This window comes from Aegilops tauschii, chromosome 1, assembly GCF_002575655.3.
Source record: "Aegilops tauschii subsp. strangulata cultivar AL8/78 chromosome 1, Aet v6.0, whole genome shotgun sequence".
Classification (NCBI taxonomy): domain Eukaryota; kingdom Viridiplantae; phylum Streptophyta; class Magnoliopsida; order Poales; family Poaceae; genus Aegilops; species Aegilops tauschii.
In genome coordinates this window covers 210,674,303-210,746,391 of record NC_053035.3, presented here as the reverse complement: position 1 = coordinate 210,746,391, position 72,089 = coordinate 210,674,303, and the positions used below count along the sequence as shown (strand labels likewise).

At 47.9% G+C, this 72,089-nt stretch overlaps 1 protein-coding gene and 1 pseudogene across 1 annotated transcript; both read left to right on the top strand.

The window, feature by feature from the left end:
- Window positions 1-26,987: 26,987 nt before the first annotated feature.
- LOC109768904 (E3 ubiquitin-protein ligase WAV3) lies at window positions 26,988-29,338 on the top strand. Its single transcript, XM_020327638.4, has one exon. It carries the CDS (start codon window positions 27,095-27,097, stop codon window positions 29,144-29,146), a length of 2,052 nt encoding a protein of 683 aa, XP_020183227.1. The 5' UTR covers window positions 26,988-27,094; the 3' UTR covers window positions 29,147-29,338.
- A 132-nt stretch (window positions 29,339-29,470) lies between these two features.
- On the top strand, window positions 29,471-32,754 carry LOC109768908 (E3 ubiquitin-protein ligase WAV3-like; annotated as a pseudogene).
- Window positions 32,755-72,089: the final 39,335 nt, after the last annotated feature.

Sequence of the window (72,089 nt, the reverse complement as noted above, 5' to 3'; positions counted from 1 at the left end):
ATTGCTTCTAGAAACGGTTCCTTTTTGAGGAAAAGTTTCTCTCGAAAGAATTGAGTGGGAGGATGGTGGAGACTTGATGAGGTTATTGAACCATAACTTCAACTAGTGTGTAGCAGGGCATAGGAAGTTGTTCCTGTGGCACCTACACCAATTGAAGTGGAAGCTTATGATAGTGATCATGAAACTTCGGATCAAGTCACTACCAAACCTCGTAGGTCGATAAGGATGAGTACTACTTCGAGTGGTATGTAATCCTGTCTTGGAAGTCATGTTGCTAGACAACAATGAACCTACGAGCTATGGAGAAGCGATGGTGGGCCCGGATTCCGACGAATGGCTCGAGGCCATAAAATCCGAGAGAGGATCCATGTATAAAACAAAGTATAGACTTTGGAAGAACTACTTGATGGTCGTAAGGCTGTTGGGTGCAGATGGATTTTAAAAGGAAGACAGACAATAATGGTAAGTGTCACCATTAAGAAAGCTCGACTTGTCGTTAAGATGTTTTCCGGCAAGTTCAAGGAGTTGACTGCGATGAGACTTCCTCACTCGTAGCGATGCTAAGAGTCTGTTGGAATTGTATTAGCAGTTACTGCATTATTTATGAAATCTTGCAGATTGGATGTCAAAACATTGTTTCCTCGATGATTTTCTTGAGGAAAGGTTGTATGTGATACAACCAGAAGGTTTTTGTCAATCCTGAAAGAAGCTAACAAGTATGCAAAGCTCCAGCAATCCTTCTAAGGACTGGAGTAAGCATCTCGGAGTTGGAATGTATGCTTTGATGAGATGATCAAAGATTTTGGGTTTATACAAAGTTTATGAGAAACTTGTATTTCCAAAGATGTGAGTGGGAGCACTATAGAATTTCTAATGAGTATATGTTGTTGACATATTGTTGATCAGAGATGATGTAGAATTTCTGGAAAGCATACAGGGTTATTTGAAAAGTGCTTTTTCAATGGAAAACCTGGATTAAGCTACTTGAATATTGAGCATCAAGATCTATAAGGATAGATCAAAAATGCTTAATAGTACTTTCAAATGAATACATACCGTGACAAGTTTTTGAAGGAGTTCAAAATAGATCAGCAAAGAAGGAGTTCTTGGCTGTGTTACAAGGTGTGAGTATTGAGTAAGACTCAAGACCTGACCACAGCAGAAGAGAGAGAAAGGACGAAGGTCGTCCCCTATGCTTTAGACGTAGGCTCTACAGTATGCTATGTTGTGTACCGCACATGAAGTGTGCCTTGCCATGAGTTGGTCAAGGGGTACAATAGTGATCCGGGAATGGATCACATGACAGCGGTCGTACTTATCCTTAGTATCTAGTGGACTAAGGAATTTTCCCGATTATGGAGGTGAAAAGGAGTTCGTCGTAAAGGGTTACGTCGATGCAAACTTTGACACTAATCCGGATGACTCTGGGTAGTAAACCGGATTCGTATAGTAGAGCAGCTATTTGAAATGGCTGCAAGTAGCGCGTGGTAGCTGCATCCACAAGACGACATAGATATTCGTAAAGCACACACGGATCTGAAAGGTTCAGACCCGTTGACTACAACCTCTCTCACAAGCATAACATGATCAAACCAGAACTCATTGAGTGTTAATCACATAGTGATGTGAACTAGATTGTTGACTCTAGTAAACTCTTTGGATGTTGGTCACATGGTGATGTGACCTGTGAGTGTTAATCACATGGTGATGTGAACTAGATTATTGACTCTAGTGCAAGTGGGAGACTGTTGGAAATATGCCCTAGAGGCAATAATAAATTGGTTATTATTATATTTCCTTGTTCATGATAATCGTTTATTATCCATGCTAGAATTGTATTGATAGGAAAGTCAGATACATGTGTGGATACATAGACAACACCATGTCCCTAGTAAGCCTCTAGTTGACTAGCTCGTTGATCAATAGATGGTTACGGTTTCCTGACCATGGACATTGGATGTCATTGATAACGGGATCACATCATTAGGAGAATGATGTGATGGACAAGACCCAATCCTAAGCCTAGCACAAGATCATGTAGTTCGTTTGCTAAGAGCTTTTCTAATGTCAAGTATCATTTCCTTAGACCATGAGATTGTGCAACTCCCGGATACCGTAGGAATGCTTTGGGTGTACCAAACGTCACAACGTAACTGGGTGGCTATAAAGGTGCACTACAGGTATCTCCGAAAGTGTCTGTTGAGTTGGCACGAATCGAGACTGGGATTTGTCACTCCGTGTAAACGGAGAGGTATCTCTGGGCCCACTCGGTAGGACATCATCATAATGTGCACAATGTGACCAAGGAGTTGATCACGGGATGATGTGTTACGGAATGAGTAAAGAGACTTGCCGGTAACGAGATTGAACAAGGTATCGGGATACCGACGATCGAATCTCGGGCAAGTACAATACCGATTGACAAAGGGAATTGTATACGGGATTGATTGAATCCCCGACATCGTGGTTCATCCGATGAGAGCATCATGGAACATGTGGGAGCCAACATGGGTATCCAGATCCCTCTGTTGGTTATTGACCGGAGAACGTCTCGGTCATGTCTGCATGGTTCCCGAACCCGTAGGGTCTACACACTTAAGGTTCGATGATGCTAGGGTTATAGGGAATAGATATATGTGGTTACCGAATGTTGTTCGGAGTCCCGGATGAGATCCCGGACGTCACGAGGAGTTCCGGAATGGTCCGGAGGTAAAGATTTATATATGGGAAGTCCTGTTTTGGTCACCGGAAAAGTTTCGGGTGCTATCGGTAACGTACCGGGACCACCGGGAGGGTCTCGGGGGTCCACCAGGTGGGGCCACCAGCCCCAGAGGCCTACGTGGGCCAATAGTGGGAAGGGACCAGCCACTAGGTGGGCTGGGGCGCCTCCCACCAAGGCCCAAGGCGCCCTCAAGAGGAGAGGGGGCAAACCCTAGGAGTAGATGGGCCCTAAGGCCCACCCTAGGTGCGCCCCCCTCTCTCCCCCTTGGCCGCCACCCAGATGGGATCTGGGGGCTGCCTCCACCCCTGGGGAGGGAACCCTAGGTGGGGGCGCAGCCCCTCCTCTTCCCCTATATATACTTGAGGTATGGGGGCTGCCCAACACATGATTTGCTCTCCCTCTTGGCGCAGCCCTCCCCCTCTTCCATGTCCTCCTCCTCTCCCGCGGTGCTTGGCGAAGCCCTGCAGGATTGCCACGCTCCTCCATCACCACCACGCCGTCGTGCTGCTGCTGGATAGAGTCTTCCTCAACCTCTCCCTCTCTCCTTGCTGGATCAAGGCGTGGGAGACGTCACCGGGCTGCACGTGTGTTGAACGCGGAGGCGCCGTGGTTCGGCGCTTAGATCGGAATCAACCGCAATCTGAATCGCTACGAGTACGACTCCTTCATCCGCGTTCTTGAACGCTTCCGCTCGCGATCCAGAAGGGTATGTAGATGCACTCCTCCCCTCTCGTTGCTAGCATCTCCTAGATTGATCTTGGTGACACGTAGGAAAATTTTGAATTTCTGCTACGTTCCCCAACAGGATGCATATTGTGAGGATTGTCATTTTCATTGAACTTCATAACATAATTTACCTCTACCACCTTAGGCAGTGGTGGTGTATTAAGCCCATGTATTTCTTCAATAGGAGGTAAATTTTTAACGTCCTCAGCTTTAATACCTTTTTCCTTCATAGATTTCTTTGCCTCTTGCATATCTTCAGGACTGAGATATAATATACCCCTCTTCTTCGGAGTGGGTTTAGCCGGTGGTTCAGGAAGAGTCCAATCATCATAATTTTTTAATATGTTATTCAATAGTTCTTCAGCTTATCCAACAGTTCGTTCCCTGAAAACACAACGAGCACAACTATCTAGGAAGTCCCTAGAAGCATCAGTTAGTCCATTATAGAAGATATCAAGTATTTCATTTTTCTTAAGAGGATGATCAGGCAAAGCATTAAGTAATTGGCAAAGCCTCCCCCAAGCTTGTGGGAGACTCTCTTCTTTAGTTTGCACAAAGTTAATTATTTCCTGTAAGGTAGCTTGTTTCTTATAAGCAGGGAAATATTTTTCAGAGAAGTAATAAATCATATCCTGGGGACTACGCACACAACGAGGAGCAAGAGTATTGTACCAAGCTTTAGCATCACCCTTTAATGAGAAAGGAAATAATTTGAGAATAAAGTAGTAGCGAGTTTTCTCAACATGAGTAAAAAGGGTGGCTATATCATTGAACTTAGTAAGATGTGCCACAACAGTTTCAGTTTCATAACCATGGAAAGGATCAGATTCAACCAAAGTAATTAACTCTGGGTCGATAGAGAATTCATAATCCTTATCAGCAATAAAGATAGGTGAAGTAGCAAACTTAGGATCACATTTCATTCTAGCATTCAGAGATTTTTCTTTATACTTGCATAGTAATCTCTCTAGATCATCTCTATCCTTACAAGCAAGAATATCTCTAGTTGTCTCCTCATTCATAACATAACCTTCCGGTACCTTAGGCAATTCATATCTAGGAAGGCTAGTTCTAGCAGGTGTTTCAAGAGATTCAGTTTCAAGCTCATCATCAGATTCAACAACATCATGTTGTATTACTCTAGCAATTTGTGCATCAAAAAAATCACCAAGTGGCACATCATCATTATCAAGCAAGGTACTAGCATCATCATAAGCATCATTCATAGTAGAAGTAGCATCATCAATAACTTGCGACATATTATAATTGATAGCATGTGGGGGTGTTGCAAGTTTACTCAAAACAGAAGGTGAATCTAAAGCAGAACTGGATGGCATTTCCTTACCTCCCCTCGTCTTTGAGGGAAATATCTTAGTCTTAGGATCCTTCAGATTCTTCATAGTGGTAAATTGATAATAATCCCAAGTGACTCAACAAATATAGCTATGCTCCCCGGCAACGGCGCCAGAAAAAGGTCTTGATAACCCACAAGTATAGGGGATCGCAACAGTTTTCGAGGGTAGAGTATTCAACCCAAATTTATAGATTCGATACAAGAGGAGCAAAAGAATATTTGAAGGTATTAGCAGCTGAGTTGTCAATTCAACCACGCATGGAGATTAATTATCTGCAGCAAAGTGATCAGTAGCAAAGTAGTATGATAGTTTTGATAATAGTAGCAACAGCAATGGTAACGGTAATAGTGATAGCAGTGATTTTCTAGCAAGTGTAACAGTGATGATAGCAGTAGTAACTTAGCAGAAACAATATAAGATAAATTCATAGGCATTGGATCGGTGACTTATTGGATGATATTCATCATGAGACAGTTATAACCTAGGGCGATACGACACTAGCTCCAGTTCATCGATATAATGTAGGCATGTATTCCGTAAATAGTCATACGTGCTTTGTTAAAAGAACTTGCATGACATCTTTTGTCCTACCCTCCCGTGGCAACGGGGTCCATATTGGAAACTCAGGGATATTAAGGCCTCCTTTTAATAGAGAACCGGAACAAAGCATTAACACATAGTGAATACATGAACTCCTCAAACTACGGTCATCATCGAGAGTGGGCCCGGTTGTTGTCACTCCGGGGTTGTCGGATCATAACCGTAGCAGGTGACTATAACTTGCAAGATCGAGTCTAAAACATGGATATAATGATGAATTCATAAACGGTTCAGATCTGAGTTCATGGCACCCGGGCCAAAAGTGACAAGCATTAAGCATAGCAAAGTCATAGCTACATCAATCTAAGAACATAGTGGATACTAGGGATCAGGCCCTAACAAAACTAACTCAATTACATGATGAATCTCATCCAACTCCTCACCAACCAGCGAGCCTACGAAGGAATTACTCACTCCCGGTGGGGAGCATCATGGAATTGACGATGGAGATGGGTTGGTGATGACGAAGAAGGAAGATCCCCCTCTCCGGAGCCCCAAACGGACTCCAGATCTGCCCTCCCGAGGAAGAACAGGGCTTGGTGGCGGCTCTGTCTCGTGGATCGTGATAATTCTTTTTCCCTGATTTTTTCTAGAAATATGTGATTTTATAGTATCAGGGGGTCGTCAGCGGGGCCACCAGGTGGGTACAACCCACCTGGGCGCGCCAGGAGAGGGAGGCGCGCCCTGGTGGGTTGTGCCCAACCAGGGCCCCCTCTCCAGTGGGTCTTGGCTCTAGAAATTCTTATTATTGATATAAAAAATCCTTGCAAAGTTTCGTTCCATTCCGAGAACTTTTATTTCTGCACAAAAACAACACCATGGTAGTTTTGCTGAAAACAGCATCAGTCCGGGGTTAGTTTCATTCAAATCATGCAAATTAGAGTCCAAAACCAGAGGAAAAGCGTGAGAAAAAGTAGATACGTTGGAGACGTATCAGGATACATAGACAAAACTCAGTGTCCCTAGTATGCCTCTACTAGACTAGCTTGTTAATCAAAGATGGTTAAGTTTCCTAACCATAGACATGTGTTGTCATTTGATGAACGAGATCACATCATTAGGAGAATAATGTGATGGACAAGACCCATCCGTTAGCTTAGCATAATGGTCATTAAGTTTTATTGCTATTGCTTTCTTCATGACTTATACATATTCCTTTGACTATGAGATTATGCAACTCCTGAATACTGAAGGAATACCTTGTGTGCTATCAAACGTCACAACATAACTGGGTGATCATAAAGATGCTCTACAGGTATCTCCGAAGGTGTTTGTTGGGTTGGCATAGATCGAGATTAGGATTTGTCACTCCGAGTATCGGAGAGGTATCTCTGGGCCCTCTCGGTAATACACATCATGATAAGCCTTGCAAGCAATGTGACTAATGAGTTAGTTGCGGGATGATGTATTACGGAACGAGTAAAGAGACTTGCCGGTAACGAGATTGAACTAGGTATGAAGATACCGACGATCGAATCTCGGGCAAGTAACATACCGATGAAAAAGGGAATGACGTATGTTGTCATTGCGGTTTGACCGATAAAGATCTTCGTAGAATATGTAGGAACCAATATGAGCATCCAGGTTCCGCTGTTGGTTATTGACCGGAGATGTGTCTCGGTCATGTATACATAGTTCTCGAACCCGTAGGGTCCGCACGCTTAACGTTCGATGACGATTTGTATTATGAGTTATGTGTTTTGGTGACCGATGATTGTTTGGATTCCCAGATGAGATCACGGACATGACGAGGAGTCTCGAAATGGTCGAGAGGTAAATATTGATATATTGGACGATAGTATTCGGACACCGGAATGGTTTCGGAGTGTTCCGGGTATTTATCGGAGTACCGGGGGGTTACCGGAACCCCCTGGGGAAAGTTATGGGCCACATGGGCCTTGAGAGGGAGGCACACAAGCCCACAAGGGGCTGGCACGCCCCCCACTTGGATGGGATCCGAATTGGAGTGGGGAAGGGGGCGGCGCCTGAGGGAGTCCTGGACTAAGGGGTCCTCGGGCGTCCGGCCTGTTGGACATGGGCAGGACTAATGGGCTGTGAAGATACAAAGACCGAAGACTCTACCCATGTCCTGATGGGACTCTCCTTAGCGTGGAAGGCAAGCTTGGCATCCAAATATGAAGATTCCTTTCTTTGTAACCGACTTTGTACAACCCTAGTCCCCTCCGGTGTCTATATAAACCGGAGGGCTTAGTCCAAAAAGAGGGATATAGAATCATAGTCATACAGGCTAGACTTCTAGGGTTTTAGCCATTACGATCTCGTGGTAGATCAACTCTCGTAATACTCTTATTCATCAAGATCAATCAAGCAGGAAGTAGGGTATTACCTCCATAGAGAGGGCCCACACCTGGGTAAACACTGTGTCCCCCGTCTCATGTTACCATCAACTCTAGACGCACAGTTCGGGACCCCCTACCCGAGATCCGCCGGTTTTGACACCAACATTGGTGCTTTCATTGAGAGTTCCACTGTGCCGTCGTCAAAAGGTTTTGATGGCTCCTTTAATCATCTGCAATGATGCTGTCCAAGGAGAAATCTTCCTCCCCGGACAGATCTTTGTGTTCGGCGGCTTCGCACTGCGGGCCAACTCGCTTGGCCATCTGGAGCAGATCGATAGCTACGCCCCTGGCCGTCAGGTCAGATTCAGGAGCTTGAACTACGTCGCGGATATCCGCAGAGACTTGATCTTCGATGGATTTGAAACCCCGGCAGCCGCTGCCCACCACCACGATGAACATGACCTAAATCTGTCATCGGACCATACCCAGGAAATAGCACCTGTAACCACTCTGGCCGTAGATCCAGAGCAGATCGTCCGAAGACAGGAAGCTCAACCTCGCCACGGATGCCGCAGTCCCAGCGACGTCAGAGCCGCACACAGACCCAGCCTCGAGTGGAATCTGTGTCACCGAAGTCGCGGACTCGTTTCCGGCTACAGGCTCCGAACCATGTGCGTCCACAAGTGTCGAGCTCGATCAGTAATCGATCGTTGAATTCAGCTCCGCGGACATTTTTCGGCACTTGCCTTTGGGCAACGTGTTAAACTCGTTAAGAGCACTATCCTTAGCGGGGGGCTCACAGCCGAATACTATCCGGTTCGAACTGGAGGTTGATGACGGAGAATTTTGCTTCCCACCCACCGCCCACTTCATAGCCACTGTCGAGGACCTAACTGACACGCTCGATTATGGCTCCGAAGACATCGACGGTATGGACGACGATGCCGGAGAAGAGGCCCAAAGCCCGCCGTTTACCGGACGTTGGATGGCCACCTCCTCGTATGACGTATACATGGTGTACACACCTGAAGAAAACAAGGGCGACAACAAGAAGGATCCAGTTGAGGATAAACCTCCTGAGATACCACCAAAGCATCGGCGTCAACGGTGCCACTCAAAATCACGCCGCAGCAAAGATAATAACACTGGCACAGGAGAAGATAACACTCCGGACGGTGCCGAAGATAATGAAGACCCCGTTGAAGCAACTTCCCAACAAGAAGAACGGGAAAATGGGCAAGTTAGCCCTGATGAACAGGCCATAAACGAAGACTCGGAGGACAGTAATTATCTTCCGCTCTCCAAGAAGGAGGCGAGCCTCGGCAACGAGGATTTTATCGTGCCTGAGGAACCTCTCGAGCAGGAGCGCTTTAAGCGCCAGCTAATAGCCACTGCAAGGAGCCTGAAAAAGAAGCAGAAGCAGCTTCAAGCCGATCAAGATCTACCAAACGATAGATGGACTGATGTCCTGGCAGCCGAGGAATACGGCCTCAAGTGCCCAGCCAAAAGCTACCCGAAGCGTAAATTGCTACCTCAGTTCGACGATGAGGCACTGGAGCCCGTACCATGATCATGCAATGCGGCTGACCGACCACCACGCGGTCGGGACAAAGCGGCAACTCAAGCCGAACACCAGCCCACTCCACCTCACCGTAAAGGCAGAGATAAAACAGCCCGGGGACATACCTACGACCTGCGGCAGAAATTGGACAATAGAGCAGGACATACTAGATTGATCTACGGATCGCGAGGACGTGCCCCGACACGTGACGATGGCTACCTATTTGGACGTGACAAGTCTAGTCATGCCTGGGCCGAAAACCGCAAACGGACTCCATCGAAGCACACCATCTTTGCTTCACTAACGAAGTAATGGACCATGAATTCCCGGAAGGGTTTAAACCCGTAAACATCGAATCATATGATGGGACAACAGACCCCGCGGTATGGATTGAGGATTTTCTTCTCCATATTCATATGGCCCGTGGTGATGATCTCCACGCCATCAAATATCTCCCACTAAAACTCAAAGGACCAGCTCGGTACTGGTTGAACAGTCTGCCCGAAAATTCCATTGGCAGCTGGGAGGACTTGGAAGAAGCCTTCCTTGACAACTTCCAAGGAACATACGTCTGACCTCCGGATGCAGATGACTTAAGTCATATAGTCCAACAGCCCGGAGAGTCAGCCAGGAAATTCTGGACTAGGTTCTTGATTAAAAAGAACCAGATCGTCGACTGTCCGGATGCCGAAGCCTTAGCGGCCTTTAAACATAGCATCCGCGACGAGTGGCTCGCCTGACATCTCGTGTAGGAAAAGCCGAAGTCCATGGCAGCCCTTGCGGCACTTATGACCCGCTTTTGTGCGGGCGAAGATAGTTGGCTAGCCCATTGCAATAATAACGCAAGCGAACCTGGCACCTCTAAAGCCAAGGATAGCAACGGCAAGCCCCGACGCAACAGACATAAGCGTCGAAACAATGGCAACCATGCCGATGACACGGCGGTCAACACCGGATTCAGTGGCTCCAAGTCCGGTTAGCGGAAGAAGCCATACAATAAGAACAATTCGGGCTCATCCAGCCTGGACCGCGTACTCGAACATCCGTGCCAAATACGTGGCACCCCAGAAAGACCAACCAACCACACCAACAGAGATTGTTGGGTTTTCAAACAGGCCGGCAAGTTAAATGCCGAGAACAAGGAGAAGGGGTCGCAAAGCGAGGACGATGACGAGGAGCCTCGGCCACCGAACACAGGGGGACAGAAGAAGTTTCCCCCTCAGGTCAAAACGGTGAACATGATATACGCTACCCACATCCCCAAGAGGGAATGCAAGCGCGCACTCAGAGACGTCTATGCGATGGAGCCGGTCGCCCCAAAATTCAATCCATGGTCTTCCTGTCTGATCACCTTTGATTGCAGAGACCATCCGACCAATATCCGTCATGGCGGGTCCGCCGCACTAGTCCTTGATCCAATCATCGATGGATTCCACCTCACGCGGGTCCTGATGGACGGTGGCAGCAGCCTCAACCTGCTCTATCAGGATAGAGTGCGCAAAATGGGCATTAATCCATCACGGATCAAGCCCACAAAGACTACCTTTAAAGGAGTCATACCAGGTGTAGAGGCCCACTGCACGGGTTCAATCACACTAGAGGTTGTCTTCGGATCTCCGGACAACTTCCGAAGCGAAGAGTTAATCTTCGATATCGTCCCCTTTCGCAGCGGCTATCACACACTGCTTGGACGAACCGCATTTGCTCGATTCAACGCGGTGCCACACTATGCTTATCTCAAGCTCAAGATGCCCGGCCCACGTGGCATCATAACAATTAATGGAAACACGGAACGCTCCCTCCGCATCGAGGAGCACACCGCTGCCTTAGCAGCAGAAGTACAGAGCGGCCTTTTCAAGCAGAACCTTAATTCGGCGGCCTAGCTCCCGGACACTGTCAAGAGAGTCCGGACAATTCTGCAGCAGGACAGCTCGGCTCGTCAAGAGCTCGACTAGCAATTCGGCCTCCGTCCGAGCCCCGATCATGTGGTGGCATTCGTGCCGCGCGTACATAACTACGCACTTAAAATACCATGGGCATAGACGGAGGCATAACTCGCTTATGATCCACAATACGGCTCGACCGCCCCTGGACACACATACTTTCACTGTTTCCTTTTTCTCTTTTTCAGGTTTCTTTTTCACAGGCCTTCCTTGATGGCCTGATCACCGGTCCTTTCGAAGGATAAATACACCAAGATGGCAAGAAGCACAGATGTATAGGGGAATATCTAGGTGGTTTCTTTAGCGATCACTCTACCTGTTTTCAGGACCCACACGCAGCTCTCCCTTGGTTGTGGCTTAGCCTGTTGCTTATTGCACTATTTGTATCAATGCGCTTTGACGTATTAATCAAATTACAATGGAAACAGTTTGCGGCCCAAATTCAGCGACCCTGGCTCATTACCCTTGCTCCTTTTCTGTTTTCCTTTTTCTATTGATAACCTTATCAGATAGCACCCGTACACTTTGGTACGTCTCACATTTGCCAGGGGCTTCAAGCGCCCGACACTACAGCAACAAAGTCCGAACACTTTGCACAGTACAGTTCGGCACCCCAAATTTAGCATTATATGCATTGGCTCCGAATCATGTCTTTGGTCAATAGTTGGGTTGGCCGGCTCCTGTGCTTGCTACCTTACGTTCCGCTATATCGGCTAAGGTAGTAAAGGGAGAACTACTGTGATTGTGCCCTGGTTTACCCGGATGAGCACCCCAGTAGAGAAAGCCGAAAACTGACTGTCATGATGCGGTGAGAGCCGGTCAGCTCTTCGGAGGTCTCAAATTGTTAGAGATTTTTTCCGCATTACGCGAGGGATCGGTACTTACCCGATCAGGTGTTTACAGCACCCTAGTTCGGATACTAGGGGCTGCGCCTATATTTTGTCAAACTCCTATGCCTAAGTGAGGGTGATAAAGCCGCATGGTCCGATTGCCTGGTTCGTTGCGCTAAACACCTCCTTCAAGGACCAAACCATTGGATCAAGAGTGTTTAGATTACATCCTGAACACCCCCATACTACCTACGTGGGGGCAGAAGCCGGCGACTGGCCAACTCTCAGATTTCGCACAACACGGCCACACAGGAGGTGAATTTTTTTAAATAACAAACATTATATTACATAACGACTTTGTTTCATCATACAAGGCAGAGATATGAATATATTCATTCAAAGATAATGTCTTGCGCACATTGCGTCGCCACAATGCGAGACCCCTCCAGGACGTCTTCAAAATACCGCTCGAGCGTGCGGTGCTCCTTGCCCTCAGGCGGCCCCTCGGTCACAAGCTTGACGGCATCCATCTTCGCCCACCACACCTTGACACGGGCGAAGGCCATGCGCGCGCCCTCGATGCAGACCGACCGCTTGACGATATCCAGCCGAGGGCAGGCATCTACCAGCCGCTTCACGAGACCGAAGTAGCTGTTGGGAATAGCTTCGGCATGCCACAACCGGATTATTAAATCCTTCATGGCCAGTTCGGCCACCCTATGCAGCTCGACCAGCTGTCTTAACTGATCGGTGAAGGGCACTAGATGTTCTGGCGCAAGGTATTGCGACCAGAACAGCTTCTCCATTGAGCTCCCTTCTTCGGCTCGTAAGAACTCCGCAGCGTCTGACACACTGCGCGGCAGATCCGCAAATGCCCCTGGAGAACTCTGAATCCGATTTAGTAAGAAATACTTCTTCTTCACATACTTGCTTTGCATACTAAACGCCTTACCCGTCGCGATCTTCTTGGCCTCCTAGATCTCCTGGAGGGCGCCCTGGGCTTGAACCCGGGCCTCTTCCGCGCTTTGGCGAGCCTTGGCGAGTTCGGTCTCTTGAGCCGAAACATCGCACTCCAAGGTCTCGCATTTTTTCACAGCATCCTGGAGCTCTTGCTAGACCTCATTAAGCCTGGCCTTGAGCTTCTTACGGGCGGCTTGTTCCTTGGCAGCTTTTTCCTCGGCTTCGGCCAGGGCCTTTTTAAGGGACTCGGCCTCGGTTGCCGCTCCTACACATATCATGACACTACGGTCAATACAAATCATTTATTCTTTCCGAATATACAGCAAGCCACCGCATACCTTGCTTTTCCTCCAGCTGTCTTTTCACAAGACCGAGCTCTTCTTCGGCCCGCTCCAGACTCTGCTTTAGTGCGGAGACCTCAGCAGCATGAGAGGTTGCGGCCAGCAACGATGCCTGCACATTCACACAAGACATATTTAGTTAGTTTCCTGCGAAAATTACTTGATCCTCTGTCCGGCTTTTCTTTCCGAACACCGGACAGTGTCTCAGGGGCTACTGTCTATACTATGACTTTTTATTTTGTGTCGCTTACCTCAAAACCTATCAGCAGACTGGTGCAGGCTTCAGTCAGTCCGCTCTTGACGGACTGAACCCTCTCAACCACCATACCCATAAGGGCACGGTGTTCCTCCACAATGGATGCGCCTCGTAGCGCTTTCAGCAGAGTATCCGGTGCCTCTGGTTGGACAGAGGTCACCGGTGGGGTAGGCACACCTCCTTCTCTCGAAGGAGGCTTCTCTCCGGATTCCGGAGCCGTATAGGTCTCCGGAACCGTCTTCGGCTGGGGGCCGAATTGAACATGGCCCCCATCGCCAGTCCCCATGGGGATCTGCTCCCCCATGTGTCCGGCTGCCGAGGTTTCGTCCTCTGGCGCCACCCTGACAGCCTCCTGAACCTCTCCTTGGCCTGGGACGGTCCTCTGGGACAGCATCTCGTCGTCACCCTTGGCCTTGGGAGAGTGAGCGGCCAGCAGTGACTCGCTGGCCATCGCCCTTGAATCTAACGAACCTCTCGATGAGGATCGCAGGGAGCTGTCGTGGGCCGGACTGCAATAGCGTAATCGAACATATTAATATCATGAAGAAGAGAGGCTGGATACATGGACGTGTACGGATCTTTAGTACTTATGATGCGGCCAGGGGCTTGCTTCGGGGGGGGGGGGGGGGGGGGTCGCTCTGGGCTGCTGTCGACGTCCCAGGCGGGGTTATCCGCGAGGGGGTCCTTCCCCCTCTTGGGCGCCTCCGCCTCCAGATTTGTGGAGGCCGCCCTCTTCTTCCTTCCCCCATCTGGGGGAGATCTGCTTTCTTCCTCCTCCTCGTCGTTGTCTTCGGCGGAGGAGTGAGTCTTGTCTTCGGACGACACGTCTGAAGCTCCCTTGCGGCGGGGACCACTCCGGACCCCCTTGGCCTTCTTCTCCGGCGCCTTGTAGGGCGCCGGAACCAGCATCTTTGCCAGGAGTGGGATGACTGGTTCCTCGGGCAACGGAGGCAAACATCGAATCCGCTCCGCTTTCTCTGTCCATGCCTGAAAAAATAAAAAGTGAAGTTTTAGACATCTTCGCTAAACAAGCCAGTAAAAGGATGCGTCTTAAAATGGGAAAAACTTACCGGACTGGCGGGACGGGCTAGGGCATGCCCGCGGTCCTCGGTCGTCGCGGGCAGCGTCTCCTTGCCGGTGAAGAGCACCTTCCAGATGTCCTCATGCGTAGTTCCGAAGAACTGTTGCAGAGTCTGGTGCTTGGCCGGATCGAACTCCCATAAATGGCAAGTCCGGCTTTGGCATGGAAGGATCCGGCGAACTAGCATCACCTGGATCACGTTAACGAGCTTGGTGTTCTTGTCCACCATGCTCTGAATGCGCGTTCGCAGCGCCATTAGCTCGTCCGACGAAGACCAGTCCAGGCCCTTCTTTAGCCAGGAGGTGAGCTGCATTGGGGCACCAGACTTGAATTCGGGAGCCGCGGCCCAAGTGGCGTCGCGAGGCTCTGTGATATAAAACCACAGCTTCTGCCACTCCTTGACAGTCTCCATGAAGGTACCTTTGGGCCATGTGACGTTGGGCATCTTGCTCACCCTGGCACCTCCGCACTCCGCGTGCTGGCCATCCACCACCTTCGGCTTCACGTTGAAGATCTTGAGCCATAGTCCGAAGTGGGGAGGAATGCGGAGGAAGGCCTCGCACACGACAATGAATGCCGAGATGTTGAGGAAGGAGTTTGGGGCTAGATCATGGAAATCTAGCCCGTAATAGAACATGAGTCCGCGGATGAAAGGGTGGAGAGGAAACCCTAACCCGCAGACGAAATGGGGGATGAACACCACCCTCTCGTTGGGCTTCGGGGTGGGGACGACTTGCCCCTTGGCCGGAAGCCGGTGAGCGATTTCCTTCGCTAGATACCCGGCCTCCCGAAGCTCGGTGATGTCCTTCTCCTTGACGGAGGAGGCCATCCACTTGCCTTACCCTCCAGATTCGGACATGGCTGAGTGCTTTCTGGAAGCAAAAAAGATGAAGACTTGGGCGCTGGAGCTCGAGAATGGAAGGGCAGAGAAAGAGAAGGCGTGGGTGAAGAAGGGGAATCCTTATCTCCTTATAAAGGCAGTGAATATCAAACGCCTACCCACTCGCCTTAAAACTCGCCTATTCCCAAGCGTTGTGCAAACGGCACGGTTGGATTACCCACGCCCGTATTGATGAGAATCCCACAATAAGGGGACACAATCTCTGCTTCGACAAGACGTGCCAATGAGAACGGTTCGAAATAATGACCGGGCGGATGTGATGTCACATTACAAAAAGTTGTCAGCGGATTGGACTCATGAAATATTATACTCTCTGCGGTTGTGTGTGGTACTTGTGTTGCAGATCCGGACACTTTCGTTGCATCCGAAGACTATCTTGGAGTATTCGGAAAGGGGAACCCACCTTGCAATGCCGAAGACAATCTGCGCGCCGGACACCTCGTCATTGAAGCCTGGTTCAGGGGCTACTGAGGGAGTCCTGGACTAAGGGGTCCTCGGGCGTCCGGCCTGTTGGACATGGGCCGGACTGATGGGCTATGAAGATACAAAGACCGAAGACTCTACCCGTGTCCGGATGGGACTCTCCTTGGCATCCAAATATGAAGATTCCTTTCTTTGTAACCGACCTTGTGTAACCCTAGTCCCCTCCGGTGTCTATATAAACCGGAGGACTTAGTCCGGAAAGAGGGATATAGAATCATAGTCATACAGGCTAGACTTCTAGGGTTTTAGCCATTACGATCTCATGGTAGATCAACTCTTGTAATACTCATATTCATCAAGATCAATCAAGCAAGAAGTAGGGTATTACCTCCATAGAGAGGGCCCGAACCTGGGTAAACATTGTGTCCCCTGTCTCCTGTTACCATCGACCTTAGACGCACAGTTCGGGACCCCCTACTCGAGATCCGTCGGTTTTGACACCGACAGCGCCCCCCTTTCCTTCTCCTTCTCCCTCTCCTTCCTCCTTTCCCTCTCTGATAAAAGGAAGGGGGTCCGAATGGACTTGGAGTCCTAGTAGGACTCCTCCCCACTTGGGGGCGCGCCTTGGCCGGCCTCCTCCCCTCTCCCTCCTTTATATACGTGGGAGGGGGCCGCCTCTAGACGCACAATTGTTCCAAGCCATGTGCGGCGCCCCCTCCACTGTTTACACCTCCGGTGATATTTTCGTAGTGCTTAGGCAAAGCCTTGGGTGGATCACTTCATCATCACCGTCACCACGCCGTCGTGCTGACGAAACTCTCCCTCGACACTTTACTGGATCAAGAGTTCGAGGGACTTTATCGAGCTGAACGTGTTGCTGAACTCGGAGGTGCCATACGTTCGGTACTTGATCGGTTGAATCGAGAAGACGTTCGACTACATCAACCGCGTTAAACTAATGCTTCCGCTTTCGGTCTATGAGGGTTCATGGACACACTCCCCCCCTCTCGTTGCTATGTGATAACCCACAAGTATAGGGGATCAATTGTAGCCTCTTTCGATAAGTAAGAGTGTCGAACCCAACGAGGTGCTAAAGGTAGAACAAATATTCCCTCAAGTTCTATCGACCACCGATACAACTCTACGCATGCTTGACATTCGCTTTACCGGAAACAAGTATGAAACTAGAAGTACTTTGTAGGTGTTTTTGGATAGGTTTGCAAGATAATAAAGAGCACGTAAATAAAAAGCTAGGGGCTGTTTAGATAAAGACACAACTAAATTAGTTTTAGTAGAGAGCTTTTTGTTACGAGAAAGTTATTTGTCCTTAGGCAATCGATAACTAGACCGGTAATCATTATTGCAATTTTATTTGAGGGAGAGGCATAAGCTAACATACTTTCTCTACTTGGAGCATATGCACTTATGATTGGAACTCTAGCAAGCATCTGCAACTACTAAAGATCATTAAGGTAAAACCCAACCATAGCATTAAAGTATCAAGTCCTCTTTATCCCATACGCAAACAACCTACTTACTCTGGTCTGTGCTTCTGTCACTCACGCCACCCACCATAAGCAAATCATGAACATATTGCAAACCCTACAGCAGGGATCCCTCACGCTTGCGCGACACGGAGAGCACCATAGGACAGCACCAATAATAAAACATGCAACTCAAACCAATCTTAATCATCAAATAACCCAAAGGACAAAACGGATCTACTCAAACATCATAAGATAGCCATACATCATTGGGAAATAATATATAGCATTGAGCACCATGTTTAAGTAGAGATTACAGCGGGTAAGAGAGAGGTTACACCGCCGCATAGAGGGGGGAAGAGTTGGTGATGATGGCGGTGAAGTTGTTGGTGAAGATTGCGGTGATGATGATGGCCACGTCAGCGTTCCGGCGCCACCGGAAGAGAAGGGGAGAGGGGGCCCTACGTCTTCTTCTTCCTTGACCTCCTCCCTAGATGGGAGAAGGGTTTCCCCTCTGGTCCTTGGCCTCCATGGCGTGGGAGGGGCGAGAGCCCCTCCGAGATTGGATCTGTCTCTCTGTTTCTGCGTTCTCTTCTGCTGCCCTTTCACCGTTTCGTATATATACGGAGATCCGTAACTCCGATTGGACTGAAATCTTCGCCGTGATTTTTTCCTAAAAATTAGCTTTCTTGCGGCCGAAGAAGGGCATCAACCGCCTTACGGGTGGACCATGAGGGTCAGGGGCGCGCCCCCCTGCCTCGTGCCCACCTCGGACACCGTTTCGCGTTGATTCTTCCTCCCGGATTTTCCAAATATTCCAAAAATAAGCTCCGTCCGTTTTTATCCCGTTTGGACTCCGTTTGATATGGATATTCTGTGAAACAAAAACATGAAACAAACAGGAACTGACACTGGGCACTGGATCAATATGTTAGTCCCAAAAATAGTATAAAAAGTTGCCAAAAGTATATGAAAGTTGTAGAATATTGGCATGGAACAATCAAAAATTATAGATACGACGGGGACGTATCAGCATCCCCAAGCTTAATTCCTGCTCGTCCTCGAGTAGGTAAATGATAAAAAAGATAATTTTTGATGTGGAATGCTACCTAGCATAATCTTGATCATGTATCTAATCATGGCATGAATATTAAGACACGAGTGATTCAAAGCAATAGTCTATCATTTGACATAAAAACAATAATACTTCAAGCCTACTAATAAAGCAATCATGTCTTTTGAAAATAACAAGGCCAAAGAAATTTATCCCTACAAAATCATATAGTCTGGCTATGCTCCATCTTCACCACACAAAATATTCACATCATGCACAACCCCAAAACAAGCCGAGCAATTGGTTCATACTTTTTAACGCGCTTCAGCATTTTCAACCCTCACACAATACATGAGCGCAAGCCATGGACATAGCACTATGGGTGGAATAGAATATGATGATGGGGGTTATGTGGAGAAGGCAAAAAGGGAGAAAGTCTCACATCGACGCGGCTAATCAATGGGCTATGGAGATGCCCATCAATTGATGTCAATCTGAGGAGTAGGGATTGCCATGCAATGGATGCACTAAGAGCTATAAGTATATGAAAGCTCAAACTGAAACTAAGTGGGTGTGCATCCAACTTGCTTGCTCATGAAGACCTAGGGCATTTGAGGAAGCCCATCGTTGGAATATACAAGCCAAGTTCTATAATGAAAATTACCACTAGTATATGAAAGTGATAACTCAAGAGACTCTCTATATGAAGAACATGGTGCTACTTTGAAGAACAAGTGTGGTAAAAGGATAGTAACATTGCCCCTTCTCTCTTTTTCTCTCATTTTTTTTCTTTTTTTTCTTTTTTTTGGGCCTTCTCTTTTTTTGGCCTTTCTCTTTTTTTTTATATTTTTTCTCGTCCAGAGTCTCATCCCGACTTGTGGGGGAATCATAGTCTCCATCATCCTTTCCTCACTGGGGCAATACTCTAATAATGATGATCATCACACTTTTATTTACTTACAACTCAATATTACAACTCGATACTAGAACAAAGATATGACTCTATATGAATGCCTCCGGCGGTGTAACGGGATGTGCAACGATCTAGCGTAGCAATGACATCAAAAAACGGACAAGCCATGAAAACATCATGCTAGCTATCTTACAATCATGCAAAGCAATATGACAATGAATGCTCAAGTCATGTATATGATGATGATGGAAGTTGCATGGCAATATATCTTGGAATGGCTATGGAAATGCCATGATAGGTAGGTATGGTGGCTGTTTCGAGGAAGATATAATGAGGTTTATGTGTGATAGAGCGTATCGTATCACGGGGTTTGGATGCACCGGCGAAGTTTGCACCAACTCTCAAGGTGAAAAAGGGCAATGCACGGTACCGAAGAGGCTAGCAATGATGGAAGGGTGAGAGTGTGTATAATCCATGGACTCACATTAGTCATAAAGAACTCATATACTTATTGCAAAAGTTTATTAGCCCTCGAAGCAAAGTACTACTACGCATGCCCCTAGGGGGATAGATTGGTAGGAAAAGACCATCGCTCGTCCCCGACCGCCACTCATAAGGAAGACAATCAATAAATAAATCATGCTCCGACTTCGTTACATAACGGTTCACCATACGTGCATGCTACGGGAATCACAAACCTCAACACAAGTATTTCTACTAATCCACAACTATCCACTAGCATGACTCTAATATCACCATCTTTATATCGCAAAACTATTGCAAGGAATCAAACATATCATATTCAGTGATCTACAAGTTTTTATGTAGGATTTTATGACTAACCATGTGAATGACCAGTTCCTGTCATCTCTCTAAATAGATATAAGTGAAGCAAGAGAGTTTAATTCTTTCTACAAAAGATATGCCCACGCTCTAACAAATATAAGTGAAGCAAAAGAGCATTCTACAAATGGTGGTTTTCTATGTGAAGAGAAACAGGCAATCCAAACTTCAAATGATATAAGTGAAGCACATGAAGCATTCTATAAAGCCATACTCAAAAGATATAAGTGAAGTGCAAAGAGCATTCTATAAATCAACCAAGGACTATCTCATACCAGCATGGTGCATAAAAGAAAAGTGAAAACTAATTGCAAAAGACGCTCCAAGATTTGCACATATCGCATGAACGAAACGAATCCGAAAACATACCGATACTTGTTGAAGAAAGAGGGGATGCCTTCCGGGGCATACCCAAGCTTAGATGCTTGAGTCTCCTTGAATATTTACTTGGGGTGCCTTGGGCATACCCAAGCTTGAGCTCTTGCCTCTCTTCCTTCTTCTCACATCGAGACCTTCTCGATCATCGAACACTTCATCCACACAAAACTTCAACAGAAAACTCGGTAAGATCCGTTAGTATAATAAAGCAAATCACTACTCTAAGTACTGTTGCAAACCAATTCATATTTTTTTTGCATTATAGATACTGTAATATAACTTTTCCATGGCTTAATCCACTGATATAAATTGATAGTTTCATCAAAACAAGCAAACTATGCATCAAAAACAGAATCTGTCTAAAACAGAACAGCCTGTAATAATATGAACATTCACCATACTTCTGGTACTTGAAAAATTCTGCCAAAATTAGGAAAAATAAAAAGTTTGTATATAAAGACAGTTCAAAAAGAATCAGAACCATTTGACGTTCCAGTAAAAAATGTAAAATCGGGCACTACAGCCAAAGTTTCTGTCCTGCACCGCACAAACCAACAAGCATTGTAAACATCCTAAAGGCAAACCTTGGCACAATATTTTTATAATACAATGGAATTGTACAAGGGGATAATTATTTTTGTTAAAAAGTTTCTGTAATTAAGATTCACAAAGTTTCCATAGGCATGAACAAAGTTCAAGGACGTCCCCACTTTCACAATGCTCGTCTATCTCACTTTCACTTTTCTTTTTGAAAACTTTTGGGTTCCCCTCTTTATTTTTTTGTTTTTAAACTATATAAAAGCACTCAACAGAAATAAATGACTCTCTAAAACTTCCGGGCTGTCTCCCTGGCAGCGCTTTCTTTAAAGCCATTAAGCTAGGCATATAGTGCTCAAGTAATGAATCCACCCGGATCCCAAGGTATATCAAAGCCAATTTTAATTAACAATGATTTGTAATTTAGTAGTGAGCACAAAGCAACGTATATCAAGCAATGACGAAGTCTAACTCTCTTCCTATGCATCGGCGTGTCATAAAAGAACAATTCATGCACACATAGTAAAGGCCAATGCATATTATAAACAGTTTCTTGCAATTTTATCATATTGGAAACATAGAGAGGTGGAGATATAGTTCCTCTCTCATAATAATTGCAAGTAGGAGTAGCAAGCACATGCATATTATATTCATCAAAATCATCATGTGCAACGGTAAAATGCAAGCCATCAATATAATCCTTAATAAGAGCAAACTTCTCCGGTATAGTGTAGTTTGGAGAATTCAAAAAGATAATAGGACTATCATGTGTCGGTGCAATAGCAACAATTTCATGTTTAACATAAGGAACTATAGCAAGTTCATCTCCATAAGCATAATTCATATTGTCATCTTGGCCACAAGCATAGCAAGTGTCATCAAAAAGGGATATTTCAAAAGAATCAACGGGATCATAATAGTCATCATAGCAATCATCCTTCGGTAAGAACGAAGGGAAATTAAACAATGTATGAGTTGAAGAGTTACTCTCATTAGAAGGTGGGCACGGGTAGCTAATCCGCTCTTCCTCCTTTTGTTCTTCGCTCCCCTCATCATCTTTTTCATCCAATGAGCTCACAGTTTCATCAATTTCTTCTTCCATAGACTCCTGCAAAATATTAGTCTCTTCTTGGACAGCGGAGTAGTCCTCAATATATGGTTCAACATAGGCATTAGAAGCATAATTATCATAGAAATATTTAAGTATGGCAAAATTTTCAGACTTGTAAAGAGTAGCATCATACGTTTCAATCAAAGAAGCAATTTCATAAGCACCCTTAAAAGCAACAAATTCTTGAATTTGCTGAATATCATAGTAACTATAAACACCTTTAGCATACGAAGATACGATTCCATTATCACTAAACTCACATTGATAGGGAAGGTGTTTCTTAGGGTTTTTAGAACAACAAGTAAAATCATATATTTCACATAAATTCCAAGCATAGCATTGCAAACGATGGATTTGACCCAGTAAAAGTTTCCCTTTTTCAGATATACGGTGTCGCACATAACAAGCATGCTCATCTAAAGATTTGCCCTCAACTAAGCTAGTTGGGGTTTTAGCACGAGCACAAAAGGATCGAAGATGATCCAAGTAATAAGCTTCAGGAGTGTGATAGATTTTGAGTGGTTCTTCAACCATTGGTTCAGTAGGTAAAACTTTTTTTGGTATCTTGCGTTTCCTACCCATAACTAAAGATAGAAAACAACTAAGAACAGCAAATAAAAATTACTTAGTGATAAAGCAAACAAGCACACACGAGAATATTCACCCCACGCTATGTCTCCCCGGCAACGGCGCCAGAAAAAGGTCTTGATAACCCACAAGTATAGGGGATCAATTGTAGCCTCTTTCGATAAGTAAGAGTGTCGAACCCAACGAGGTGCTAAAGGTAGAACAAATATTCCCTCAAGTTCTATCGACCACCGATACAACTCTACGCACGCTTGACATTCGCTTTACCGGAAACAAGTATGAAACTAGAAGTACTTTGTAGGTGTTTTTGGATAGGTTTGCAAGATAATAAAGAGCACGTAAATAAAAAGCTAGGGGCTGTTTAGATAAATACACAACTAAATTAGTTTTAGTAGAGAGATTTTTGTTACGATAAAGTTATTTGTCCTTAGGCAATCGATAACTAGACCGGTAATCATTATTGCAATTTTATTTGAGGGAGAGGCATAAGCTAACATACTTTCTCTACTTGGATCATATGCACTTATGATTGGAACTCTAGCAAGCATCCACAACTACTAAAGATCATTAAGGTAAAACCCAACCATAGCATTAAAGTATCAAGTCCTCTTTATCCCATACGCAAACAACCTACTTACTCGGGTCTGTGCTTCTGTCACTCACGCCACCCACCATAAGCAAATCATGAACATATTGCAAACCCTACAGCGGGGATCCCCCACGCTTGCGTGACACGGAGAGCACCATAGGACATCACCAATAATAAAACATGCAACTCAAACCAATCTTAATCATCAAATAACCCAAAGGACAAAACGGATCTACTCAAACATCATAAGATAGCCATACATCATTGGGAAATAATATATAGCGTTGAGCACCATGTTTAAGTAGAGATTACAGCGGGTAAGAGAGAGGTTACACCGCCGCATAGAGGGGGGAAGAGTTGGTGATGATGGCGGTGAAGTTGTTGGTGAAGATTGCGGTGATGATGATGGCCACGCCAGTGTTCCGGCGCCACCGGAAGAGAAGGGGAGAGGGGCCCCCTTCGTCTTCTTCTTCCTTGACCTCCTCCATAGATGGGAGAAGGGTTTCCCCTCTGGTCCTTGGCCTCCATGTGGGAGGGGCGAGAGCCCCTCCGAGATTGGATCTGTCTCTCTGTTTCTGCGTTCTCATCTGCTGCCCTTTCACCGTTTCGTATATATACGGAGATCCGTAACTCTGATTGGACTGAAATCTTCGCCGTGGTTTTTTCCTAAAAATTAGCTTTCTTGCGGCCGAAGAAGTGCATCAACCGCCTTATGAGTGGACCACGAGGGTCAGGGGCGCGCCCAGGGGGTGGGGCGCGCCCCCTGCCTCGTGCCCACCTCGGACACCGTTTCGCGTTGATTCTTCCTCCCAGATTTTTCAAATATTCCAAAAATAAGCTCCGTCCATTTTTATCCCATTTGGACTCTGTTTGATATGGATATTCTGCGAAACAAAAACATGCAACAAACAGGAACTGGCACTGGGCACTGGATCAATATGTTAGTCCCAAAAATAGTATAAAAAGTTGCCAAAAGTATATGAAAGTTGTAGAATATTGGCATGGAACAATAAAAAATTATAGATATGACGGAGACGTATCACTATGCATCTCCTAGATAGATCTTGCATGACCATAGGTAATTTTTTGAAATTGCATGCTACGTTCCCCAACATGAATAATTTGTATTTGTGTGCGCTACTCATTGTTTGTGTGTGATGTTTGACGTGGATGTTTGCATGAATTGATGTATTGAAGGTTGTGGTTACAAATCAGGTCTTGCCAAACAGATAACCACTCATCCATGTGGCAAGCAACCCAAACTATCAAAAGAGGGCCATATATAGGGGCCTGGATTTGTCAAACTTTTTTTTTTGAGAAAAGGTTGCTACGTGTTCGTGATAAGAATATACGGTTACAACACCACACGTACACTCAAGAAAGACAAAGCAAAAAGAACATTTGTCCTGGTAAAAATGCAGAAAGGCCCCAAAATAAAAAGTAATACAATCAAGTCCTTGGAGGTCCCTCTGCACAGAAAAGCAACCATCCACCATTGTCGCCCACTGTCGACAAAATACCGCCGGAGTGGAAGAAGATGAAGATCCATCACAACCAAATCTGAAGGAGCGCCATCGCAACCAGAGTCACTTTGTGAGCCGAAGAACACGTCCACCGCGAATGGTAGAACAAATTCCAATGTAGCACGTCTGCTGGGGGGCATCTCCATGCCACCCGCCGGACATCAGCGCCACCGTCTTAGAAGAGTAGCGAGGCTGCCTGCCGCCGTTCGCCAACCCAATACCGAAACAATCATCCTCTCGCATAGATCGCCATCGCCGCTCCTAATTGGAACAACAACCGCCTACCCAGACAAGAAAAAACTAACCTTGTTGATCCGACTAACCAAAGAGGAACACGAGCCATCGACCTGCCGATGCTGCCCAGGAGAGCACCACTAAGATGGGGGAAGTCGAGGCAAATTTATTCGTCGGAGCGACGCTACCGCCGCCATCGAAGCTGCGCCGTCGTGAAAACTATTCCTAAACTATCTACAGGCTGACGCCGAAGCACCGGGGATCTCCACACCTCCCTGCCGCCAGACGACAGATGGAAGGAGGGAGATCCCATGGGCTCGCTGGCGGCGGTTGAAAATGGGAAGTAGATGGACAGATCCGGCCCCTCAAACGCCCGCGGACGCCCCGGATGCGTCCGCTGGCAATGACCGGGCACGCCTCATATTTGCCACTCTGTATCCGCGTATCTCATATCCGGCGCCTTATATCCATACTATACATGCAACGTTGATCTACTCTACGTGATCAAATGACGGACAACTAAAATCGACTGCAACGGAACACAAGATCGGCTGCAAACGGACATTGACAAACTTCGCCACATCCAAATCATCATAGTTCGTCATAGGACAAGTTCTTAACCTTCTACAACTAAAAACGATATAAACATTGAGGAGGGGGCGGAATCACCACTTCCTCGTCGGGCCTTTGCCCTTCCGGTCGCCGGCACAGCTATATGCGTCCGCGGCTTGGGGGGGGGGGGGTCTTGGTCGTCCGACGAGGAGGTGCACCTGTCGCCGTCGTCGGAGTCGGAGTCGGAGAGAACGACGAGCCCCTTCATCCGACGGACTGCCCTATCCTGCTCCCGCGTCAACCTGATGACCCGAGCCTTCTCCGTCGCTGCCTCCTTCGCCTCGCGCTCCGACTGCTCAATAGCAAGCCGGAGCAACTTGGCGTTCTTCTGTTGGAAGCAGCGAGCGTCCGTCTCGGCCGTCGTGAGGGGCCGGCGGTAGACCCATGCGAGGAGACATGCGTCCTCGTTGGGGTGCGCCTCCGTCCCGCGGCTGCTGTCGTCGGGGGAAGGAGACGGCACAGGGGCGGTGCGGACTGCGCTCTCCTGGCGTCGCTGCGCGAGGGCCGGGAGGATCCAGTCCGGCATCCGCGCTGCACCAGCGTGGGAGCTGCGGCGACGCTCTAGATCCGAAGCTGCCGCAGTCTCCGCCTTGGACCGCTCAGCGCAATGCGAGGGCCATCTCCTCCTCGTAGTCGAGCTCGGAGCCGGAGTCGCTGCCGGAGCTGGACATCCTAGTGAATGGGATCGAAATCGAAGAGGGAGAGGAGAGGACGGAGCGAGAGAGTGAGCTAGGGTTCGGAGCGAGGCGCCCGGATTGGGGTTTTTTGCGGAACAGATGTGGGGCCGATGGTGGGCCATGCCAGTCAGGCGGACGCGCCCCGGCGTGCCCGAGCTATCCCACATCCGTCATATATTTGGGCTGGATACGAGGGGTGCCGGTCAGCCCGGGCGTTTGTTCATGGTTTGAGAAGTTCGATTAGGTCAAAATTGTTTGACCGGACAACCTGTCCGGCGTTTGAGACGGGTACGGGAAGCTCGATTGGAGATGCTCTTATGCCACTAATTACAGCTTTGGTGGTTTGGTCTTCTGTTAGTACTACGATATCGGTTCAGGCCGGCACGTTGCCCGCCGGCCGTAGTACCGGTCAAAAGAAGGGGGCATGCAGCTGAGCTGATTCAGAACCACTTACCACGTCAACGAAATCAGCATTGGAATTCTTATTCGGCGGTGGATTCTTCTAAACTATACTACAGTAGTAATTTATCTGCAGCAACCGATGACTTGTTTATGAATTTAAATCGTGTTCAACACGGAGCGTGCGGGAACGCAATAATGCAATCGCTGTCATCTTGTACTATTTGTCAAACCTCTCTCACCGCAATTTCCTCTGCCTGCGGTCAGAGGCCCATAGCCAAGCCAGGGGCGGCAATGGAGAGCAACAGCAGCACCTGCGCCATCTGCAATGGCGACATGCGGCGTGGCGGCGGCGGCGGCAGCGGCTTCACGGCCGACTGCTCCCACCAGTTCCACTACCGTTGCGTCTCCGGGAGCCTCGCCAGCAGCCGCCAAGCCTGCCCGCTCTGCAGCGCGCGATGCCGCGACCTGCCGTCCTTCCGCTCCTCCAAGAGCTACACGCCGTCACAGCCGCCGCCCGCGTCGCGCGCGCCGGCACAGCCGTTCTTCCGCCCCATGGAGCCACGCGTCTTCGACGACGACGACCCGGTGCTCCGGGCGCCTCGGCCTCTCGGCGACCGGCAGTATGGTGCCGCGAGTGCGACGTCCAGCGGGTCATTGGCGGTGGCGCTCAGCACGCACTGCGAGTACTCGTCTCTGGCGCGGGACGCGCCCCACGAGAACTTCGCCGTGCTTGTGCATGCCAGGGCTCCGGGGACTGGTAGCGCCGCCACCGGAGGGGCGCCGTCGCGCGCGCGGGCGCCAATCGACCTGGTCACCGTGCTCGACGTGAGCGGCAGCATGGTGGGGAGCAAGCTGGCGCTGCTGAAGCAGGCCATGGGCTTCGTCGTCGACAGCCTCGGCCCTGCGGACCGCCTCTGCGTCGTGTCCTTCTCGTCCGGCGCCAACCGCTTGATGCGGCTCGCGCGCATGTCGGAGTCGGACGGCGGGAAGGACCTGGCGAAGCGCGCCGTGCAGTCCCTCGCGGCGGGCGGCGGCACCAACATCGGGGCCGCCCTCCGCAAGGCCGCCAAGGTGCTGGACGACCGCCTCCACAAGAACGCCGTCGCGAGCGTGATACTTCTGTCGGACGGGCAGGACACGTACACCGTGCCCAGGCGCGGCCGTGACGCCAACTACGACGCGCTCGTGCCGCCTTCCTTCATGTACACCGGAGCCGGCGACCGGTCCGCGCCTGTCCACACGTTTGGGTTCGGCACCGACCACGACGCGGCGGCGATGCACACCATCGCCGAGGCCACCGGCGGCACGTTCTCGTTCATCGAGAACGAGGCGGACATCCAGGACGCATTCGCTCAATGCATCGGGGGGCTCCTCTCCGTCGCCGTGCAGGAATTGCGCGTTGACATCGCGTGCCCGCAATCGGGGGTGCGCGTCCGGTCGGTCAACTCCGGCCGCTACAGGAGCCACATCAACGTTGACGGCCGCTCCGCCTCCATCGACGTCGGCGAGCTGTACGCCGACGAGGAGAGGCGCTTCTTGCTGCTCATGGACGTGCCGAGGGCCCGATCCACCACGGATGTCACCCACCTGATGCAAGTCAGCTGCGCTTACCGAGACATGGTGACTGGACGGCCAACGAACGTGGACGGCGAGGACGCGGTGGTGCTGAGGCCCTCGCGGGCGGTGAGCCTGGAGCGCTCCGCGGAGGTCGAGCGGGAGCGCGTCCGGTTGGCGGCGACGGACGGCATCGCCGCGGCTCGTGCGGCGGCAGAGCGGGGCGCTCACGAGGAGGCGGCCGAGATACTCCAGAGCGGGCAGCGAGCCGTCGCGCGCTCGGCGGCGGCCCGAGCAGGGGACTCCATGTGCGTAGAGTTGTCCCGAGATCTGCAGGAGATGAGCACCCGCGTAGCGGACCGGCGGCGGTACGAGCTGTCCGGGCGCGCGTACATGCTGGCAGGGCTGAGCTCGCACGCGCAGCAGCGCGCGACGTCGCGGCAGATGTCAGGCGACAGCGGGACGACGCGCCGCACGGCAGAGGCGGCCCTTGGCACGACGGTAATATCTACGACGGGCGCCACGGCGTCCTACTCGTACGTGACGCCGGCGATGATGGACATGCTGGACCGATCGCGGAGATCGCGGGAAATGACGGCGCTGTCGCAGCAGAGGAGTAAGGAGCGGCGAAGGAGCGCACACTACTGAACCCACCGATGTAGAGGATCAGGATTGACCTTTGATCAGAGAGATATGGTTTTCAAGTTTGTATAATCTGTACTGAGCTTCTCTCTACAGTCCACAAACTTTGCTTGCATGTGATTCTTTTCGTCCACAAACTTAAAAAAATAATAGTATATATAATAATGAAGTATACAAATTTGACCCGATGGGGCGAAATATGCACTGGCAATCAGAGCATCGGCGATCTTTGATGGTTGGACTGATGACCGTGATGCTTGAGCGTTGTTCCCATTCCAGAGGTGTTGTTGCCCAAGAATCTCTCTCATTGTCCTTTTCGATGCCAAGAAATGGTTGGTGCGGAGGTTCGTTGTTGTAGTTCGTCAACCGCTGTATTGATTTCTTTGGAGGTTTTTTTTTCGTGTAGGCAGAGCTTTGATCTTGTATAGTTTGCTCTTTACGGGTTTAATTTTTTGTGTGTGCGCATTTTTGATGGTTGGGCGAATCTTCGTCATGCAGAAGTTGGATACATGTTTATTGTGTTTATTATACCCTCTTAATTCTTGATTTTGATTTTGAGTCAATAAAATCTACTCATCGGCAGATTTGCTGCATGGTTGGGAACAAGTCAAACACCCTCCCCGTCTCCCTCCTCCCTTGCATTTCTCCCCTACTTTCACCCTCCTCGCGCTCTCACACCACCACTCCCCAAAAACCAAACGAAAACCAAGGATTTCTCTCCACGACCAGCGGACCGATTCAACTGGCCCAATCCCGACGAGACCTATGCAGAAAACACGGTGCTTGTGATGGAGCCGTGATCTGTTCTTGTTGGAGATATGGCGGTGGCATGGGAGCGCGCTTGGCGCGCGTTGGTTGCAAGGCTCTGCATCCGCTCACGGGCGCAACGTGCTGGTGGCACTACGGGGGCACTGTTGGAGGACGATGAGTCGCCGGATGCTCTGTCCCCTGCGCCGGTATCCATGCGGGCGGTGTCGAGGTCCGGGAGTCGGAGCTCAACGGTATGACCTTAATTCTTTTTTCCGTCAGAAGTATGCGATCTTCATAAGTGAATGGATTGGATAGGATCGCCTTGTTCTTGTTGTCGATAAAGATTAGATAGGATGTGAAATGTGCAGAACTTTTGAGATTTCAACTGGACATCGACGTGAGAGAAAGTTTCTGATCAAATGTGAGAAATCTCAGGAAAAATTTAGACGTTGGTCAGTATCGAGTCAGCTTTTATCCCACACATGAGAGGATCTGTATGCCTGTCTGCAATTTGGAATGCTTCTAATTCCATCTGTTTATACGCATTCATCATGAAAAATGTATATTGTGATAATTTCTTCACATCGTGTCGTGCATATAATACTTTTTGTCGCAAGCTGTCTATAATCCATATTTCAAGTATCAGTGCATCGCTTGATACATAGGCGGGGGTCATTCTCTTTTTCGGAAAAAAAAAATCAAGCATTAGTGATGTACCTGTCAGAGAAAAGAAGTATCAGTGCTGTACCCATTCCAACCGAGTCCGGCTATCTAATTTGTGTGTTCTTAAAACCAAATATGCACACGTTGGAATTGGGCTGTTGAACCATACGACAGTAAATAATTTCGGTGTGATCTTGTTCATTTCAGGAGCTATGCGCGATTTGCCTGGGTGGCATGAGGCCGGGGCACGGCCATGCGTTGTTCACCGCCGAATGCTCCCACAAGTTCCACTTTCGATGCATCTCATCCAACGTGCAGCATGGCAACCGTGCCTGCCCCATATGCCGTGCCGTCTGGAAGCATCTACCTCACCCAGCCAAAGCGAATGCTAATCCACTGGATTGGCCCGATGATCAGCTTCCCATCTCCTGTGCGCCGGATTTGAGCATTTTCGGATCTAAGACTACAAGTGGAAGACGAGAGGAGGACGCAGTTGGGGCTTCTGGTGTTGAGATCGTGTCGTTCGCTGAATTCCCAGACATTCAGCGGAGCGTCACATCGGAGAAGTTTGACATCCTGAGAGCATTTTCGGATCCACCTGAAGGCTCCGCGTCCGCCGGCACCGTCTGCGAGCTCACACGCCGGGGTGGCGATCGACATTCTGGCGGTGCTCGACCTGAGCGGGAGCATGGCGGGCAATAAGCTCGCGCTCTTGACGCGCATCCTGAGCTTCGTGATCGAGAGCCTTGGCCCGAACGACCGGCTCTCTGTCATCGCCTTCCGACATTCGGCTTGGAGCCTCTTCCCGTTCCGGAAGATGACCGCGGCTGGGCGGCGGCATTCGTTGCAGGCCCTCGCCGACGGACTCCTCGTTGCCGCCGGCGTCTCGAATGTCGCCGAGGCTCTGCGGAAAGCCGCGAGGGTGATGGGGGACCGGCAGGCTAGGAACCCCGCATGCAGCGTCCTCCTTCTCTCCGACGGCCTAGGCGGCCGTGAAGCCGCGAGCGCGACGTGGCAATGCGGTCGGCCAGGCCTGAACTACGACGCGCTCGTCCCGCGCTCCATCTGCCCGGGCTCAGGCCACCACGTGCGGATCCACGCCTTCGGCTTGGGTGCGTACCAGGACTCCGCGGTGTTGCGCGGCGTCGCCGAGATGTCCGGCGGCACGTTCTCCTCCATCGACAGGCTGGGAGAGATCCCGGACGTGTTACGCCGGTACATCGCTGGCCTGCGCACTGTGGTGGCGCAGGAGACACGGCTGAGCTTCCAGTGCGCGGAGCAAGGCGTGCTGCTCACCTCGGTTGCGTCCGGCGGCTACGCGAGCACTGTGGACGGTGACAAGCATGGCGGGTTCGTCGCCGTCGGCGACCTTTACGCCGGAGAGGAGAGGGACATTCTGGTCACTCTACACGTCCCAACCACGCATGGAAAAGACTCTGCTCTGCTCGTGCCGAGCTGCACCTACCGGGTCGCAGTCACCATGAAGACTGTCTGCATAGAAGGTGACACGGTGATCGTCCGTCGCCCTCGACATACGGTGAACCCATCTCCTATGACAGTCGAGGTCAAGCGTGAGCGGCACCGCATCAGCGCCATGGAGGGCATGGCCATGTCTTGGGACGCCGCGGAGTTAGGCGACTTCGTGCACGCTGCAATGATCTTGGAAGGGCACCGTGTGGAGCTTGAGTCGTGGGCATCGCTGTCGGCGGATGCACGGACTCTGGCGCTGGTCGCTGAGCTGAGGGAGTTGCAGGACAGGCTGGGGACAAGGCAAGGGTACAAGCGTTTCGGCCGCGCGTACATATTGGTCGCCCTGAATGCTCACTCATGGCGGTGCGCCACGGCAAGCGGCGGCGACTCGGGGGTTCTCGCCGGTCTCACCCACACCTACCAGGCGCCCTAGAGCGTGGCATATGTGTGTATCGTGTGTAGCGTGTGTACTCAGTCTGGCACGTAGAGCAGGCCGTTGGCGAGTGTGCTGGCCAAGTTTGCTACTCCTACATGCATGGCTGAGTTAGTTAGCTAGATGAGCTCTCCTAGGAGTGGATGAGTACGTGCGGTTAGTGGCCGGTTGTGAGGCCGGGTCCTGCGTAGGTGCATAGGTTAGTGGCCGGTGTGGCCTATGAGCTGTGCGCGTGCATCTACTATTTAAGTGATGTGCTTGTGCCTGTAGCCGTGAGGTAGTTGCGAGCTGGAATAAAGGGCGTTTGAGCGCCGGGGTGTTGGTCGCCGGGGTGTTGGTCGCCACAGAATTCTTCAATGTGCCTTCGTCTACCTCCGTCCGTGAGTGAACTAGAGAGAGCTAGTCTAGGGCTGCGCCAACAATTGGTATCATGAGCTGGTTCATCTTGGGCGTCGTTCTTCTTGCCAGAGGCGTGCCGGCGGTGGCGGAGTTCGCCGGCGGCTGCGTGATGCTCCGGGCCGTATGTCGGTCTATGAAGGTGCGCGGCGCGGCGGCATGATGAGGAGGCCGCGGAGGACCTGCGTGGTGGCAGCTTCAACGACACACAGTGGCATGGAGGTGCTGTGCAGCGGTGCAGGGCAATAAGCCGTGGCGGCGAGCCGGGCGCGACCGGTGCGTGTTATGGGTGCGCACTGGATGCGCCGGGCGCGTCGGGACAGCGGGCGCGTACGAGCGTGCGGTTGACGTTGGGAGGAGGCGTATGTCGCCGTTGTGCTCGAGTCCGTGCTCGAGTTCGGTTACATCCTTCCGGCGTTTGTCGCTGGCGGCTGCCATGGCGGACGCGGAGGCGGCGCGCGGTGAGCGTCTGGTGCGGTCGGGCTCGTCGGGCGCGTCGAGTGCGCGCGGGACGTGCGGGACACACTGGTGCGGTCGGGTGCGCGCGGGACGTGCGGGGCGCCGAGGGACGCCAGGCGTGTGTCGCCGGCGGAGAAGGAGCTCGGCGTGTGTCGTCGGAGTCGTGACGGAGCACGGTGCAACCGGCGTCAGTGCGCTAGGTCGGGTCCGCGTGCTGGGTCACGACGACAATGGGAGCAGCAGCGTCAACATCGACGACAGTGAGCGTGCGACGGCCCTAGAAGCGAAGAGCGGCGCTGCGTCAGGCGTTCAAGGCGACGACGAAGACAAGGCGAGTCAAGATTAAGGGGGGAATGTTAGCACTAATCTTGGCATGGAGTGGTTAGTTGGCCGGTACCTGCGGACGTGCTGCAGCGAGTCATGCGGCTGGCGCGTGGGCAGCGGGGACGTGGGTGGTTTCGTTGGCAGCCGTGTCCTGCGGCCGATTGGTGAGCACCAAGTCGTGCAGCCCTTAGTGGAGTCGTGGGCGTATGCATGGCTGTGTATAAATTGGGAGCTCGTAGAGAGCGGCCAGGATGAAGGAGCTAGAGAGAGATGTAGCCTCTCGAAGTGTATATGTGTACTCGCTGTGGGGTTTTGTGTGTGTGGCAGAGTTCGAGCTCGCCGGAAATATAAGGGGTTGTTCGTGCGGCCGGAGGCGTTTGTGCGCCGGGAAACCTCGTGTCCTCTCTCTCTTGTTTCTTCCTTGTCTCCGGTGATCGCCGTGGTTCCGTGAGTAGGTAGACACCAACACCCTGCATGCTGGACATGCTGCATCGGTCACAGTTGCTCCTACCCGAGGCCGTCGAGGAGCTGACCCGCTCGCCGCCAGTGGCGCCATCCAGCATCCTCACCTTGTCGGCCGGTCAGAACGACCGGGGTTCTTCCGGTGGCAATCATGACGTCGCTTCCTCCATGACTCTGACTTGTTAACCAAGTCTCAGTCAAGTGACGTATCATGTAAGAGAGAGAAAAAAACTATTTTTTCAGGGATTTTAATATAAGATGTCTGGGATACAGCATGGGCTAAGACTTAGCAAGACTGTAAAACTATAGCCCGTTGTAGCTTTCGCTATGTCTTCCAGACAAAGATCCCGTGACATGTTCATGGCATGTACATCGTAACATGGCTGTTGGATTGAAAATCAACGGCCCAAATCACATATTGTAGTAGAAAACAGTTGCGTACTGTTTGGCATCCTGTAGCACCGACTCTGTAGCATGGGCACTATTCATGTACTATAGCGCGGGTACTGTTTGCATTGATCTGCCCCTTTGATTCTCAATCGGATGGCCAAAAAAGAAGGGCATGTTACGGATACTATTCGTGTTCTGCCATCCAACGCGGGCCTATATTGGTTCGCCTGCCTGTTCGGACGTGTTTTTCCCCGCAAACCAGCGACAAAGTGAGGGGCTTTGTGTAGGATCGAAAGTAGGTCTAGAGGGGGGCGATTAGACTACTTGACCAAATAAAAATCTAGCCTTTTCCCAATTTTAGTTGTTGGCAGATTTTAGCAACTAGAACAAGTCAAGCAATCAACCTACACATGCAATTCTGAGAGTATAACAGCGGAAAGTAAAACATTGCATATGAAGGTAAAGGGAAGGGATTGGAGAGTGCAAACGCAAAGAAAACACGAAGATTTTTGGCGTGGTTCCGATAGGTGGTGCTATCGTACGTCCACGTTGATGGAGACTTCAACCCACGAAAGGATAACGGTTGCGTGAGTCCACAGAGGGCTGCACTCACGAAGGGTCCACGAAGAAGCAACCTTATCTATCCCACCATGGCCATCGCCCACGAAGGACTTGCCTCACTCGGGTAGATCTTCACGAAGTAGGCGATCTCCTTGCCCTTACAAACTTCTTGGTTCAACTCCACAATCTGGTTATTCAATCCACTAGTGCAACTGAAGTGAAGGAATTACCTATTCTGAACCTCCACAAGAAAGAGCTCATAACCACTGCATGTGAACAGTTCTCCTCAACTGAAGGCTTGTCGGAGGCTCCCAAGCGACACCTAACTAATCTAGGAGACACCACTCTCCAAAAGGTAACATATGATGTGTTGATGATGAACTCCTTGCTCTTGTGCTTCAAATGATAGTCTCCCCAACACTCAACTCTCTCTCATAGATTTGGATATGGTGGAAAGATGATTTGAGTGGAAAGCAACTTGGGGAAGGCTAGAGATCAAGATTCTTGTGGTAAGATTGGTATATCTTGGTCTCAACACATGAGTAGGTGGTTCTCTCTCAGAAATGAGTAGTGAAAGTGTAGGCACGTTCTGATGGCTCTCTCTCAAATGGAGATGGGGGTGGAGGGGTATATATAGCCTCCATACATAATCCAACCGTTACACACATTTGACCCAACTTGGTCAGACCGAATAGAAGTACTCGGTGAGACCGATTTAGTTCAAAATGTGAACATTAGGAATCTCGGTGGGACCGACTGGAACAACTCGGTGTGACCGATGTGTGATGACCCACAAGTATAGGGGATCAATTGTAGCTCTTTTCGATAAGTAAGAGTGTCGAACCCAACGAGGAGCAGAAGGAAATGACAAGTGGTTTTCAGCAAGGTAATGTCTGCAAGTGCTGAAGTTGTAAGTAACAGAGTAGTTTGATAGCAAGATAATTTGTAACGAGCAAGTAATGATAGTAGTAACAAACGCGCAGCAAGGTAGCCCAATCCTTTTGAGTCAAAGGACAGGCCAAAACGGTCTCTTATAGTAAGCAAAGCGTTCTTGAGGGTACACGGGAATTTCATCTAGTCACTTTCATCATGTTGGTTTGATTTGTGTTCGCTACTTTGATAATTTGATATGTGGGCGGATCGGTGCTTAGGTGTTGTTCTTACTTGAACAAACCTCCTACTTATGATTGACCCCCTCGCAAGCATCCGCAACTACGAGAAAAGTATTAAGAATAAATTCTAACCATAGCATTAAACTTTTGGATCCAATCGGTCCCTTACGGAATAACGCATAAACTATGGTTTAAGCTTCTATCACTCTCGCAACCCATCGTATAATTACTACTCCACAATGCATTCCCTTAGGCCCAAATATGGTGAAGTGTCATGTAGTCGACGTTCACATGACACCACTAAGGGAATCACAACATACATACTATCAAAATATCGAACACATATCAAGTTCACATGATTACTTGCAACATGATTTCTCCCGTGACCTCAAGAACAAAAGTAACTACTCACAAGCGATAAACATGCTCAAGATCAGAGGGGTATTAAATAGCATAATGGATCTGAACATATAATCTTCCACCAAATAAACCATATAGTAATCAACACTACTAGTCACCCACAAGCACCAATCTGTAGTTCCGGTACAAAGATTGAACACAAGAGATGAACTAGGGTTTGAGAGGAGATGGTGCTGTTGAAGATGTTGATGGAGATTGCCCTCCCCAAGATGGGAGAGTTGTTGGTGATGATGATGACGATGATTTCCCTCTCCGGGAGGGAAGTTCCCCCGGCGGAATCGCTCCACCGGAGGGCAAAAGTGCTCCTGCCCAAGTTCCGCCTCGAGATGGCGGCGCTCCGTCCCGAAAGTCCTCTCCTTATTTTTTAGGTCAAAATGACTTATATACCAGAAGATGGGCACCGGAGGTGGGCCTGGGTGAGCACAACCCACCAGGGCGCGCCTGGTACTTATTGGCTCCAATATTCCTCAAACATTCTATAAAAAATCTCCGTAAAGTTTCAGCTTGTTTGGAGTTGTGCAGAATAGGTGGCCTGACGTAGCTTTTCCAGGTCCAGATTTCCAGCTGCCGGAATTCTCCCTGTTTGTGTGTACCTTGCATATTATGAGGGAAAAGGCATTAGAATTACTCCAAAAGCATTATTATGCATAGAAACATCATAAATAACAGTAGAAAAACATGCTGCAAAATGGACGTATCAATGTGCTAGGGCTTAGGGCAAACATCAACTCGGTGAAGCCGATTGCTTGAACTCGGTGAGACCGATTTCAGCAAAGAGCAAATACAGAGTTGGTCAAGCAAACTCAGTGGGACCGGTCGCTCATTTCGGTGAGACCGAAATGTTGCGAAGGGAAACAGAGAGATTGCAGGGCCATCTAGGTAAGACCGAGATCCGTATCAGTGTGACCGAACTGTTAGGGTTTCTGGCAGTGGCTATGTCAACTGAACTCGGTGGCGCCGGATAGGATATTTCGGTGGGGCCGAGTTTGACTTTGAGTTTTGGACATATTTGGAAATGAGAAAGTGGTTGAGGGATTTGGAGCTATATCACTAAGCACTTTGAGCAAGTAGACCATAAAGCAACACCTCATCCCCTTTTAATAGTATTGGCTTTTCCTATGGACTCAATGTGATCTTGGATCACTAAAATGTAAATGAAGAGTCTTGAGATTTTGCCAATATGTGTCATTAGCATTTTGAGGGGTCCACATCTTTAGTCCATGCCATGCCAATCATTGAACTTTCTAAAATAATCAACTTGAATGGATATTAGTTCAATGAGCTATATGTTGTTATGAATTACCAAAACCACCCGGGGATTAGTTGCACTTTCAACCCCCCCCCTTTGGTAATTGATGACAACATATAGATCAAACCTTCGACAAATGATAATATGAATGAAATACATCGTCACTTTGAGAAGTATGTGATAAGCAAGAGCTCCTCCTAAATTTGTGCATTATTTAAAATTTGCTTTTGAATGCAAATGCACAATCGATTAGGATCGTGGATCACTCTTCCATGTCACATACATCTTGGTGGAGCGCTCAAAATGATAAGAATTGAATAACATGCACTTATCACCAAAGATACAAGTGATTGATTATACACAAATAATCATAGAAATAGACATGCAAGCACACATTAAGCATAGTATGATCAAACACATGATCACATAAGTATCTCACGAGCATAACACAAATAGTAGCATAGGAATCAAACAACCAAAGGACCAAAGTAGCCGGTAGCAAATAAAACCAACAAAAGAGACAACAGGCACTCTCTCTCTCTCTCTCGATGCCTATGATCTATACATTTTCTCCCCCTTTGGCAACAAGTTACCAAAATGCTTGAAAAAATATAGTGCTATACGACACTCTAGGCACGATCTCTGGGAGCTCCTGAAGGGGTCTTCTGGCTTGTTGCTCCGGTGTGCGTAGATGGCGCAGAGAGGAGTCCATCTGCAAATGCCTCTGCGGAAGTCTGTGGAGCTGGAGGAGTTGACACTAGAGGTACAACAGTGGCAGTGGCTGCAGGAGTTGAGAGTGTAGTCCTAGAATCTATGGTAACTGACACAATTGATGATCTTTGTGCCCTTGGCACTCTCTGGAATGTGTCTGTGGTTGGTCTATCATCTCTATCATCAGCATCCTCTTGAAGCTTCTCCACAGTGGTTTGAATCTCAGTGACCTTTACATCTAGATCATGAAGCTTAGTCTCAATGATCCTCTCAAGACTTTCCTTATTTTGAGTCAAGGTGGCCAAGCTCTTCTCAATACTCATGGTGGCCTCAAGCAGATAGCTGAGTTGATCTTGCTTGGTATTGAGATTTGTAACTGAAGCATCTGGGGCACTTGCTGTCTTTGCTGCTTTTGCAGCCATTGGTTTCTCTATCTTCTCCTCGGCATCTGCACAAGTAGGATGGGATGCAGCCATGACAACCTCGTTGGCTTCCAAATCTGGCCTCAGAGGAAGATGCTCTTTGTCCAGTAGATATGTCTGATACGTCTCCTTGTATCTATAATTTTTTATTGTTCCATGCCAATATTATACAACTTTCATATACTTTTGGCAACTTTTTATACAATTTTTGGGACTAACATATTGATCCAGTGCCCAGTGCCAGTTCCTGTTTGTTGCATATTTTTTGTTTCGCAGAAAATCCATATCACACGGAGTCCAAACGGAATAAAAACTGATGGAGTTTTTTTGGAATATATGTGATTTTTGGGAAGAAGAATCAACGCGAGATGATGCCCGAGGGGGGCACGAGGCAGGGGGCGCGCCCCTGACCCTCGTGGACACCCCGTAAGGCGGTTGGTGCCCTTCTTTCGCCGCAAGAAAGCCAATATCCGGATAAAAATCATGTCCAAATTTCAACCCAATCGGAGTTACGGATCTCCGGGAATATAAGAAACGGTGAAAGGCTAGAATCAGAGCGCAGAAACAGAGAGAGACAGATCCAATCTCGGAGGGGCTCTCGCCCCTCCCATGCCATGGAAGCCAAGGACCAGAGGAGAAACCCTTCTACCATCTTGGGGGAAGGTCAAGGAAGAAGAAGAAGAAGGGGGGCTCTCTCCCCCTCTCTTTCGGTGGCGTCGGAACGCTGCCGGGGCCATCATCATCACCGCGATCTACACCAACACCTCTGTCATCTTCACCAACATCTCCATCACCTTCCCCATCTATCTACAGCGGTCCACTCTCCCGCAACCCGATGTACCCTCTACTTGAACATGGTGCTTTATGCTTCATATTATTATCCAATGATGTGTTGCCATCCTATGATGTATGAGTAGATTTCGTTGTCCTATTGGTAATTGGTGAATTGCTATGATTGGTTTAATTTGCTTGTGGTTATGTTGCTGTCCTTTGGTGCCCATCATATGAGCGCGCGCGTGGATCATACCATAGGGTTAGTTGTATGTTGATAGGACTATGTATTGGAGGGCAAGAGTGACAGAAGCTTCAAGCTAGCATAGAAATTGATGCATACGGGATTGAAGGGGGACCAATATATCTTAATGCTATGGTTGGGTTTTACCTTAATGAACGTTAGTAGTTGCGGATGCTTGCTAATAGTTCCAATCATAAGTGCATAGAATTCCAAGTCAGGGATGACATGCTAGCAGTGGCCTCTCCCACATAAAACTTGCTATCGGTCTAGTAAAGTAGTCAATTGCTTAGGGACAATTTCGCAACTCCTACCACCACTTTTCCGCACTCGCTATACTAACTTTATTGTGTCTTTATCTAAACAGCCCCTAGTTTTTATTTACGTGCTCTTTATATTCTTGCAAACCTATCCCGTTACACCTACAAAGTACTTCTAATTTCATACTTGTTCTAGGTAAAGCGAACGTTAAGCGTGCGTAGAGTTGTATCGGTGGTCGATAGAACTTGAGGGAATATTTGTTCTACCTTTAGCTCCTCGTTGGGTTCGACACTCTTACTTATCGAAAGAGGCTACAATTGATCCCCTATACTTGTGGGTTATCAAGACCTTTTTCTGGTGCCGTTGCCGGGGAGTTATAGCGTGGGGTGAATATTCTCGTGTGCTTGTTTGCTTTATCACTAAGTAGTTCTCGATCTTTAGTTATGGATATGGAACACGAAATACCAAAAAAAATAGGTGTACTTGCTACTCATGGAGATGGGGAACCTCCTAAAACCCTCGATGCTCATTATGTGAAAGATATTATGCACTACTTTAATAATCCTGAGAAAACCCCGTTCAATTATATAATGGGAGACACGCTGGATCAACGTGAATACTTTAGGGATTATTGCTTGACTAAAAAAGGGAAACTATTATGGGATTAAATTCATATGTTGCATTGGATGCTCGGCAACTATGCTTGAGATATGATTATACTTGTTGCTCTAGGATGAAGGCTCCACACCTTCCCTTTTCATGCAAATTTAATGATGATAAAACCTTGGCTTTACGCTAATGGTAAATATGATTACTATGATGTGGAACAAATAGAAGAATTCGTTGCTTTTATAGGCGCTTATGAAATTGAGTCTTTGTTTAAAGAGTGTGAAAATCTTTATGATGTTGTTTACAGACCTGGAAATTTTGCTATACTTAAATATTGCTATGAGAATTATGAATTCAATTCCGATATTGATGATTTTATTGAGAGAGTCTCCGCTGTCCAAGAAGAGACTAATATTTTGTAGGAGTTTACGGAAGAAGAAATTGATGAAACTATGAGCTCATTGGATGAAAAAGATGACGAGGAGAGCGAAGAACAAAAGGAGGAAGATCGGATTGATCACCCGTGCCCAGCTTCTAATGAGAGTAACTCTTCAATTCATACATTATTTAATTTCCCTTCGTGCTTACCGAAGGATGAATGCTATGATGATTGTTATGATCCCGTTGATTCTTTTGAAATATCCCTTTTTGATGATGCTTGCTATGCTTGTGGCCAAGATGCCATTATGAATTATTCTTATGGAGAAGAACTTGCTATAGTTCCTTATGTTAAACATGAAATTATTGCTATTGCACCCACGCATGATAGTCCTATTATCTTTTTGAATTCTCCCGACTACACTATATCGGAGTAGTTTGCCCTTATTAAGGATTATATTGATGGGCTGCGTTTTACTACTACACATGATGATTTTTATAGATATAATATTCATGTGCTTGCTGCTCCTATTTGCAATTATTATGAGAGAGGAACTACATCTCCGCCTCTCCATGTTTCCAACACGATAGAATTGCAAGAAACTGTTTATACTATGCATTGGCCTTTACTATATGTGCATGAATTGTTCTTTTATGACATGCCGATGCATAGGAAGAGAGTTAGACTTCATCATTACATGATATATGTTACTTTTTGCTCACTACTAAATTACAAATCATTGTTAATTAAAATTGGCTTTGATATACCTTGGGATCCGGGTGGATCCATTACTTGAGCACTATATGCCTAGCTTAATGGCTTTAAAGAAAGCGCTGCCAGGGAGACAACCCGGAAGTTTTAGAGAGTCATTTATTTCTGTTGTGTGCTTTTATAAAGTTTAAAAACAAAAATAATGTGCCAAGGTTTGCCTTTAGGATGCTTACATTGCTTGTTGGTTTGTGCGGTGCAAAACAGAAACTTTGGCTGTAGTGCGCGATTTTACATTTTTTACTGGAACGCCAAACGGTTATGAAACTTTTTGCACTGTTTTTCTATACAAATTTTTTATTTTTCCTAATTTTTTCAGAAGTTTTGGAATACCAGAAGTATGGTGAATGTTCAGATTACTACAGACTGTCCTGTTTAAGACAGATTCTGTTTTTGATGCATAGTTTGCTTGTTTTGATGAAACTATCAATTTCTATCAGTGGATTAAGCCATGGAAAAGTTATATTGCAGTAGCTACAATGCAAAAACAAAATATGAATTGGTTTACAACAGTACTTAGAGTAGTGATATGCTTTATTATACTAACGGATCTTACCGAGCTTTCTGTTGAGTTTTGTGTGGATGAAGTGATCAAAGATCGAGGAGGTCTCGATATGAGGAGAAGGAGGAGAGGCAAGAGATCAAGCTTGGGGATGCCCAAGGCACACCATGTAAATATTTAAGGAGACTCAAGCGTCTAAGCTTGGGGATGCCCCGGAAGGCATCCCATCTTTCTTCAACAACTATCGGTATGTTTTCGGATTCGTTTCGTTCATGCGATATGTGCAAATCTTGGAGCGTCTTTTGCATTTAGTTTTCACTTTTATTTTAAGAACCATGCTGGTATGATATAGTCCATGGTTGATTTATAGAATGTTCATTGCACTTCACTTAAATCTTTTGAGTATGGCTTTATAGAATGCTTCATGTGCGTCACTTATATCATTTGAAGTTTGGATTGCCTGTTTCTTTTCACATAGAAAACCGCCATTTGTAGAATGCTCTTTTGCTTCACTTATATTTTATAGAGCGTGGGCATATCTTTTGTAGAAAGAATTAAACTCTCTTGCTTCACTTATATCTATTTAGAGAGATGACAGGAATTGGTCATTCACATGGTTAGTCATAAAATCCTACATAAAACTTGTAGATCACTGAATATGATATGTTTGATTCCTTGCAATAGTTTTGCGATATAAAGATGGTGATATTAGAGTCATGCTAGTGGGTAGTTGTGGATGTAGAAATACTTGTGTTGAAGTTTGTGATTCCTGTAGCATGCACGTATGGTGAACCGTTATGTAACGAAGTTGGAGCATGAGGTATTTATTGATTGTCTTCCTTATGAGTAGCGGTCGGGGATGAGGGATGGTCTTTTCCTACCAATCTATCCCCCTAGGAGCATGCGCGTAGTACCTTGTTTTGATGACTAATAGATTTTTGCAATAAGTATGTGAGTTCTTTATGACTAATGTTGAGTCCATGGATTATACGCACTCTCACCCTTTCATCATTGCTAGCCTCTTCGGTACCGTGCATTGCCCTTTCTCACCTCGAGAGTTGGTGCAAACTTCACCGGTGCATCCAAACCTCGTGATACGATACGCTCTATCACACATAAGCCTCCTTATATCTTCCTCAAAACAGCCACCATACCTACCTATTATGGCATTTTCATAGCCATTCCGAGATATATTGCCATGCAACTTCCATCATCTTCATATACATGACTTGAGCATTCATTGTCATATTGCTTTGCATGATCGTAAGATAGCTAGCATGGTGTTTTCATGGCTTGTCCGTTTTTTGATGTCATTGCTACGCTAGATCATTGCACATCCCGGTACACCGCCGGAGGCATTCATATAGAGTCATACTTTGTTCTAGTATCGAGTTGTAATATTGAGTTGTAAGTAAATAAAAGTGTGATGATCATCATTATTAGAGCATTGCCCCAGCGAGGAAAGTATGATGGATACTATGATTCCCCCACAAGTCGGGATGAGACTCCGGACTTTAAAAAATTAAAAGAGGCCAAAGAAGCCCAAATAAAAAAAAGAGGCCAAAGAAGCCCACCAAAGAAACAAAAAAAACAAAAAAATGAGAGAAAAAGAGAGAAGGGGCAATGCTACTATCCTTTTACCACACTTGTGCTTCAAAGTAGCACCATGTTCTTCATATAGAGAGTCTCTTGAGTTATCACTTTCATATACTAGTTGGAATTTTCATTATAGAACTTGGCTTGTATATTCCGATGATGGGCTTCCTCAAATGCCCGAGGTCTTCATGAGCAAGCAAGTTGGATGCACATCCACTTAGTTTCCAGTTTGAGCTTTCATACACTTATAGCTCTTAGTGCATCCCTTGCATGGCAATCCCTACTCCTCGCATTGACATCAATTGATGGGCATCTCCATAGTCCGTTGATTAGCCGCGTCGATGTGAGACTTTCTCCCTTTTTTGTCTTCTCCACACAACCTCCACCATCATATTCTATTCCACCTATAGTGCTATCTCCATGGCTCACGCTCATGTATTGCGTGAAAGTTGAAAAGGTTTGAGAACGTCAAAAGTATGAAACAATTGCTTGGCTTGTCATCGGGGTTGTGCATGATTTGAATATTTTGTGTGGGGAAGATGGAGCATAGCCAGACCATATGATTTTGTAGGGATAACTTTCTTTAGCCATGTTATTTTGAAAAGACATGATTGCTTTATTAGTATGCTTGAAGTATTATTGTCTTAATGTCAAATGATAGACTATTGCTTTGAATCACTTGTGTCTTAATATTCATGCCATGATTATATTACATGATCAAGATTATGCTAGGTAGCATTCCACATCAAAAATTATCTTCTTTATCATTTACCTACTCGAGGACGAGCAGGAATTAAGCTTGGGGATGCTGATACGTCTCCGTCGTATGTATAATTTTTTATTGTTCCATGTCAATATTATACAACTTTAATATACTTTTGGCAACTTTTTATACTATTTTTGGGACTAACATATTGATCCAGTGCCCAGTGCCAGTTCCTGTTTGTTGCATGTTTTTTGTTTCGCTGAAAATCCATATCAAACGGAGTCCAAACGGGATAAAAACTGACGGAGATTTTTTTGGAATATATGTGATTTTTGGGAAGAAGAATAAATGCGAGACGATGCCCAAGGGGGCCAGAGGCAGGGGGCGTGCCCCAGGGGGTGGGCACGCCCCTGACCCTCGTGGCCACCCCGTAAGGCGGTTGGTGCCCTTCTTTCGCTGCAAAAAAGCCAATATCCAGATAAAAATCGTGTCCTAATTTCAACCCAATCGGAGTTACGGATCTTCGGGAATATAAGAAACGGTGAAAGGCCAGAATCAGAGCGCAAAAACAGAGAGAGACAGAGAGACAGATCCAATCTCGGAGGGGCTCTCGCCCCTCCCATGCCATGGAAGCCAAGGACGAGAGGGGAAACCCTTCTCCCATCTAGGGGGAAGGTCAAGGAAGAAGAAGAAGAAGGGGGGCTCTCCCCCCTCTCTTCCGATGGCGCCGGAACGCCGCCGGGGCCATCATCATCACCGCGATCTACACCAACACCTCCGTCATCTTCACCAACATCTCCATCACCTTCCCACATCTATCTACAGCGGTCCACTCTCCCGCAACCTGCTGTACCCTCTACTTGAACATGGTGCTTTATGCTTCATATTATTATCCAATGATGTGTTGCCATCCTATGATGTATGAGTAGATTTTCGTTGTCCTATCGGTAATTAGTGAATTGCTATGATTGGTTTAATTTGCTTGTGGTTACGTTGTTGTCCTTTGGTTCCCATCATATGAGCGCGCGCGTGGATCACACCATAGGGTTAGTTGTATGTTGATAGGACTATGTATTGGAGGGCAAGAGTGACAGAAGCTTCAAGCTAGCATAGAAATTGATGCATACGGGATTGAAGGGGGACCAATATATCTTAATGCTATGGTTGGGTTTTACCTTAATGCACGTTAGTAGTTGCGGATGCTTGCTAATAGTTCCAATCATAAGTGCATAGAATTCCAAGTCAGGGATGACATGCTAGCAGTGGCCTTTCCCACATAAAACTTGCTATCGGTCTAGTAAAGTAGTCAATTGCTTAGGGACAATTTCGCAACTCCTACCACCACTTTTCCACACTCTCTATACTAACTTTATTGTGTCTTTATCTAAACAGCCCCTAATTTTTATTTACGTGCTCTTTATATTCTTGCAACCTATCCCGTTACACCTACAAAGTACTTCTAGTTTCATACTTGTTCTAGGTAAAGCGAACGTTAAGCGTGCGTAGAGTTGTATCGGTGGTCGATAGAACTTGAGGGAATATTTGTTCTACCTTTAGCTCCTCGTTGGGTTCGACACTCTTACTTATCGAAAGAGGCTACAATTGATCCCCTATACTTGTGGGTTATCAATGTCCCAGTTCCCATCTTGGAGTTGATCAAGGTCTGAATGTGAGGGGCATATCCACAAGATCTCTTCTGGTCCACAGGTGTTCTCTTTACAGTCTCTACTATCAAGCTCATTACCTTGAACTTCTGTGGCACATCAAATAAGTGAAGCAAGTTGATGGAATATCCACGAATCATTCTATGATCTCCTGACTTGGGCAACAGAGTGTGCCTCAATATGGTGTTCATTGTGGTCAAGCCAGAGAGTAGATAGATCCAAGATTGTTAGTCTCCAAGGCTTTGTCAGGAATTGGCTTGTACATGTTATCCATGGAGTTGTGATCCTTCCGAGGCTTACCATATACATCAAGATCATCTTCTCCTTCTTCGGGGGCATGATCAACTTGGCTCATTCTGAGATTGTAGATTGATATCTTGTTCCTTCAGTCATCCAGACTATCTTTCCATCAGGATATAAGTGAAAGTGCGTTATATCAACTAGAGGGGGGTGAATAGGCGATTTTCACAAATTCGTCACTGAGGAAATTCAAGGTGAGGAATTTCCTAAGTCACGAACAACTAGCAGCGGAATAAGTACTCAGATGCAAGCGTAACAGAGTAGTAACATGATCATCATGATGAAATGAAAACAAGCACAAAGTACATGAAGCATATACATAGGATAAGCAGGCTGAAGACAAAGTGACTGAAGATTTCGGATTGAGGAAATTGAGAAAGTCTTCAGTCAAAGCCTTCAAACAGTAACGATCAACAACTTCAACACATGAATGAGGAAATGAAAGGGTTGAGGAAATAGAACCAGTAGCTTGGTGAAGACGATGATTTGGTAGACCAGTTCCAACTGTTGTGTCAGTCATACGTCTAGTTGGAGCGGCTAGGTATTTAAACATGAGGACACACTGTCCTCACCGTATTCTCCTTGAGCTAAGATCACACAGACCTCGCCCAATCACTCGTGGTAAGTCCTCAGGTGACTTCCAAACCTTCACAGACTCGGTCACTCGGTGATCCACGATTTCCTCTTGGATGATCTAGACCATGACGCCTAACGTCTGGAGGATGCACAGTCCTCAAAGGTAACAAGCATCGGTTCCACACAGGAACAATCTCTTTAGTGATGCTCAATCACTTTGGGTTTATAGGTGTTTGGGTTTGGGTTTTTCCTCACTTGATGATTTTCGCTCAAAGTCCTCGGAGGATGGGATGCTCTAAATGACAAGTGTCAGTTTCTCTCGGAGCAGCCAACCAACTAGTGGTTGTAGGGGGGCTATTTATAGCCTAGGGAGCAGCCCGACATGATAAGAGATAAATGCCCTTCAATCATATGAACCTTAGGTGGGTAGATATTTTGGGACAGCTAGCGCGTAGCACAACAACGGTCGGATATTTGAGTATCAAATTCCTCAGGGCTATCATGTTCCTCACTTGTAGGCAATCCGCACTGGAGAATTCCTAACTCCTCAATTAGAACAAATTCCTCAGAGAACAGAAGATCTTCGTCTCTGTCACTGAAGAAATTGGCTGAGCTGTATGAGATTTCCAATGTTTTCACTCGAAAGGATTGGGTAGGTGTAGGATTTTGAGATGAGCATCATTTGGAAACTTTTCCTTAGTTTTACCTCAACCCCCTTTAACAGTACGGTGTTTCCTATGACTCAAGAAAGAGAAAATGAAACTTCGAAAACAAAAGTCTTCATGCTTCATAATCCTCGCATGCATATCAAATCTTCAAGGTCACACCAATTTCCTCACTTTCAAAGTCTTCAAGAAAACCAAAGTCTTCAGGTGAAGACATTCATTTTTAGGGCCCGACTTTCATCATAAATATCAAACTCCTCATAGACTTATAGACCTGTGTACACTCACAAACACATTAGTCCCTTAACCTATAAGTCCTCAATACACCAAAATCAGTAAGGGGCACTAGATGCACTTACAATCTCCCCCTTTTTGGTGATCGATGACAATATAGGTTAAGTTTTCAACGGGGATAAACATATGAAGTGTAAATACTGATATTGAGAAATTTGATTACAAGATATAGAAGAACTCCCCTTGAAGATGTGCATATTTGAGGAATTTGCTTTGAATAGCAAATGCACATTGTAGGGTAGAATCATGGAGATCCCCCCCTATATCTTGTAATTCATACACGCATTTAACATACGATATGAATAATTTGAAATGCATGATGAAATATGGTGTCTGATGAAATTCGGCATGCGTGCATTAACGTACTTGAGAAAATAGCATGCAGAAAACAGAGCACACTACAAAAAAAAGACACATCCGTGACATTTTGGGCCGAATGAATTTTTTTTCCTGTCATGCTTATTGTTGGGGATATTACTACTGGGTATAAACCGGCCAGGAGAAGTCGGGTTATCCCCATAATTAGTTATTTATATTGGAAGCCCATGAAGACAAGGAATGTGGCGCTTTATGAAGGCCCAGGGCCCAAAGGCGGATTAGGGCCTGTAGACATAAACCGCCATATCGTATGTAACTTGTGTTGTAAGATAAGAAAGGGTAGAAACCGAGCCGGACACGTTTATGAGCCGGCCTCGGGATTCTGTAAACCGCCGGGCGTCAACCTGTGTATATAAAGGGACGACCCGGCGGCGGATTAAGGACAATAGACAACAACTAGAGAACCAGGCATAGCGGATTCGCTCCCTGGTCATCGAAACCCTAGCAATTCCACAACAACTGGATTAGGCCTTTACCTTCACCGCAAGGGGCCAAACCAGTATAAACTCTCTGCGTCCTTTGTCCACTTTAACCCCTTTAAGCTAACCCGTCGTGATGGCTCCACGACTAAGTCCTTTCACTAGGACATCTGCCGTGACAAAACCACGACAATTGGCGCCCATCGTGGGGCTATCGCACGATGGTTTCGAGTTCTTAGAGGGCAGCTTCGAAGGGCTCAAGGGATACGCTGTGGGCCGGATGACTAAGAGTCGTCGCGGCAAGCTCTACATCAACGACGAAGGTTGGGGCCCCGAGGCCAGCTCAATCGAGTACGGGTACCGGGTCCCCTTCGGCGGCATTCACGTTTTCATTGGCAAGATCAACGAACCGGGCCCTGAGCCGGACATCTGCACCGACATCGTCGAAACAGCTCAGCGTGCGTGACCCGCCCGGGTTCAGCCTGCCATAAAGCGTGCCTTCGTGGGAGTCATCCACGGAGTGGAATCTGAGGTTAGATCGGCATCTGGTGGTGAGACCGTCGTTTACTCTGATGATGAGTCATCGACTGGAGAGACCAAGTCATTGTACCAGTTGCAAGATGGCCGGATTGGGGGCTGTTCCGATGGCGACAGTATTCCGGACCCCTTTGAGCTGCCGAGCCGGGTTGCGATCTTCATGGCCGGTACACAGCCTGCGAAGCATTCTTCAACTGCAGCGGCAATGATCTCTGGATCAGTAGCAGCGACAGCAGCCGGGGCAGGAGGCCCTGTGCGACCGTCGGCTCAGGTTTTGTCCGACTTGTTCGACGCTTTAGCAACTTTGCTAGCGGAGGTTAATCTGGCGAATCAGGATGAGCATAACGCGGAAATCGTGAAGGTGAAGGATCAGATAACTCAAGCTAAGGCAAACCTGACAGTTGAGGATACCAGGATGGCTGCAGAGCGGGCCGAGTTGGAGGCACATGCTTACCGGCTTATGTTGGATCAGAGCGCATCAAACAATGTCATGAGGATAAGGTACCGATCCCATCTACCTCCGGTTTATGAGGCGAGGAATCTCTTCGACACGCCAGGAGCAGGGACCAGTAACCCGCCCGTGGTAAACCGGGTGGAGACACCTGGAACGGGGGCGCCGGTTCAGCCGCGCCCGATGGATGCGCCTCGTCAGAACAATGTCCTGCCACAACACGTCCCAACACCACCGGGTCATTACTCTAACCCGTTGGATAACATTGTTGCCGCCGCTTCACGATTGGCAGCCCTCCCGATCGAAGGCGAGTCCCCAGTAGCAGTCGAGACACGACGGGCTAGAGAGCTCCTTCAGACAGCCTTGACTCAGTAGCAGGCTTATTCATACAACCGCGAGAGGATTCATTCCACTCCCCACCCAAGCCGGAGTTACAGCAGGCATATGGATAAACCGGCCGTATCGAGCAGTGCGCGGAATCGTAATCCGCCCCGTCGCCATAACCCGGCAGGTGGCGGTGTTGATGCTCAGGACGTGGTGGATCGTGTTAGGGCACGTCGAGAAGCCGAGTTAGCGGCGCAGCACGCGGCCCGTCAGCTTACTTCGGTTCGTCCAACAACTTCGGTGGAACCAGGAGTTACCTCCAGTTCTTTGGGGGTGCCGTGCCTCGTCCCGCCCTTACGTAATGTACGGCTACCCAAGGATTTCAAAGGTCCACGTAAGGTGCCCAATTACACGGCCGATTTATCCCCCGAGTCATGGGTCGAAAGCTATGAGATGGCGATGGAGATGTTGGATGTGGATGATGCAACATGTGCTAAATACTTCACCATGATGTTGGAGGGGACCGCTCGCACTTGGTTGAAAAAATTGCCCGCTAACTCCATTGGGTCATGGGCCGAGTTGAGAGCCCGGTTTATCCAGAATTTCAAGGACACATGCAAGCAGCCCATGTCAATTATGGACTTAGCTGCCTGTGTCCAGGAGGAAGGAGAATCAACAACCCATTGGGTGTGCCGGGTTTCAGAAATCTTGCATTCATCAGCCCGCATCAATGCTGATACAACAGTTTTAACGTTGGAAGGCAATTGACGGTTCGCACCTCTGAAGCTGAAGTTGGGACGACTCAAACCTCACTGCAATGATATGGGAACGCTTATGGCAGCTCTGGTGAAGTATGCCGACTCTGATAGTACCAAGGACCCCGAGTCTGACGATGACAAGACAGGAAAGGGAAAGAAGGGCGGCAGCACCAAAGGGTAGCAGCATAACCCGACGGGTCATGAAAAGAGCGGTAAGCGTAAAGCGGATAACAGTTTAGATTTTGTGGCTAATACCAACATGCAGGATAATGGTCAGCGTCGTAAGGGTAAACCGCCCCCGCGTGGTGGAGGATCAAATCCCAATCCCGAGTGCCTGTCTTACCTGTTAAACTAGCCTTGCCCAAAGCACGGGTCACGGGAAAAGCCAGCCACGCACCTCTGGAAGGATTGTTTTATTATGCGGGAGTTAAAAAATTCAGATTTTTTCGGTATGATCATGGACTGGCCGGCGGTTCAGGCCCCGGATCTCATGGGCCGGGTTATGGTGGAGGCAGTTCCGATTCAGGATTTCACAGTAATCAAAACGGACATGGCAATCAAGGCAATCAGGGCAACCGGGGTGGTTATAATCATCAGGGAATCAGCAGCAACAGCAGCAGTCGGGTTACCAGAGCAACCCGAAGCAGTTGAATAGTGGGCAGTACCATGTCTTCACCACGAGCCTGTGCAAGCGTGATCAGAAGCTTCACAAAAGGGCAGTAAACTCCGTTGAACCGGCGGTGGCCCGTTACTTACGCTGGTCTGAAGAGCCCATCGTGTGGAGACGAGAGGATCATCCACCCCGGGTTGATAATCCGGGTCATCTGGCATTGGTGGTGGCGCCTCAAGTTGGAGGGTATAAGTTCACCAAGGTACTCATGGATGGAGGGAGTAGTATCAATATCCTTTATTATGAAACCTTCCGTCGCATGGGGTTAACAGATAAAAATCTTAAATCGTCAAACACCGTTTTTCATGGTGTGGTGCCTGGTAAATCGGCGTATCCAGTCGGTAAGATAGCCCTGGAGGTTGCTTTTGGAGATGAGCATGACTCAAGATCAAAAATATTGACTTTTGAAGTGGTAAAGATCAAGAGCCCATATCATGCCCTGTTCGGACGGCCGGCTTATGCCAAATTCATGGCAAGGCCCTGTTATGTTTATCTGCAGCTCAAGATGCCGGGTCATAAAGGGACCATCACAGTACACGGGAGCCGTAAGATCGCTTTAGAATGTGAAGAAGGTGATGCGGCCTATGCTGAGTCAGTTTGTGCGACAGAAGAGTTGAAATTCTACAAAGACAATGTTGATCCGGCGGATATGACTTCTTTGAAGAAGCCAACTACAGAGCATGATCCGGCCTTGAAGTTTAAATCGGCTGATGAGACTAAGCTGGTTGATTTTGTTCCTGGCGATTCATCCCAGCAGTTTAGCATCAGCGCTAACTTGGATCCGAAATAGGAAGGCGCGCTCATCGAGTTCATCCGTGAGAACCGGGACATCTTTGCATGGAAACCTTCTGACATGCCAGGTGTACTGAGGGAACTCGCTGAGCACATCTTAATATTGATCCCAAGTTTAAACCGGTCAAGCAATTCCTCTGCAGCTTCAATGAAGAAAGACGCAAGGCCATTGGTGAGGAGGTAGCCAGGCTCTTGGCGGCTGGGTTTATCATTGAAGTGTTTCATCCTGAGTGGTTGGCTAATCCGGTGCTAGTACTTAAGAAGAACGGCACCTGGCGTATGTGTGTGGACTACACAGATTTGAACAAGGCTTGTCCAGCAGATCCTTTTGCCCTTCCTCGTATTGATCAAATCATTGATGCTACGGCGGGTTGTGAGTGTTTGAGTTTTCTGGATGCATATTCTGGTTACCATCAGATTAAAATGGCAGTTAAGGACCAGGAGAAGACAGCTTTCATAACTCCCTTTGGAGCCTTCTGTTATGTATCTATGCCTTTTGGGCTCAAGAGTGCCCAGGCGACTTATCAGCGCTGTGTGCAGAATTGTCTTCATAATCAGATCGGCCGCAATGTTCATGCCTATGTGGATGATATTGTGGTGAAATCCAAAAAGGAGGAGGCATTGATAGATGACTTGAAGGAGACTTTTGATAACCTCCGGGTTTATAAGATGATGCTTAATCCGGCCAAGTGTGTCTTTGGTGTGCCGACGGGCAAGCTCTTGGGTTTTCTGGTGTCTAATAGGGGCATTGAAGCTAATTCGGAGAAGATCAAGGCTATTACTTCACTGGCTAAACCGAAGTGCGTCAATGATGTTCAACGCTTGGCAGGCCGGATTGCCTCCTTAAGCCGGTTTATCAGTCGCCTTGGGGAGAAGGCCATCCCTTTACATCAGATGCTGAAGAAGACAGATGACTTTGTCTGGAGTGACGCCGCCAATGAAGCATTTGAGGACCTAAAGCGGCAGCTAGCCGAGCCGCATGTCCTTGCTGCTCTTGTTGATAAAGAGCCCTTGTTGTTATATGTGGCTGCTAATGCCCGGGCTGTTAGCGTGGCTATTGTGGTGGAGCGCAAGGAGGCCGGAAAGGAGCATCCGGTTCAACGGTCGGTTTATTATATCAGTGAAGTACTTATTGAGTCCAAGCAGAGGTACCCACATTGGCAGAAGCTGGTGTATGGAGTTTTCATGGCGAGCCGGAAGCTTAAGCAATATTTCCAGGGTCATCCCATCACTGTGGTCAGTTATGCTCCTTTGGGGGATATAATCCAAAACAGGGAAGCAACTGGCCGGGTTGCCAAGTGGGCTATTGATCTTGGGCCTCACGGGTTAAAATATATGCCCCGGACGGTGATCAAATCTCAGGCACTTGTGGATTTCATCAATGACTGGACAGAGTTACAGGCGCCAGAAGAGAAGCCGGATCATACTTATTGGACTATTCATTTCGATGGGTCCAGGCAATTGGAGGGCTCGGGGGCTGGAGTCGTGCTAACTTCCCCAAGAGGTGATAAGTTTTGTTATGTTCTTCGTTTAATGTTCGCTTGCACTAACAATGCAGCTGAATATGAGGCTTTACTCCACGGTCTTCGGATGGCTAAGGAGATGAATTTAAGCCCGGTTAAATGCTTCGGTGACTCGGACCTGGTGGCTCAACAAGTGTCTAGTACTTGGGATTCCAAGGACCCGCTCATGGCAGCATACCGTCGAGAGGTGGATATTGTTGCAGGTCATTTCAAAGGTTATCAGGTTAACCATGTGGACCGGCGGAAGAACGAAGCGGCGGACGCTTTAAGTTATTTGGGTTCCCAACGTAAACCGGTTCCACCAAACGTCTTTCTGGATGTGCTACATAATCCGTCGGTCAAGCTCCCCATAGAGGAGGATCTGGCTATTCCTGATCCAAAGGCTCAGTTGGTGGCGGCTCTTCATGTCATCCCAGATTGGACGGTCCCATATTTGGCGTATATGAACCGGGGCGAGTTACCGCAGGATGAAACTTTGGCCAGGCAGATAACACGGCAGTCCAAGTCCATGACTATTGTCAATGGAGAGTTACATCATTGCAGTGTAACAGGGGCGTTTCAGTGTTGCGTGTCTCCTGAAGAAGGCCGTGAGATTTTGCGTGAGATCCATGAAGGAGATTGTGGTCACCATGCCGGTTCAAAGTCTGTGGTAGCCAAGGTTTTTCGTCACGGTTTCTATTGGCTGACAGCTCATGCCGATGCTGAGGACTTGGTCAAAAGGTGTGATGGCTATCAAAAATTCTCACGATGCGCTCATGTACCGGCTCAAGAGTTGAGGATGATTCCAATCACTTGGCCGTTTGCGACTTGGGGGCTGGATATGGTTGGGCCCTTTAAGAGATCTAAGGATAAGAAGACCCACCTTCTGGTGGCGGTTGATAAGTTCACTAAGTGGGTGGAGGCAGAGCCAGTCAGCAAGTGTGATGCAGCTACGGCGGTTCAATTCATCAAGAAGGTGAGTTTTCGGTTTGGTTTTCCACACAGCATCATAACTGATAATGGCACTAATCTGTCCAAGGGTGCTATCAAAGAATTTTGTCAATGTTAGCACATCCGGCTTGACGTATCATCAGTGGCTCACCCCCAATCTAATGGTCAAGCAGAGAGAGCTAATCAAGAGATCTTGAGAGGCATCAAACCCCGGATCATGGTTCCTTTGCAACGGACGCCGGGTTGTTGGTTAGAGGAGTTACCTTCTGTGTGATGGAGCATCAATACCACGCCCAACAGATCTACGGGTTACACGCCTTTTTTCATGGTTTACGGAGCAGAGGCGGTCCTCCCTAGTGACATCCGTCATGACTCGCCTCGTGTGCTGGCTTATGTCGAAGCTGACAATGAGAAGGCACAACAGGAAGCACTTGACCTGTTAGATGAGGAGCGTGACATTGCAGCAGCCCGTTCGGCGATTTATCAGCAAGATCTGCGTCGTTATCACAGCCGCCGGGTTAAAACCAGAACTTTTCAAGAAGGCGATCTGGTGCTCCGACTCATCCAGGATCAGACTGGTATGCACAAGTTATCCCCACCTTGGGAAGGGCCCTTTGTGGTCAGCAAGAATCTGCATAACGGGTCATACTACCTTATCGATGTTCGAGAGCACAAAGACTCACGTAAATCGGAGGAGGAGACCCATCGGCCGTGGAATATCGCTCATCTTCGGCCGTACTATACTTGATCCACAGGCTCTTCTTATGTACATAGTTATGACAATGTATATATTATGATCAATATAATAAACCGGAGCCCCGGCCAAAGCGGGGTCTCTGTTGTTTTCTTACATCATGTATGGTTACATGGGGGCTTCTGTTATAAAGCGGAGTCCTGTTTGCTCATTTGATCCGGCTTATAAAGCCATGTATGAAGAATCACTTGGGGGCTTGGTCGTATTCAAACCATAGCTACACCTCTTGATCGGCGTAAGGCCACCAGGGAAATCACTTGGGGGCTTGGTCGTATTCGAACCATAGCTACACCTCTTGATCGGTGTAAGGCCAAAAGGAAGTTACTTAGGGGCCAAAGAGAGTGTTGCAAAAGCACAACTCAAACATAGGCACCCACTGAGCACAGCTCAAAATATTGCTTAGGGACTCTTTGCTTTGCAAAGAACAAAGAGTCTACACTTGCAATAGTCTATCAAGCCAGGCTTGGAAGCCAGGTGTACGCACCTAAAACCCCGGGTTATCCTGCCTTTTTTAAGTAAGCCACTCCGTCTAGGTAAACCTGGTATGACCCGCCGAACGTTTGACAAGTCAATCTCAAAGACCCTGAGCTTGTCAAAGTTAAAATGACGATTGGTTAATGATTGAGGTCCATCTTAAAAGGCTTTGTAAAATGGTTTAACTCAGTGGCCTGGCAGCCCATGAAAAGCCTCGATTTGGGGCCTGGCAGCCCGTGAAAAGCCTCGCATGTTCCTTTTGTGCTTTTATTTGCCAAGTCCTTTTTCCTTGGATGAGATTTATAATATTTTTGATAAACTAGCGTTTATTGACCCGGCTTGGCTTTCAACTACAAAGTTGTCAGTACATGATCAGTTATAATCCGGCGCTTATTAACCCGGTCTGGTTTCGACTATAAGTCGCTAGTGTTATATATGGATAATCCGGTGTTTATCACAACCTGGTACGGTTTTATCATAAACCGGCACAATATGGAAGGAGTTATCAGTACTCAAGATTGGGGTTCTCACCCTTACTACAAAAGTTGGTCAACCAACGATGTGATTCAATGTCACAGGTATCATTTATTTTCATATCTGATTATCTCTTTACAACCTTGGTTATAAACCCTGGCTATATATTTGGGCACCATGACCCGTCCGACGGTAAACCGCCAGGACACTTTCAACTTCTTGTATGCAGGAGCATCTACGGATTATGAACATCATATATCTTAAACATGGGGAATTAACGGTGTCAGGCAAAATAAATATGCGCGATGGCATAGCAGACCAAGTGTTTGAACTAGCCTATTACAAGGCATTTTTATGCCCAAAAGAATAATTGTTTTTCGGCAAGTGTTGCGGCACACAGAAGGCTAAACCGGCCTCCGGATCATGACTCGTCACCAGGTTGACTTGACGGCTGCGGATCATCTTGCACCGGTTCATCCTCCTCATCTCTACCCAGTGGCTGGAAGTCAATGGTTGCCCAATCGATCCCAGTTAGGGCTTGGAATACAACTTCATCGCTTATAAGTGCAGACGGTTCAACATCAGGGGCATAGGTGTGCTTATGGATTGGTGGGATAAGATTTTGAGCCTCAGGAGTTGGTGCAGCAACCCGTTTGTTGTTGACGTCATAACTCGCCTGATAGTATGAAAGGTTAGCTTCTTCAGCCAATTGGCAAGCCAGTGGACGCATCTCCCTGGTTATGACTCGGAGGTCATCATTGTCAAAATCTGATCCGTCTTCCCTTAAGCTCGGATAGCCTTTACCCACATCCACGGGATCAAGATCAGGCACCCATGCTTTAGCCCGGGTTAGCGCGGTCAGAGCACCTGCCCTTGCAGCCGATCTTTTCAATTCTTCAACCCGGGCAGGCAGCATTGACAACCTTTCTAAAGTTTCTTTGATTAAGGTTGGGGGCGGCTTGTTATGAGAAGCAGTGCAGATGACCCGTTGCGTGCTGGTATATAACTGCTCTATAAGAGTATAGGCAGCCTTCAGCTTCTTCTGCATGTCAGAGCCCAGATGAGTAATGCGAGTTCCTGCATCATGGCGAACATGAGTAAACCAGCAATGTATGGGATGAAATGTGGAAAACTTGAAGTAAGGAGACTTACCAAACACGGCAGTGGTCATAGCATTGATCTGCCGCTTTAAACCAGTCAGCTCTTCTGTCACCGGTTTAAGGGCTGCTTCTGCATCCTCAGCCCTTTTCTGCAAAGTGGATTTCTCTGTATCCCAATCCGCCCGTTCCTTCTGGAAATTTTCTTTCAGCTTCTCCATGGCTGCTAAGGCACTGGTCGGTTCATCCTTGGCTTTGGAGGTTTCTGCTTGCTGGGACTTGATGTTCTCTTGAAGATCAGCGGTTTGGGCTTCCTTTTTGCTCAGTTCAGCCTATAAGAGAAAGACATATTATGAGTTGACAACACATATTTGAAGTACCAAGTACATAACAAGTTATACACTTGATACTTGGGGGCTAATGCCTATTTGCTCGTTATCACAAATTTTTACAAGTCCCAAGCACAATACAAGTATTATTCTTGGCACTTGGGGGCTAATGTATGTTTGCTCAAAGTACCATTATGGGTATTCTTCTAAAGTCCCGGTTTAGCTTGAAAAGATAAACCGGCCCTTGGGGGCTACACATGCGAAAGTGACAAGGTTATTATTCTATAGTCTCGGTTCACCTTCGTAAGTTAAAACGGCCCTTGGGGACTACACCGGCAAAATTTACAATATTACAATTCTAAAGTACCGGTTCATCTTAAAAAGGTAACCCGGCCCTTGGAGGCTAAGCATGCAAAGTTGAGATATTACAAAGTCCCGGTTTAGATTGATATCATAAACCGGCACTTGGGGCCTACTGGAGTTGATATTTAGAATTGGACATAAGAGAGAAACAGTTATGCAGTTACCTCATATCGCTCCTTCATTAGATTCACTAAACCGGCTTCGGAGTCGCGGCTTGTGTACAGACGGTTTAAAAAACCAGAATGGATGTCGTGGGCATTGAGATGGGCATAGCTTGGCAAATCTGTGTTCCATTTGCCTTTGCCCATGGCAGAAAGCTCGTCCTTGGCACTATGCTTTGATAAAGAAACAGGATTGCCAGGAGCGGTGTGGCCGAAGCCAGTAATCATAATGTCATCTTCTTTGTCATCAGCAACCTTCACCGGAGTTGACGGTTTATCAGCAGCCTTAGCTGGACTTGCCGGTTTATCATCTGTTCGGGCCGGGCTTGTCGGTTTATCAGCATGGCCCGTTGTATCAACTTCTGCTTGTTCAACAAAGAAGTCATGATCTTGTGGTGGCGGATCATCAAGCATGGCGTCAGCATTTGTTTCTTCTGGATCTGGGTTTTTTTCCGGTTCAACAACTGCATTATCGTCAGCCGGTTTATTTAACCGGGCCTTCTTGCTGGGTCTAGGCTTGGCGCTGAAAGCAAACATAAAGATCAATAAATCAGGCAAATATAATATATTAAGGACAAAATTAGGCATAACTCACCCAGGAACCGTCTTGAGGGGTGGAAGTTGTGTGGCCGTTGACTCGCCAGAAGATGAATGAGGTGTGCCCTGATAATTTGAATCAGACGGATTAAGGGGCTGTCGGAAACAACCCGCCTTGGGGCAAGAAGCATCAGGAATATAAGAGACCTCTGATCGATGTTTCCGGACTGGAGTGTTCGGTAAACCGGCGGAGGTAACTACCTGGCCGTTGTGCCGGGTTGTGTGACGGGCTTCGTGTTGCTGCTTCTTCAAAAGAAAGTTTGGGTCCAAGTGAGCTAGGGGGTGAGAAAATTTTATTTTCCGGTTTGCTTGACGGATTTTCTGTGTTGGCAGAGGATCTGAACTGGAGGAAAGGATAATTACCTCCGCATCCTCAGCTTGGCTGCCTTCAGCGTCGTCCTGATAATAGTCATTGTCAATGAGGTGTATGAAAAAAGAACCAAGGGAGTCAAGTTCTACCTCTGAGTCCGGATTATCCAGGTCAACATCAGCATTTGGTTCAGAAGACTCAGTGGTCCTCTTCTTGGCAGGTTTTTTAGTAATCTTGGTCTTGGGGCGAGGTGTCTTGGCCGGTTTATCCTGTGGCTTCTTCTTCTAGAACGGATCATCACCCTGTCAAAGATGGACAAAATTTTGAGAGAATATCTTAAAGGAGCAAGCTGAAACAAAAAGTTATGTGATTCTTACAGTTGGCGGTTTATTGGAAACGCAGAAGGGACTTAACCCGGTCTTGCTAAAAACAGCCTCCGGTTCATTCAGTATTTTCTTGACAGCCTCAGTAACTTTAGCCTCTGTTAGCTGAATATCAATATGTCGTTGAGGATCTTTCAAACTCCCTGTGTACTCACACATTAAACTGGGGCGCCGGCTTAAGGGCAGAATGCTCCAGGATATCCAGCAGCGAACAAAGTCGACGCATGTTAAACCATTCGCCATAAAGGCTCTGAGCTTTGAGAGTTGTGGTGCGTAGTTGGACCGTTCCTTGGCAGTCAGCCTTTGAGGAAATGGATGTGTGTTGCTAAGCCGGTGAGGACGATAACCCGGCAGAGGACTTTCATCAGATGGAGAAGTATCTCGGCAATAAAACCAAGTCTGATTCCAGTCCTTGGGGTGACTATGAAGCTTGGCGTGAGGGAAGCTAACATCTTTCCTCTTTTGAATCGCCATTCCACCAAGTTCAGTGTTGGGTCCGTCTGTAAACTCTGTACGACGGTTCAAATAGAAGAAATCCCTAAACAGTTCAACTGTGGGTTCCTCTTGAAGATAAGCCTCGCAAAATACTTGGAAATTGCAAACATTGGACACAGAGTTTGGTCCAATGTCCCGGGGATGGAGTTGGAAGCTAGCAATTACATCTCAGAATTTTTTTGATCCGGGAGGGCTAAAACCTCGACCCAGGTGGTCAGCAAACATGACTACTTCTCCATCTTTGGGCTCAGGAGGATTTTCTGGACCAGGGACCCTCCAGTGGATAACTTCTTTCTTTGCTAAAGCGCCAGTTGCGACACAGCCCTCTAGTTGCTCTTCCGTAACCCGGGAAGGGACCTAGTTACAAGCATAAAATTGTTTGGCCATTGCAATGAAAAGCTGGAAAAAGATAAATGCCGGTTTAAGATTTATGACGGGCAAGCATAAAGAGACGCAAGATCAGAAGTAGAAACAAAGGCATATGCACATTGTTAAACCGGAGTCTGATATTGTTAAACCGGAGTCTGACATTGGAGGAGGTACAAAGATAAATGAATCGACGGTTTAAGAGGGGACTAATGGTACCTGCCAGATTATCATTTTCTAAAAAGTTAAACCACCTACACTGGTATGGAAGGTACAAATCTAAAATGTCTAAGTGAGGGAAAAACAAGTTCCACAGATTGATATGGTGATTTCAGATCTGCAGCGTATCAGTAAATCAAAATGTATTTAGACCTAAAATACAGGTGCTTAAGCAGTTTATCACATCCAGATGCGTTTTTTCTACACAAAGCAGATGATCTAAGGACGAAAAAGGGGATTATAACTACAACTGTGTAAGAAAATAGCAGATCTCAGGTTGTCATTTACGCTATGAAGAAGAACAGCTTCAAGCTTTGATGAACACCGAAACCCTAATGGTGGATCTAGGACAAAGAAAAGGGAAACTTACCGATGCTGATGGAACCGCGGAGGAGCGCCGCCTTTTTCTGGTACGTTCAGGCTGATGCAGCGGCCGGAGTTGAGGACGAAGGCGGAGCTTGACGACGACGGCCGCGCGTGAGGGTCAGGTCGGCGCAAGAAGGAAGAAGAACAAAGAGACACGGGGGGGATGAAAAGGACCCCCTGGTCTTATTTATAAGGCGAAGGGATAAGTGACAAGCACAAAAATCGAGGAGCCCAAAAGTTGGATATGTGACAGAGCTGTCGCCTCGATTGTCGGAGGCTCATTAATGAAGGTGAGATATGTACAATTTTTAATAACATGTGATGTTATGGCGGTTTATTATGACCCTGGAAGATGACATCATGGCGATTTACAAGATTTACGTGAAAGTGTTGAAGGAGGAATTTTCCTAAGTGTTGAAGATTGACATGAACAGGTTCAAATCAATATGGGGCCTAATGTTGGGGATATTACTACTGGGTATAAACCGGCCAGGAGAAGCCGGGTTATCCCCATAATGAGTTATTTATATTGGAAGCCCATGAAGACAAGGAACGTGGCGCTTTACGAAGGCCCAGGGCCCAAAGGCGGATTAGGGCCTATAGACATAAACCGCCATATCGTATGTAACTTCTGTTGTAAGATAAGAAAGGGTAGAAACCGAGCCGGACACATTTATGAACCGGCCTCGGGATTCTGTAAACCGCCGGGCGTCAACCTGTGTATATAAAGGGACGACCTGGTGGCGGATTAAGGACAATAGACAACAACTAGAGAACCAGGCATAGCGGATTCGCTCCCTGGTCACCGAAACCCTAGCAATTCCACAACAACTGGATTAGGCCTTTACCTTCACCGCAAGGGGCCGAACCAGTATAAACTCTCTGCGTCCTTTGTCCGCTTTAACCCCTTTAAGCTAACCCGTCGCGATGGCTCCACGACTAAGTCCTTTCACTAGGACATCTGCCGTGAAAAAACCACGACACTTATGACACTTCTATGATGATAATTGTGACAAAACCCGGTATCATCATAGATGTGGTGGGCTCCTACCTCTATGAAAAAAATGATGATAGAAAATGGGCTTTTCGTCTTGGGTGGGCCGGAGACGCAGCTGCATGACATTCTTTGGGCCGTCCATGACGGGAAAAACCGTGGTAGAAGCAAGGGCGAGGAAAATATCGGGGAGTTCCCAGTTACGGTGGGTGGTCGGGGCCGAGCGATGCGTGTTTCTCTCGTACACGTACGCGCGTGTGCGAGGCATTGCACTCGAACTGAACCCGAGCGAGGCATTGGGCTCTAACTGAATCCGAGTGTTTGCACTACTGCAGGCTACACGTTACTGAACCCGAGTGATCGATCGATGGCTGTTAACTGAACCCGATCGAGCGATTCCTTTGCTACTGCTACTAACTGAAGCCGATCGAACCTGCTGCCTCTGGATGAACAGTGAGCATTGTTGGGGGGGAGGGTTGGATGAACAGGAACCCGTGGTGTTGCCGCTGGATTAACAGGACCCCATCGATCAAGCCGGTGGAGGGGTGGATGAACAGGACCCCGTGGAGGGCTGGATGAACAGGGCGACCCCGTGGAGGCTGGATGAACAGTAACCCATGGAGGGGTGGTTGAACAGGACCCCGTGGAGATGGCTGGTTGAACAGTAGCCGGTGGAGGAGCGCACGATGGAGGCTAGATGGACAGGAGCCCGTGGATGAACAGTCGCAGGTGGAGGCTGGAGGAGGATGACGGTGGATGAATAGTAGCCCATGGAGGCTGGAGGCGGTCGACGGTGGAGATTAACAGAATCCTGTGGAGTCCCATTTTGCGGTACGCCACACCCCTCCCGATGAACAGGAACCCCGTTTCGACCGTAGCGCTCCAACACAAGTCCGTTTCCTCCATTTTGCGGTACGCCACACCCCTCCCGATCAACAGGACCCCGTTTCGATCGTAGGAGGTCCAAGAGAAGTCCGTTTCCTCTGTTTTGCGGTACACCAGACCATCCCGATGAACAGGATCCCGTTTAGACCGTGGCCGGTCGAACACAAGGCCGTTTCCTCCATTTTGCGGTACGCCAGGCCTCGTTTCCATCGGTTGTTCCATCCAAGCCGGTTGGCTCCCGATGAACACAATGACGCATTCCGTTCCGACCCAGCCGGTTGGCTCCCCGTGAACACGACGACGACGCAGTTTCTCCGTTCCGACCCAGCCATGTACACGAGCCATGGCCGTACGTATGCGCGAGTAGGCGTTCGAGACCCTGCCCGTATGTACGTACGTGGCCGTATTTTCTTTCTTGCATCCTGGCTGTACGTACGTGTACGCCACGTGCGCGCCTCTACTACGACACGTGCGTGCCTCTACATCGACCAGTATGTACGTACACGTTCGCGACCAGAATGACAACGCTACGTACGCTTCGACCAGGTGGGTCCCGACTGTCAGGCACTTCCTTGCGTGTGAAGATGTAGCTAGTGGGTCCCAGCAGTCAGGGGGGCAAATCATTTTTTTGCCCGTAATATGGACGCACTTCCTTGTGTGCGAAGATGTAGCTGGTGGGTCCTAGCAGTCAGGGGGGAAAAGTTTTTTTCGCGAAATACGGTGGCCCGTCTGGTGGGTCCCTACTGTCGGATGGAGGAATCATTATTTTGCGCGTAATAAGGAGGCATTTCCTTGTGTGCGGCCGTGGACCCAGCTGTCAGCCTCTCCACAGTCCACATCCGATGGATGTCGTTCGTTGACCACGTTGACCACGACGCGCCGAGAGCACCAGGGCGATGGACGACGGCGAGGCCTAGGAAGGGAACGACATGGAGCCGGGGAAGACTCGGCAGTGGTTGCCCACGCGGTGGGGAGTACGAGGGTTTACTGGTCCGGCTGCCGTCGCCGGAAAATAACAGGAGGCGTGGGTGAGTAAGGAATGGCCTGGCCAGCAATGGAGTAGGGTGGGGCGGTGCGGCCTGTGCGGCAGCACAGCCGGCCACGGGAGGCGGGAGCAGGCAGTCCCACCAGCGCTGGTTTGGGTGGCTGGAGCAAGAAGACCAGAGGTTGAAGAAGCACTACGGCCATTGGATGGACATTGTACGGTCTTTGCAGCTAGAATCATTTATATTGACTAAGTTGACAAAGCCCTTGGTATGCGTCAAATTAGTAGGCCCATAGGCCAGCCTCCGAAACGGTGCACCCCAGATGTCATGGGCAGGAATCATTTTTTGGGCGGCTGAAGCTAGAATATCCGAGATTGAAGAAGAAGCACGACATCCGTTGGATGGACATCCAACGGCCACTGCTGCTAGAACCGTGTGTTGACTATAAGTTGACAAAGCCTTGCATACACGTCAACTTACTTTTTTTTGGGACGCGTCAACTTAGTAGGCCCACAAGTGTGTGGCAGAGAACTTATAGCCCATTTGATTTTTTTTAAGAATGTACAGCCCATTTTTTAATTGTAATGGAATTTACTACAGCCCATTTACAGTTTGTTCAAAGTACAACCCATTTTCTATCTAGGACAACGATTAATAATTTCAACCAACCGTTCAAAATAGAATTCAATAAAATTTCCCACATTTTGATGGGATCTGAAATATTTTTATCCCGAAATTTCTATTCAGATTAAATACAATTTTAATATAAATTTGTATTACATAAAAATCCAACGAAACATTGCGCGCGCAACAACTAATGAAATTGAAATTTTCAAAATCCAAAAATAATATTTTATAAACTAATTACGTGTTTGATGCATTTTTATAGTTACTGCCCAGTTTTTATAATTACATCCCATTTATTATTACTTAAAGCCCATTTTCTTGTTAAGCCTAATGCATCCCTCCTTGGAAAGATTTGCAGCCCAGTAGGGCGGAGAATAACAAGTTGACCTTGCCTGGGTATTCCTCAAAGAAAAAGTATAGCTGGGCTAGCCATTTTCAGCTCGGAAAAAATTAATATCTGGCCTGGGCTAGACGGGCCACAGCCCGCCCAGTTAATACCCTGCTCTCCTCTGAACAACAACGAAAACATCGCTCAAGAAAAACTCTGCAGTGCTCACACCTCAAAAACACAAATACTGCTCGAGCTGCTTGGTCCCAGCTATCGGCCGCTCCTTGTGCAATTCTCTCGTTTATTAACTACAGAGGTTGAAAATGGTGTGGGACCGTGATGTCAGGATACCGGGAGGAAGCAAAAAAATATAGTTGTATATAATAAGGAGGCACTTGCATACGTGCGGCTATGGTCCTGGTGGGTCCCCACTGTCATCCTCTCCAAGTAAAGTCATCTCCTCATTCCTCATGTCCGTTGACCATGTTGACAACGCGAGATGGCGGCGCCACGGCGAGCGCAACACTCGAAGGACGACGGAGAGGGCCTCGCGGGCCCTACGGATGGTCTGATACAGCACCCGCTGCTCATTCGGGAAGCCAGGATCATAGGGCCACATGTCCGCGACAGCATTGTCGTTCGCTTGTTCACCGGTGCTCGTTGAGGAGACGGAGGTTGCAGCACAGGTCCTCCTGTGCTGGTAGCTCGAAGTGCGGCCGCACCTGCTCTATGGTGAACACGGCATGAACTGGCTTGGAAAGTGGCGCCGGCTCCTGGTCGGAAGCTACGTCCATCGTCTGATTGTCGACGCTCAGCTCGGCGAGCTCGCTGGCGAGCCAGCATGTCCGGCTGCTAGACCGACCCGCTGCCAAGCACGAGTCTGACTGCCCTGGCCCACCCAGAACGCCTCCCTCGTCCGCACGCGCTTTCCGCCCGAAACGGTCAGCGCCGCCCACCCCGCTTCCCGGTGCAGGCGATTGCTCCGCCTTCAAACGACACAAGTTCCGTCCGTCCGTCTGCCGCCCACATTAATGATACGCGGTTGCCGAGGCGGCTACTCCGGCGCCACACGTCCGTCCCTCCGCTGCCAACCATTGCTATATAAACTGCTGCGCCGGCCATAGCCGCAGTCATCCGCCTCCGTTCCCTTTCTCCTGTCCACACCACTACTGCCCACCATGGCTTCCTCGCGCTCCAGCGCTCTTCGGGACGGGCGGATGATAGACCACAAGGAGATGGCAACCATTGCTGCTGACTGGCCTGCCGGCAGGCAGCCGGAGGACGACGACGTCCCAATTGATAACATGATAGTCGACGATCCGGCGCCAACCCCCTCCTCCGCGTCATCCTCGCTGGTGCATTGCACCATGACCATCGGCGAGGCCCGTGCCCAATACATGGACACGGTGAGGCAGAAGCGTCAGGAGCAGTTCCGGGAGGCGCATGCCGACGCCGCCTACAACCACCATCTCCTCCAGGAGAACCTGCAGGCAGAGGAGCAGATTGCTGCGGAGCGGGCGGAGTAGGAGGCGCTGCTCGACTCATACTGCTCCGCCTATGAGGGCTGCCTCGAGCACTGGCGGTACCGCATGCGGGTGGCGGAGGCTGCGGCCGCCTACAAAGAGGGCGATGAAGCGGGCGAGGCGCTGTTTGGCGAGACCGAGGACGAGGCAGCGGACAATGCCGGCTCCGACGAGTCCCCGCTCCGCTGGCGTCGATGAGGCCCTGCTCCGCCGAGGCCCCGTGGCACTAACAACTAGGCAGAGGACACCGCCAACTCTGCCGAGGCCCTGCGGCGCTAACAACTAGGCAGAGGACACCACCGGCTCTGCCGAGGCCCCGCCCCGCTGGCACCGAGGCGGAGGATCTCGCCGGCTTCGGCGAGGCCCTACTCCGCCGAGGCCCCGGCCTGCCAACAACGAGGCAGAGGACATCGCCGGGTCAACCGAGTCCCCACCCTACCGCCAACGAGGGGGAGGATTTCCCCCGCTCCGCCGAGGCGCCGCTCTGCCGGCAACGAAACAAAGGACATCACCGGCTCCGTCGAGGCCCCGCCCAGCTGCCAACGAGGCCGCGCCACACAGAAAACGAGGAAGAGTAGAACACGGTAGGTTGCCGCCGCTCGGGTCCAAGTAAGGCCACTGCTGCTACCCTCCGGTTGAAGCCAAGCTAGGCAGGTTGACCATTCACGGTCGATTAGCTTCTTGGCGGCGATGTGGAGTCGGAGAGCTATGTTGGAGAAGGACGCTACTTCAGTTACTTAACTGCTGGTGCAGTTGGGTCACTGACACGTGGGCCCAACCGGCATCTAGGCCACATGTCAGTTACGCAACTGCACCTGCAGTTGGGTCACTGACACGTGGGCCCAACAGGCATCTAGGCCACATGTCAGTTACGCAACTGCACCTGCAGTTAAGTCACTGAAGCTCAGTCTGCTGGAGAATAAGCTTCTGTTCGGCTCAGCCAGACACAGGTGGGTAGATTCGGTTAATTAATTATACCTCCAGCGCACCCCTTTTTAGTTGAAGAATGTATGAAATGTAATGAAATCTGACATCTTTATATGAAATCCGACCGTGTATGAATGAAATTAGTTCGATTAGTTCGAATTCTTGTATCACTGGCATTGGATGAACATGCAAAACAATATGTACTAGGATTATTCCCAGGGTGATCACCTCGTTTGTACCAGTTTCACATGTACTCCATCCGGTCCTTTTTAGTCTGCATACAAGTTTTGTCTGCAGTCAAAGTATCTCTACTTTGACCAATCTTTTAGAAAAAAGTATGAAGATTCACAATGTAAAATCAACTGACCTGAAAGAAATCTAATATGCGAAGTAAAAAGGAACAGAGGGAGTACAAAGAGTTTGAGCTGCTTTTTAGCGTTCTTGTACATTGCAATCAAACACACAAGCCTGGCAATTCATAGAGAACATTCAAAACAATCGATGATTATGCATCTCAGCGATTCAAATGTCAGAGCCAATATTTACTTCACAACTAAACAATAAAGAAGAATCAATCGATGCTGCTGACAGCAAAGGGCGTCCCATTCGAAAATATCAAACGCATATCTTCTTGCTAACATCAATGAGCAAAATTTGACAAGGTTGTCCCATTCCAAAATGTCAAATGCGTGTTGTTTTGCGTACATCAATGAGCAAACTTTGACAAGGTTTTCCCATTCCAAAATATCAAATGCCTACGATTGTGGAATGGGCAAGGTTTGCCATCAGTTCGGACATTGACATGGCACCTTGTGCTAAATAAACCAACTATTCTTTTTGTGCAGTTCCACGAAAATCAACCAAATTCGCGCGTAGCTTGTATGATTTCGCCTTTATATGTTGCAATGCCTTGAACATATCATCACCTCCTTTCTTGTGGTGGAAATGAATGATTTGATGTATTCATGAACATTTTGTGCAGTTCCCATTGAAATCAAGCTGAGCCCCCCTGTTAGCACAAATACAAGAAAAGTGATTAGTATAAAGCAAACTGTACTATGAATTGACAGTTTAAACAAGCACCTACATGGTCCATGTAGAGCACACTTTAGAAAAATGGAACTCACCGGAAAGAATCCTAGAACAACATTGTACTTGCGCATCACAGCAAAAAATGGAGATCTGTCAGTCCTTCTGAGCTAAAGTTAGTTTGGTCTTGTGGGGAGTAATGTAACCATCCTTCAACTGCTCCTTCTGATGAGAAGATAGACAGGGCTTCTTCATCCTGGCATAATCGGAACTAGTCACTTCACGTACTCCATATTCTTCTTCAGAGGAGGATGATCATGTTGTGCAAAGACAAGAGGACAACTAAATGCTAGCATCCTTGTTTGCTCGAAAAAAAGGAAAGGAAATATTTAAAACAGCACAGATGAAGCACTTCTCAAGGACAATACCACTTAATCATGACAGTATCTAAACAGTAGCACAACACCAATAGAGGTGCCAAAGCTCAATCATATGGATGAAATCTGTGGGCGAGTACCAACCTTTGTTAGGAGGCTTATTGTGTAGAGCATACAGATCAAGCACTTCTCCAGAACCATCTATTGTTATCTACTGTGGTTGCCATGCTTACTATATACTCCTTGATTAATTTAATGTTTCCAACATCTTCTTGTGCAGTTCCACTAAAATATATGGTATCTTCAAAGAAGATCCCTGTTTGCACAAGTAGAGATAATTACATATTACATTAAGAGTGGCATCAAATCAGTGACAAAACAATTGCTCATTCCAGCCATAGCAATAAATGAAGATGCAAAACTATATCATTACTTGTGTCATCACAGTTCCAGTGCTTCATTACAGCACCGGGAGTTGATTTTTGTTTTTCTTCCGCTTGTTCTTCCCCTTCATCACTTGGTTCAATAACAGACAAGCTTCGCCTTCAATGTAAGATTTGGCATGTCAATTAGGGAGCACAAGTATAACACTAAACAACAACATTAATTTTCTGATGAAAGTGGCAAAATGCCAAAAGTTGTGAAATATCCTTATCTTACCTCAATGGGATATTACAGTGCACATACAGATTGGAAGTCTTGTCTCCATTTGTGCAGTTCACTAAAATCAAGCAACATTACCGTACAAGTAGCACAACATATGAAAGCACACTGCACAATCATGTGAAAGAAGGCTAGTACTGACCTCTCGTGACGCGGAATTCAAACAACTCACAAGAAGAAGATCTGAACCAAATTTGCCAACACGGATAGGAAGTAAGATCTCCACTTGTGCAGTTCCACTAAGATCAAGCAATCAAGCAACATTGTTGGTGTGACATTTTTGTTGATGTGCACAAAACACTCTTAAAACAAAAGTGTTTTGTGCAATGCAACAAAAGGTCACAATAACAATGAGGTGAAGTATATAACCCTATTTACATAGAGGGGCAAAGGAAACAACAGGTGGTCAATAACGGTGGATGACACAGAAGCCAACAACAAGAAGCATCTAACTTATCTAAATGGGAAAGAAAGCAAGGCAATAGCATTTCTCAAACGGTGGCATTGATTCATATTAACTGTGGCATTGCATCAATTTTCCAGCGGCATTATTAGAGGGTGTCTGTTTACAGGGACTTTATGGTGTAGGGACTAAAAAAGTCCCTGTCAGTCCCATCTAAACCAAACAGAGGGACTTTTAGGGACTAAAAGTGGGCATTTGGGACTAAAGAAAGAAGACCCCGAGGGAGAGTCTTTTGAATTTTTTCCAATAGTTTCCCCTGCCCCGCATCGCACCTTATCTCTAGTAGTTCATTACTAGGGGTAACATGGTCTTTTAGCATGTCATTTAATAACATCTAGTCCATGTATAGTCCTTGGAACCAAGCAGGTAGGGACTAGGGACTTTTTAGGTGGGACTAAAAAAAGTCCTAGGACTTTTTAACCAAACAGGGCCTTAGATTAACAATAGCTAAAGAGTTGCACGGGACAATGGACTCACCATCACCATGTGCATGTACTGATGTATGAAGGGGTGATGCACAGTCTGTTGCAACAAAGAACAAACAACCAAGGAGCATATTTGTGTTGGTCCCAGTTTTGTTATCTTTAGACACCTTTACCTATGTGAGCGCAGCAAATCTAGTCCTGCTCAAACTCTACAGCCTTGTCCCCCAAAACAAAAATATAAGTTCGTTACAGATGTGCATACTGCGTTTGTCATTGTTTTCCCTTTTCGACCAACATAGGTGCTGGATAGCCAGTCTGTACTAGTACTTTCCCCCTTCCTTTCCTCTTTGAATCACGTCCTAGATTCATGCTATACAACTTTCCCCACTACTTTCCCCCTTCCTTTCCTTTTTGAACTACGTCCTAGATTCATGCTACACAACTTTCCCCACTACTTCCCCCCATTCCTTTCCTCTTTGAACCACGTCCTAGATTCATGCTATACAACTTTCCACACTACTTTCCTGTTTGATCCAACACCTAGATTCGAGTGCAGAAGCAGAAAAAGCCCACATCCAGCTAGAGCAATGCATGTGGAATAAGTAAATTATACCTTAAGGTTCTTGGGGTGTGGTTCGGTGGGCGACCGGAGGCCGTTCTGCCCACACTATGTACGTCGGTGAGCAAAAAGGGGTCGGAGGCCCTCCCGCGCTGCCGCTAGGTGAAAGAGAACAGCTGCGCCGGTAGTGGGTTCCCTCCCTCACCGACAGCGACAACATTAAGCCTCCTTCCCTTCCCGGCAGACGAATCCTGCCGGCTCTTTGACCAGCAGTGAGGGGAGAGAGAGAGGCCAACGAAGTCCTGTTTAGATCTGGAGAGGGTGAGAGAGTGTGAAGAGAGCAACAACAAGCGTTGAGGCTCCAGCGTGTATATATATAGTGGAGAGAGAGTGTGAAGAGTGCAAACCCTAGAAAACAAGCGCCGAGGCCGAGATCGTATAGCTCCGTATCCATCCCTTTTGACCAGTCAAAGAATCCTCCTAGCACCGCCCGAGATCACTTTCTCTCTCTGTCATGCAGGGCCTACCTGTCATTGGGTGGAAGAAAGAAGTCGAATAAAAACAAAATTATGCTCAAGTGTGGTTGTCAAACCCGAGACCTCAAGTTTGATGAGCGAACAGGCTAACCAGCTACACCACCCTCACGTTATGTTTAACAAGAGGAAAGTAACCTTTTATACATTCCTGCATTTGTGTGACAAGCATGCCATGTTTATTTTTTTGCGTGGGAGTCATTGGGATTTAAATCATAATCGTGTCATGTGGCTTTGGTGGTAAGGTCTTTTGGGATTTAAAGCAATGTTGGTAGTACAGAAATAATGCAGCCTTAGTCACCTTAC

Bases quoted from the DNA above. Each gene is read 5' to 3' on its own strand.
- LOC109768904 (XM_020327638.4), top strand. From the start codon at position 27,095: ATGAATTTAAATCGTGTTCAACACGGAGCGTGCGGGAACGCAATAATG.